The sequence below is a fragment of the Choloepus didactylus genome, chromosome 18, assembly GCF_015220235.1.
Source record: "Choloepus didactylus isolate mChoDid1 chromosome 18, mChoDid1.pri, whole genome shotgun sequence".
NCBI lineage: Eukaryota > Metazoa > Chordata > Mammalia > Pilosa > Megalonychidae > Choloepus > Choloepus didactylus.
The window spans coordinates 30,212-102,300 of NC_051324.1; the positions used below are offsets into that span (position 1 = coordinate 30,212).

Sequence of the window (72,089 nt, forward strand, 5' to 3'; positions counted from 1 at the left end):
GGCAAGAGTCTAGCTGGGCTCCAGAAACCTATGATTCAATAAGAGGAGAAGGCTGGTAAGTTTGAGTGCAGGACCTTGGTACTGTCAACTGCAGATTTCCTAAGTGAGTGATACTTTCTAAAATGGCTCTGAGGACATTGGGGGAAAATCCTATAGCCAGTGTCATATTTTGCACTTACAAATCTCTATTCATATCTTTCCATAATTGCATTAACCTCAGGAAAGGAGTATACATGTACATATTAGAGTTATTTATTCCATAATGGCATTTGTCCTTGTCCTCCACTGTTATGAATTCCCCTCTCTTTACCTCCTTAACTTTCGTCATCATTTTATTTTACTCTTATTTTAATCCAGAAATTCCTTCTTAAATATCAATGTCTTAAAATGTTATTTCACTAGTTGGTTTATTCCTCCATTTCTCCTCTTTTTGCCATTTATAGGCTGAATTAGTCATGGTTTTCCAAAGAACCACAACCAATAGGAGATTATATGTATATATTGCATGACTGTTATATATGCAAGGAAGTCCTTTAGTTATTGCTCTAAATAAGACAACATGAAAAATTCACACTAGAGAATAACCTTATAAATGTAATGAATATGGGAAAGAATTCTACCAGAACTCTGATCTTTACAAACCCCCAAAGAATTCACACTTGAAAGAGACCCTATAAATCTAGTGAACTTGAGAAGCACTTAGCCGGGATGCTAGCTTGCATTCCTACAAAGGAATTCACATGGGGAGGAAGCCTAACATCTGTAATCAGTGTAGAAGGACCTTATGATATCTTTCATCTTTCACTCAACATAAGCAAATTCACCTCAGAGAGAAACCATATGGATGGCAAATGTATGGGAAAGCCTTTGGTCAAAACTCTGCCCTAATGTGACATGCAAGGACTCACAGTATAAATGTTTCAGTGTAGAAGAGTCTTCTGTCCCAGTGCCAACCTTTCAACAAACCAGAATCTTCACACAGGGGAGAAATTCTATATCAATGTAATCCATGTAGATATGCTCTTATTTATCATTTACCCTTAAATAACATGAATGAACTCCACTAGAGAGAAACTCTAGGTCTGGAATCACAACACATTAATAATCAGTAGAATACAACCTTGGTGGATACAAGAAAGTCCTGAATAGGAGTAATCCTAACACAGGAAATAAGACAAAATATCTTTAGCAGAAACTTGAATCTTCTTGAAGAACACCAGCTAATTCAACCTGGAGAAGCCATTCAGTGAAATACAGATGGGAATTCCTTTACTCATAGAGCAGTACTTACAGAATAATAAAGATTCGTACTCTACAACACCCTCATGTCATGGATGAAAGGAAATCTTAGTGGTCACTCGCTTGTTGTCAACATTAAAGTTCTCACACTGAGGAGATGCTGGTCCTAACATCATAGTAGAAAACCTAGCTGGGTTTCCCATCAGGAAACCCAGACTGGGGAAAAAGCAAGCAATTCTTTGTAGCACCCTTTTACCCACAATTCAAATGACCTGTTTTTTTTTAAATGTTGGATTATGAAGTTAACTAGAAATGCTTCATGTAGCATTTTGTGACAAGTAATAATAAATGATATCCAACTCTTAGTAGATTCTTCCTTTGAAATATGTAAGCAGGAAAAGTTGTTGCTGAAAAATCTAATATGTATTTCAGGTTCTAGGGTTTGTTTTCCTTTAAAAGCAAAGATAATTATACAGAATTTGATGACTCAGAAAATCACTTTGGCTTTTTACTGAAAAGTATAGTATGCAAAATGGATCTCAACTATTATGTAGTGTTGAACGTATATATACATGGCAAGAATGAATGAAAACATAGATAAGTAAATACACACATATAGATCTAATATGCATAACTTATGCTTTTAAAACGTCATCTAGTATTGCCATGACACCCTAAAGGAATTAAAAATTAATGTAATTTCTAGAAGAAACTGGGGTGACAGTCCTGCAGGATTATGGGTACATTAGCAAGAAAAGTCCCCAGAATCCAAAATCAGGCAGCATTTAATTCCATATATTAGTATTATTATTACCAAAGGGCTTTCTTTGATAATGACAAAGATGCCAGGAAATGAGGAAATGGAAGAATGTTTCAGCCGTGGAATGGGTTCCATTTTCAGAATGCCTTATATGCTTATACTAATTTATGTAACTTCAAAATGCTGACCCTTGGGGATCACTTTTGATCCCCTCTGCAAAGCAGAGGGCAATCCATCCTCATCACTGTCACGTAGTATTATGTTACCTCTCCTCTAGGGAAGCTGAGTCCACTTTCCCAGAGCTGCTGACAGTTTAATCTCCTATCTCTACTCCTGGGGCTATAATGAAAAGCTGTCACAAGCAAACCCCGACAAGTGTCTTATGCTTTGGAGCACCCTTCGGTGGGGCAGAAACTTCCTTCTGGGTCCTGGAGGGGCAGGGATATAAACTTCCTTGCCTTTATTCACTTAAACATTTTTGCTGGCTCAACCCAAAGGTTGAGGTCTCGGTATCTCCTGGGAGGGACTAAAATGACAGCACCCACCACAACCCCTCCAATGCTCTCTCCTCCCTCTCCCTGCCTTTTTTGACTCTTGTCTCTTCTCCTTCCTCCATCTCCTTTTGGTTTCCCAGCACTCCCAACTCAGTGTTGGATTCAACATTGCTCCCTTGCTCCATCATCCTTGATCCTCAGTCTCCTTCTGCAGATTGCCTTTGAGGTGCCTGGTTTTGCAGTTCCTCTGACCCTCCTGATCTCTTTCCACCTGCCCGCCCAATCCCTTCCCATATTTACCATATATGTGCACACACACACTCACACATATATATTTACAAATGTATGTATTACAGTATGTGTGTATATATATAATATATATATTTGGCACAGCTATAATTCTTTCACACATTTTCTTATGCTTATTAGGATTTAGAAATGTACTCACATAGGCAAATGTTCATCTCATTCATTATTATATATCATCATACTTTTTAACTGCTTTATAATATTCCATTTAATGAATTGCTATAATATATTTGTTTTCCCAGTCAATGGGCTTGCAGAATTTTTCTTATTCTTTTGCTACTACAAGTCATTTAGAATTGAATAACTTGATATGCTTCTTTGTAGATATTCCCTAAATTTTCTTCAAGAGTGTTAAATAAATACATAAACAAAATTTTTGGTTCTAATGGCAATTTTTACATTTGCTGTCTATAATCATCAAATGTGTATTTATGTTGCAATCAGACTTCTCTCAAAAATGTCTTTGCAAATTTGCTCTCCAACTAACACAACGTGAGAGCGTCCGGGACCCTGGCCCCTCGTCCAGGCCTCTAGACCTGAGCGCATAGCCGGGAGTCTCAGTGGAGTTGAGGATGGAGGTGTTGGCTCTCAGAGGGAATTTAGACTTATCACCTCATTGAAGGTTTTCTGGCTTCTAATAGTTTCTCTGATGCTGATTAAGACTCTGACCTTGGGTGGGAACATTCTCTTGCCTAATGTATGATCATTCTTTCAACCTAACCAAATACCCCTTTCTCAGGAGGTGATGGGAGAAGAGACAAGAATAGAAGGTGAGCAGAGAAGAAAACACCATCTCAATCCAGATGGAAGGCACAAGCCCTGCTTTCTCTAACATTCTTTCCCTTGCATCCACTCAGGGAAAAGGAATTCTGACCTCCTCAACCTGAGCCTTGTCTTTTCACATGTCTTCCTCCCTGTGATGGTTAGGTTCATGTGTCAACTCGGCCAAGTGATGGTGTCCATGTGTCTGGTCAAGCAAGCACTGGCCTAACCATTACTGCAAGGACATTTGTGGCTGGTTAATAAACCCGAAGGCTGGTTTATTAAGTCATCAGTCAACTGGCTGCAGCTGTGACTCATTACATCAATGAAGGGCGTGTCTTCCACAATGAGAGAATGCAATTGGCTGGATTTAATCCAATTAATCAGTTGAAGACTTAGAAGTGAGACTGATAGAGGACCTTCACTTCTTCTTTGGCTAACCACTGAAGCATTTCCTGAGGAGTTCATTGAAGTTGGCAGTTTGTTTCCTGAGGAGTTCAACAAATATGTTCATCGAAGTTGCCAGTTTGCTGCTGAGGGGTTCATTGAATATCTTCATTGGAGTTGCCAGTTTGCTGCCTGCCCTATGGAATTTGGACTCACGCATACCCACAGTTGTGTGAGACACTTTTATAAAGTCTTACATTCAAAGTTATCTCTTGTTGATTCTGTTTCCCTAGAGAACCCTAACTAATAAAGAGGGTATGGTCAGTTCATTTACCAAGGAATCAGAAAAACCTATAGCAGCTAAAAGGACAGAAAATTTAAATAATAAGCAGAGAGACAAGCATTGGTAAATGCAGCAACTGGCCCCTTAGTGGCAGGGAATGTTCCCACAGTGAATGGAGTGATGAGTCTACTGGAGGTGGTGTCCTTCATTCATCTGTAAGATTGTGACCTATGATCTGTCAAGACTCACCTGAGAATTAAAAAAGATAATAATACGAATCTTATATTTCAGTGGAATGTGCCAGGACTTGTTCTAAGGACATTACAATATCAATTTTCCTACAAACCTCTGAGGTTGACACTATCAGCAACACCACTTTCTGAAACGTAAACAGAGGGGCAGTTAGGATAAACAAATTGCTCCAAGTCACTCATCTGGGAAGTGAGTGACCTGGGGTTGAAACCTAGACAATGCAGCTGATAATACTGAGTTGTTTACACTATGCCGGAATGAGACTTCCCAGATTTTCCTTTATTGCCAAGTCAGGAAGACCCTCGAGAGAGAAAGCTCTTGGGCAGTCCTGGTATCCTCTGCTACACTTGGAGGGTGAAAATTTCAAAGCCCTCCATTACATCAATGGAAATGACCTCTTTTATTCTCTTATCTCAAAGAGGTAAACACTCATAATATAAAAATGATTCACTCTTTCATTCCAGACTATGTACATATATCCATGTATATATACATTTTAAATTTATCTATGTGTCCACATAACAATATATATATGCATATACTTTGATTTATTTACTTTTATATATATACAATGAAAACATATATACACACATATATATACATATAATATAAATACAATTTCCCACATAGATACTCATCCACAGCTCTACCCACTGCTCCGTAAAATGAGCTCTGAAGTGTAATTATCAAGAACAGTTCTGAGCTTTCAAACTACAGGGAAGACCACAGAGCTGGTCTCTGGGTCAACCTCCCAAGTGGCTCAGCTCTGAGAGCAGCAGTGGCACCTTGAATGGTCATTCTCATTGCACATTCAATGTACCCTGTACAGCACGGTGCATGCAGCTGCTCCAGTTGTGGAAACACAAGTATATTTGAAATAATCTGCCACTTTTAATTTTTGCCCCATTCCATGAAACCCTGACATTCGTGGATATAAAATCTTAGCAGGTATCCCCTCGTCCCTTTCCTCTGACCGGGGGTCCTGCAGACACCAAGGATTTGCCAGCACCTCTCTGGCTTCTTTCTGGGGACTTGCAGCCCCCCCAGGGTTCAGATCACGGGGTCTCTGCATTCCCCACACCTCTCAAATCCCCTCCTCCTTCCATAGTCTCCCCTGAACTTTTCTCATCTAACCTGTTCTGGTGGTCTCCAGGGGATGGTTTCCTGTGGAGTAGGGGCTTAGCTCACCCTTTAAGATGAAATGTATTGCCTTTGCTCCCAAATCCAATAGGTGGTTTGAGTCTTTTATTCACATGCAGGAAATCTGAAACTTAGAAATTCTCCTGCGGTTTGAGCTTGACTCTTAGTCTATTCTGTTAAATGGTGTTCTTCAACTAGCCTAGCCCTGGGCCACAGGTTAACAACTGCAGGGAATTTCAGAACACTCAGCAGTTGGAGAAATCCAGTCCCTCATTTTTCCTAACCCAGGAAACACTGAAGCAGAGTTAGATATTTAACTTTATGGGAAATAAATTAACTTTATTGGGAATGGCCAAGTCAAAGGGAGGTGAAACTGATTATCTTGGTATCCTAAGGTTTGTAGTTAAAAGGCAGGGCTGGAGAGATGAGGACAAGGCTTAACAGAACCCTGGGGGGGCTGCAAGTCCCCAGAAAGAAGCCAACTTACTCCCACTGCAAAACTGCCATTAATCTTTAAGTTAAATGATTCATTCTTACTCTGCCACCTTCTTCCCACTGGAATTGCACACAGCAGTTGCAGTAACATGGTCAAGTGTCTTCATTTTCCTTGTCACTTCTATGAAGATGAATTTATGAAAATATGAATGAACCCCACAAATTGCAACTCTTGTCATGGCCCAAATTTGAGTCCTCATCTGATGCTCATAAAGTCAATCAGTAGACACAGGGATTTTGAAAAGTGAAAAAGTTTATTTAGCATAGGCTAGTCTCACAGAGACAGGCAGATAAATAGTTCCTCAGATTTGTCTCCCTAAGCTGGTAATGTGTGGGATATTTTTTGGATTGAACAAAGTGAAGTGGGGATAGGGATGTCAGGGATATTGGCACATTGGGATTGGCTCATAAACATTGAAGTTTTGGATTGTGAGTTGGTTATTATCATTGGCTGATGGGTTCTGTAATCTTGAGGAATGGGCTTGTGATGTTACTGGAATTTGAAATGGTCAGACCTCTTGCTTCCTTTCAGGTCCAGGATTCCTCTTTCCTGTTGTCCTTGCTCACTTTGATTTCACTGGCCAGGTATTTTATGTCCCAGTGTCATTTTAAGTTCAAGTCTCTTCTTTTCAGTGCATACTTGATTAATTTCAGTTAGTACTGTGGGGAAAGAAGAAAGCAGGAACTTCTCCTGGGGTTAGGTGAGTCCCCCATTAATTTTAAGACAGGAGGTGAAAGTTTAACAAATTAGAAACGGAGGGGCTATTCCACTGGAATAGCCTGTGGCAGTTTCAGGGAGTGTGATTTTTACTATTATAATTAGGCATAGTTTTCTCCTAGGTTAAGTTTCTTTTAACTGTGCTGTTAAGGCTATTAAGGCTGATCTGGCTAGAGCTGTTAAAACAAGAATTTATTTATGGGGTGTGTGGATGCGGATTTCAGAAAAAAAGAGAAATGGAAACTTTTGCAACCTAGTTAGGGAGGGAGCTGCGTCTGCAGGGATGGGCGTGGGGGCCCGTTATGAAAAAAAATTGGTCAAGGCTGGCTACACTCTGAATTAAAAATTGTGGCAAAACGGATAGTAGATGGACTCATGGCAAATTCTTACGCAGAATTGTTCACAGTGTTTTTTTGTTTTTTTCTTTTTTTCTTTTAATGATGTTAAATTTAATGATGTTATTTTGAGGTCTTTCCTAGGTTCCCACAGGAACTTAACAGTAGCACTCTGAGGTTCCACGCCCTCCCCCCCCCCTTTATATATAGATGGTGACACAAGGCAGGGAGACCTTAAGATACTCCACACGCAGTGACAGGTGGAGACCAATACTCAGGCAGTCCAGCTCCTAAGACACTAGATGACACCTCGTAGTGTGTGGACATCACGAACTTCCAGGTGCTGGATCTCATGATGGCAAGTCTTTCAGGAACAGTTCATTTTGTCAGTGTAAAACTAGCTTCACAATTCTAATTACCTGTTAATGTTTCACTCTCTGGGGACAATGTTCACTTGTCATAGCGGCAGGTAACATAAACTCACAAGAGAGAAAGGCAAAAGAGGTTTCTTGACCTACACCCCGGAACCCCTCCACCCCCTAGGCCAGTGAGCACCCGGCAGGGATTCCCCGGGGCAGGGTCCAAGCAGCAGGCTGCGGAGGAGGGCCTCGACCTCCCCTTGTGCCGAAGCGGCCCCGCTGGGCTTCCTTGACCCCTGAAGCCCTGTGCACCCTGGGCTGGGAACACTGGGCTGGGCCTGCCATGCCTCCAGGCGGCAATGCGATCCTGGGCAGGTCACCTTCCTTGGGCCCCGATAACTACACCCGCCAGCTGTGACACCTCCGGACTGGACAGGGCCATGGGCTGGTGCGAGGGAGGCGGGAGGACTCCGGCCAAGCGGGGCGCGGGGTTCCCGGGGAGGTCGCAGACACCCTCTGCGGGGCACTAGGAGCTTTATCCTGGGATTGCCAGGCGGTGGGGTCGGGGTCGAAGCCTGGGTCCCAGGCTGGCGCCAACAGGCGAGTCCGGCTCGGGGGGGAGGCTCCCCTGCTCCTGCTCCTTGGGGTTCTCCTCTCCGAACCTGCAGTGTGGACACTGCTGAGGAGCCCACTCACCCAGGGCCAGTCCACTGGCAGTGAAGAGTCTGGACACCATCCACAAGGCGGGAACGGGGGTGTGGGGGGCGCATTTCCCGCCCCAGCCGAGCCCCGAGTCTCCGGCCGCACTGCGGCCCTCCCGCCGGAAGAGGGCGCCGGAAGCCGCCCTCCCCGAGGCACCCGCCCCGGAAGCGCCTCCCCGTTCACCCGGACCGGCGCCGCCCCACGGGGCACGGGCACTTGGTTCCGGGGGGCCCGCGGGGGAGTCGCCACGGCCCTGGCACCGCTCGGGCCGCGTCTCGGTGAGTAAAAGCTTCCTCCTTGCGCCCGAGGCTGCCGAGGGACCTTTGTGGCGGCTTCTCCGAGGTGTTTTTCCCTAAATGCGAGCGCTGCCCGGGTCCCGCGTGGCTTGTGCACCTTCTCGGGCGGTGTCCTAGCGAGACGCGTGTACCGAGGGCCCCGGGGGTGGAGGCGGTGCCGGCTGCAGCTCGGGCCGTGGACGTTGTGCGGAGTCGGGACCCCGCCCGGGGCAGCCCTGGGGGAGAGTCGGAGAGGGGGCGCGTCTGCAGTGCCGAGGGGGACGCGCGGAGCACCGCCGCCTTCCCGCGGGGCAGCCGGGGCAGCCGGTCCTGGCTGAGCCACGGCGGGGCCCGCGGGGAGGGGAGCGCGGGGCTCCTGCGCACGGGCTTTTCTTGATTACTTTACGTTGGCTGATTTTCCTGCACGCTTACGTAGTTGGAAAACGTTGAAAACTTTACAAGGACGCGTAATACAATTCCCAACATTTATTTTAAATATTATTTACCCCAAATAGCAGAATTTATATCAACTTTACTTTCTTGGCTTTAATAAAAGCAAACTTTAAACTTTTTGAAATATCCTTTTTAATTTGTCTCGTTTTCAAATGAGAAAACTGCCACAATTTCTCGTGACTGAGGGTCTTCAATTACCTTTAAGTTTAGTTTGCCGAAATGTGTTTTGTTTCAGTGTGACTGATACTGTATAAAATACTCAGAGATCAGTCGATATGGTGATACTGCACAGCGTGAAAATGTACTAAATGCCCCTGAATTGTACCCTTTGAATTTGTTAGTTGTTTGTTATATGAATTTTACATGATATTCCACCTCCAAGGTAGAATAAGTTTGTGCTAAGTAAAATTCTTGCATGAACAGAAATGTTTTTGAAGTTCAAAACACAAGCGTGATTTTGAATACCTGCTATTGCATACTGCTTAAAAGTACTTGGGATGAAATTTGTCCAGACTTAAATTATCAGTTTACATAAGAGCCATGTGAGAGGCTGTTTGCTGTAAATCAGATGTATTCATTGAAAGTAAATTTGTCCTGTGGAAGATTCAAAATCTGAGTGCACTCAATTTAATTTTGTGTATTTCCATGGAAATGTAAAATCAGTATGATTACAATCTCATCATTTTGTATATTCCTATTTCCCATAGTAATCAATATGTCAGATAATGAACCATTTTCAAATTCTTTTTTTTCTCTTCTTTCAAATTTGAAAATGTACTCAGATGTCTAGTTAAATTTTACATTAACAAAATACACTGAAGTGGATATGTCTAATTACCATCCAGCTTTATATACTGTGAGGATTTATTGTTGTGATTTATTTACTAATTTCTGTTAGCTCCGTATGTCATCTCACACTAAAAAGTTGCGTAAATATTTGTAATCTACTTTCAATAAGAAACTTTTGATTTCATCATAATATATTTATTTACTTGATACCGTATATATATATTAGATATATCTAGTATTGTATAAACATTCAGTAAATGTTAATTCATGCAGGAAGTGCCCTGCTTCCCCCTCAGCTTGGCACATAAAGATGAATTCCAGCATTTTATAACACCCTGCACTTCTCCACCTTGCATGTCCCTGCTATGTTCAAGTCATTACCTCATGCCACATAGTAACTACTATCTCCCAGGAGACTTCTGGAGGGGAAAGAATGGAGAGAAGATCCCGTGGAACACGCATGGGCAGACTTACAAAAAACAGCCAAGTACAGAAAATCTGAACTAAGGTCTGAGCCACCTCTTGAAGTCGTAGAGAATGAGCAAAAAATTCTTGAGTTAGCAAGCCCCTGGATTGGAGAAGGGAGTTATATAACACATGTGGTTCTCTATGGCTTTCAGCCTGGAGCAAAGGGCAGTCAGTCTTCAAAACATGCAGCAGAAGAAGGAGTTCCTTTGAGAAACTGGAAAACAAAGATCTTGCTGTTTCTGTAAACACCCCAAATCATTCAGGATACCAAAGACATAGTGCTATTAATATATTAACCACCCATTTCGTCATTAATTGCATCAAACTTGTAAAAGGTCCATTGCTTTCACAACTTTGGTTGAACTGCATTTACACAGATTTTGAGACCCAGCGGGTTATCAGTCCCTCCTGTGAAGCCTCTGGACTCTGTGCTTTTCCTATCCTCTCCAGCAGGTGGTACGTGTCAGCTTGCAGCTCCCCGCTGGCATAAAGAGAGGTGGTGCCTCTAATTCTCAGCAGTCCTTGTCCCTGCCAGGGATGTGGCTGACTCAGTCTGTTTCTGTTTTCCAGCCTTGGGGTCTGAGTTCTCTGAAGGAGCACTGCCACTTGAGCTGGGCCCTGTCCCCCTTTCCTTAGGGAAGATAGGCACCTCAAGGAATTATCTTTCCCGCTTGATTCATTGTCTTGTCTCTCAGACCTGTCTTATCTCCACTGTTGCCTTGGTCTAGCTGCCAACTGAAAATATCTGAGGCTTTCTCTAATGAGTGACTTAGAATAGTTTTTAAAAAGATAATGTTAAAAAAAAAAAAAAAAAGACAAGAAAAGAGAAGAAATTCCTTTTCAGGGCCTTTCCACAGCCCCCAAGTTCAGTCAAGAGCTGGAGTTGGTACCCAGCTCCTTGCACCCCCCTTTCTTAGGGTACAACCACTTTCCAGCACTCTGAACTTGGCTCACTCCAAAAGCTACCATCTTTATTCTTTTTTTTTTTAATTTAATTTAATTTTATTTTTTTTCTCTCAGCCCTACCTCCTCTCTGCCAAGGTTAAAGCCCACAGTTGTAGCTTTGCAGAACTACTTTCCCTTCCACCAAGTAGAGACAACTTAAGATATGTCCTTTAGGGAATTATCCCCTTCACCTGACTAGTTACTCTCAGAACTATTCCAGCAGCTCTAATGGGCTATGGAAAAATAAAAAATAAAAAAAAAAAAAGGAGGGGGGAAGGAAGGAAGGAAAAGAAAAATGAAACCCTTTTTTGAGCTGGACCCCAGCTCCCTGGGTTTGCCAATCAAGAGCAGGGGTTGGTACCCATTTCTATGTGCCCCTTTTTCTTAAGGCCCAGCCCTTTTTGCAGTATTCTGAACTCCTTCAACTCCAAAAGTCTCTGTTTTGTTGTCAGCCCCACCTCCTCTCTGTTGGGGTGACACCTCCCAGTTCCTTTCATACTTCATTTATCTGTGCTTGGAGCTTTTATCCAGCAGTCCAAATTTGTTAATTAATTCTTTAATTGGAGCCCGGTTGAGGCACCCCCCTTGTTCCCAGCAGAGACTGCTTCTTTTTCCCTTGGGAATCAGCTCCAAGACAGCGTGCCGTGCCAGTGGGGCAGGGACTAGGGAAACTTACAGGTCTTCCCTGTGATTTCAGCCATTTCACCTGTTCCAGACTGGATTATGATGTATGTGTGTGTCTGGTCACAGACGTTCCCCAAACAGTTTTTCCAGACATTCTTGGCTGTTTTCCAGCTGCCCTAGAGTAATTAAGTTTCACACTGCCATGTTGCCCCCAATTCTGCATCCCATAAGTTTTGATATGTTGTGTTCCAATTTTCATTTCTCTCAAGATATTTGCTGATTTCCTTTGTAATTTCTTCTTTGACCCACCGATTAAGAGTGTGTTAGCTTCCATATTTTTGTTGATTTCCCAGTTCTCCACCTGTTACTTATTTTCACCTTCGTTCCATTATGTTCAGAGAAGATACTTTGTATAATTTCAGTCTTCTAAAATTTATTGACACTTGTTTTGTGACCCAATACCTGGTCTGTCCTGGAGAACAATCCATGTGCACTTGAGAATACTACACTACATGTCCTGCTGTTTGGGGACTCAGTGTTCTGTATATGCCTTTTAGGTCTACTTTTATCATATTATTCAAATTCTCTGTTTCCTTATTGATTTTCTGCCTTTATGTTCTAGCTATTGATAAAAATGGGGTATTGGGGTTTTCATTTGTTGTTGTGGACACACCTCTTTCTCCCTTCAGTTTTGCCAGTGTTTGCCGCATGTATTTTGGGTCACCATGGTTTGGTGCATAAATATGTATGATTGTTTTTTCTACCTGGTGGAGTGGGCTGTTTTTTAATATATAGTGTCCTTCTTCATCTCTTATAATAGCTTTTGACTTAATTTCTATTTTGTTCAATATTAGTATGGCTATACCAGCCCTTTTTTGTTTACTATTTGCATGAAATATATTTTTCCATCTTTTCATATTCAAACTACTTGTGTCTTTGCATCTAAGGTGAGTCTGTTATAAACAACATATAGTTGGATTATGCTTTTTTATCCTTCAGCCAATCTGTGTCTTCGGGGAGTTTTATCCATTAACATTCTGTTTTATTACTGTAGAGGCAATACTTCTGCCATTTTGTCCTTTGATTTTTATATTTCATGTATTTTTTTCTCTTTTTCTTCATTCCAATCTTCTTTTCTGTATAGTTGGTCTTTTATGACATCTGACTGATCTCTTTCTCATTTCTGTTTCTATGTATTTTTAAAACACTTTCTTTGTGGATTAACTGAGGATTGCATTGCATAACCAACTTCTACAACCTACTGATTTGAAAATATATTAACTTATCTTCAGTAGCATATATGTTTTCTGCTTCCATATCCCTCTGATTTCCCTCTTTATGTTGCTTTTGTTCCACATTGCCTCTTTCTATTTTGCGTTCCCGTTATCAGGAAGTCTGCCTTTTTTTTTTCAATTGTATTCTGACTCTTATAGGAGTCAAGGAGTGGTGTTGTATATTGAAAATACAGTGCTATTGGGTTTGCATTTGCCCTTTACTTACCCTTACTGAAGATCTTCATTTATTCACAGTACTCCAAGTCACTCTCTCCTGTCTATTGCTTTCAACCTGCCAAACTCTCTTGTTGGGCAGGTGTCTTGTTGAAGAACTTTATCAGATTCTGTTTATCTGTGACTATTTTAAACTCTCCCTCATTTTTGAAGGACAGTTTTGCCAGATAAAGACTTTCTGGATGGCAGTTTTTCTCTTTTCAGTACCTTAAACATTTCCTGCTGCCTTCTCATCTCCATGGTTTCTGATGAGAAATCAGCACTTATTCATATAGGGGATCCCTTGTATGTGATCAGTGTCTTTTCCTTTGCTGCTTTCAGAATTCTCTCTTTATCTTTGGCATTTGACATTCTTATTAGTATGTGTCTCAAAGTAGGTCTATTAGTGTTTATTCTGTTTGGAGTATGCTGTGCTTCTTGTACATGTATATTTCTGTCTGTCTTACGATGCGGGAAATTTTCTGCCATTTTCTCAAGTATTCCTTTTGCCTCTTTTCCCTTCTCTTCTCCTTTTGGGACACCCATGACACATATGTTTGGATGCTTCATGCTGTCACTCAAATCCCTGAGACTGTTCCATTTTTTTTCTTTAACTGTTTTTGTAACTGTATAGTATTGAATGCCTTGTATTCTAGTCCACTGATTCTTTCTTTTGCCTGTTCAAATTGGCTGTTGTATGCCTCTAGTGTATTTTTAATCTTCATTGTTGTGCCTTTCATTGCCATTATTTCTGTTATGTTTCACTTTAAACTTTCAAATTCTTTATGTTCACACATTTTTAAAATATCGTTTATCTCTTTAGCCATATTTTCCTTCATCTCCTTGAATTGATATAGGAAATTTGTTTGAACTTCTTTGATTAGTTGTTCCAAATTCTGCATCTCCTCTGAAGTTTTAATTTGTTCCATTGCCTGAGCTGTATCTTCCTGTTTCTTAGTAAGGCCAGTAATTTTTTGCTAATGTCTGGGCATCTGATTTTCTTGATGTGTTAACTCTGAGGGACAGTTTCTCCCTCTTCTCTGGGTTTTATTTATTGGCTTGTTAAGGCTGTTCTTTGATGCTTAGTCCAACTTTTTGTGGACATTTACAGTAGCCCATGTTTAACTATTCAGATTCTCAGCTCTTCTTCATCTGATTTGTTCCCTGGTGGATGTGCAGTACAGTTTTTAAGATTACACTTTTTTGTTCAGTTGTTACACCACCAGGAGAAAGCTTCCTTTCCTCTGTTTCTTCTCTGGGAATCTTGATCTGTTCTGTTTATTTTTGTGCAGAATTTTGTCCACAGCTCTTATGATTTAAATTCTTTCCCTCACTCAGTGTCCCCTTTTCCATACATGTTTTAGTTCTGGGACCTGTCCTGTCTTACAGCAGTTCAGTCCCCACCCCCACCTTTTTTTTCCTGTGATGCTTTTCTGCCTCTAATTTCTTCACTGTTAGCATATTCTGTCCTGGGTACCCAGATGGGGTCATTGCAGACAGGTGGGTGCATTCAGAAAAGGTCATTTGGCATTTGGGTGGTCCAGCCAACAGAAATTGGATTTGGTGTATGCCCCTCTTGCCAACTATTCTGCCACAGTCTCTCTCTCTCTCTTTTTTTTTTTTTCCCCCCTGTGGTCACTTTTGTGTGCAGTGTACCTCAGCTGCTTGTGGTCCACCCTGATCTCTGCTGACTTGGGTCCCTGTGCCTGGGGTTCTAACCCACTGCTCTGTTTGGCCCCGTAATCTGTGGCAGGAGGGACCCTGGCCGTGCTGTCACTGTGTGACTCCCATATTGTGTGGGACCAAGTGTGTGGATGGGTACAGACCGGTGGCTCTGGGTTAGAGATTATTTTTCTTTTACTTCAGTTCAGCATTTGTGGAGTCCTTCTCTAATTTCTTTCATCCTCCAGAGTTCAAAGCAAGTGGAATTTGTCCTTTTATTCCTGATTCTGAGAGGAGACTTTTCCAGGTGATCTCTTATGTCATCATGTTGATTACATGACTTTCACATTATGGTTTTGATTTGCATTTCTTTGGTGACTAATAATGCCAAGCATATTATCTTCTTACTGGCCATTTGTTAATCTTCCTTTGAAAAATGTTGTGCTAGTTTGGATATATTAAGTCCCTCAAAAGCCATCTTCTTTAATGCAGTCTTGTGAGGGCAGACATTAATCTTTTGATTAGGTTGTTTCCATGGAGGTGTGGCCCCCCCATTCAGGGTGAGTCTTGATTAGTTCACTGGAGTCCTTTAAAAAGAGCTTGCTGATGCTTTGAGATGCTAGCCCAGACCTTGCTCTGGAGAAGCTAAGAGAGGTCAAAACGCCCCAGGAGCAGCTGAGAGACATTTTGGAGAAAGCCATTTTGAAACACAACCAAGGAGCAAAGTACCAGCAGATGCCAGCTACATGCCTTCCCGGCTGACAGAGGTGTTCTGGACGCCATGTATCCTCTTGTTGATGCCTTAGTTTGGACACTTTTATGGCCTTAGAACTTTAAATTTGCAACTTAATAAACCCCCTTTATAAAAGCCAATCCGTTTCTGGTATTTTGCATAATGGCAGCATTAGCAAACTGTAATAAATGTCCATTCGGATTCTTTGCCCATTTGATAATTGTCCATATATTGTAGATAGAAATCTATCAGATATATAACTTGTATTTGTTTTGTCCCATTCTGTAGGTTGTATCTTCACTTAACTGATGGTGTCTTCAAAGCACAAAAATTTTAAAGTTTTATTGTCTTATTTAGTTTTTTCTTTTGTTGCTCATGCTTTTGGTGTCATAGCAAATAATCCTTTTCCAAACCCCAGATGATAAAGATTTATCCCATCCTTTCTTCTAAGAGTTGTATAGTTTTAGCCTTACCTTTAGGTCTTTGATCCATTTTGAGTTGATATCTCTATATGGTGTGAAGTATGGTTCCAATTTTGTTCTTTTGCATGAGACTATGCTGTTGTCCCAGCACCATTTGTTGAATAGACTGTTATTTCCTCAATGAATTGTTTTGGATTCCTGTCAAACACAGTTTGCATAGATGTGTGAGTTTGTATTTGATATTCAATTTTATTCATTTTTTCTTACTCATTAGGTTCTCATATTTCAGTTGTTTTAAGGTTTTTTTTGTTTTGTTTTAATCTGTCATTTCTTAAACTTTCCAGTTCACTGTCAACATTTTAGGTTTATCTATTATGTCCTTATCAATCTCTGTCTAGTGAATCTAATATCTAGAGCTCCTGAAGACCTTATTCTTGTGCTTCTCCTTACTGTCTTGTTTCCTTATTTTCCTGATCTGTTCTTATTGCAACTCAAAATGGTTCAAAGTCCCAAAAGTAAGACTAAAGCTAGAACTAGAAACTAGAGCCACCAGGAAGCAGGCATTCTGCATTCTTTGCCATGCAGGAGCAAGCTTGTCATTGCTCAGCCCTTCGTGGTCTGTGTGGATGTACCTACTTAGTGCTTTGGTCCAGTGTGAGGCACCTTTTTGTTACACTCACCAGAACCACGTAGCCTAACATCTCTATCAGTAAAAAATCTGATATCTGATACCTATTCACCTGTCATTTGTCTCCCTTTTATTCAGTTTTGCAGTGGGTTTAAATCAGAGATGTTATTAACTGGGTCCTCTCCAATCCCAGTGGCAATAATGGGCTAAGCACTGGACCAGGTTTTACAGACATAAATGGACAGTTGAACAAAAAAAAATATGCTTGCTTCCTTTCCGCTTACATTCTAGCAATACCTAAAAAAGCAAAAACCAGCCATGGTGTAAAACAAAATAGCTTTAATATGAAAAAAATATTAACTCAAACCATAAATCATAAGCCTTCCTGCTCATATTGGATTATCTATCAAAACCCAATCTTTCTTCATGTTCAACATCTCATATATCAAAAGAAATTCACAAGTTGAAGACAGAATGGATCCCACAATTATCCAAGAAACCTATATATGGAAACACCACATCCTTAAAGAGAAACAGGTAAGCTAATATCCATAATTCTTAGCCTTATATTTTGGAAAATACTAATTAATATAAGCACTTACCTTAAATTAAAGAAAAACATTGAAAAATCTCTGCGTCTGTCTCTGCACAGTCCATTTCAGAAGCCACTGACCACATGTGGCTATTGAGCTCTTCAAATTTGGCTGCTGCTACTGAGGAGCTGAATTTCTAGTTTTACTTGATTTGAATGAACTCCAAAGTAAACTTAAGAGCCACGAGTGGCTAGTGCTTACAGTATTGTACAGCACAGACTGAGAATCTTGGAGGAAGCATGGTAAAACTAGTGAAATAGAGTCAAGACAAAAATTGTAAAAGGACAAAAAGAGTCAAAAATAAAATAAGAATGAGACTAAAGTTGCAATAAACTTTCACATGTTGGTTTCTTACAACAAATGTTTGAATATAAACAGAACTTATAAAAGTGTGAATGAGGTTTACTCACAGCTTATTGTTTGGGGAACTCAGCAGATCACCCAAATTTTAAGACACAGTGAGGTCAATCAGTTCTCAAATAGGTTCCAGAAGAAAGCACTTTGCTCTTCTCTCAAAGTCCTGCACTTTACAGCTTCTCAGGGTATACACACCCTCTACTTTGGATTTTCTTTTAAAATGGTTAATAAACCTAGGAAGAGCTATATTCCAGGGGTCAGACCCTGATTACAGAGATAATAAACCTGGTCAGGGCTTCATTCTGTGGGACACACACTGTTCATCTTGATTGGATTTACCAGACATTTACAAAATTATAACCCCTATATGATATAGAATAAAGAGGTAAGGCCATTTTGAAAGGCTGATGGGATGATTCATTCATTCCTTTACTCCTTCATAGGTGATTGTGGCTACATTATCATGGAAAGAACCATTCTAGGTCCTGGAAGGGAGAAAAAGACACTGAGTCCCTACAGACAAAAGTCTGGAATTCCCTGAAATAAATCTGGAAATATCAATAAATGGAAGATGAATAAACATGAACATTTCATTGTACTTAATGAAGTGACAAAAAAAATCCTGTGATGAAGAAAGGAGGGTGGGAGTGGTAGGTTAGAGGCCACATAGTACTCCCTAGATTAAGTTATGAATGTTACTACGTTTCCAAAGGAAAATAGGAAGAAATTTTAGACTTGTTTTTGATAGGCAGTGTGCTGGTTTGAATCTGTTATGTACCCCACAAAAGACTATGTGTGGGGGCAGACCCATTGAGGGTGGGAACTTTTTTTTTATTCAATTTTACTGAGATATATTCACATACCATACAGTCGTCCGAAGTGTACAATCGATTGTTCACAGTACTATCATATAGTTGTGCATTCATCACCCCAATCTATTTTTTGAACATTTTCCTTATACCAGAAAAAGTAAAAATAAGAATAAAAAATTAAAGTTAAAAAGAACACTCAAGTCATACCCCCCACCCTATTTTTCATTTAGTTTTTTGTCATTCTTCTACTCATCCATCCATATACTGGATAAAGGGAGTGTGATCCACAAGGCTTTCACAATCCCACTGTCACCCCTTGTAAGCTACATTGCTATACAATCTTCTTTGAGAGTCAAGGCTACTGGGTTGCAGTTTGATAGTTTCAGGTATTTACTTCTAGCTATTCCAATGCATTAAAACCTAAAAAGGGTTATTTATATAGTGCATAAGAATGCCCACAAGAGTGACCTCTCGACTCAATTTGGGATCTCTCAGACACTGAAACTTTATTTCTTTTCATTTTGCATCCCCTTTTTGGTCAGGAAGATGTTCTCAATCCCACAATGTCGAGTCCAGATTCTTCCCTGGGAGTCATATCCTGTGTTGCCAGGGAGATTTACACCCCTGGGAGTCAGATCCTACATAGGGGGGAAGGCAGTTAGTTCACCTGCCAAGTTGGTTTAACTAGAGAGAGAGGGTCACATCTGAGTAACAAAGAGGAACTCAGGGAGAGACTCTTAGGCACAATTATAAGCAGGTTTAGCCTCTCCTTTGCAGTAATGAGCTTCGTAAGGGCAAGCCCCGTATTACAGGGCTTGGCACATCAAATTGCCAGTCTTCAATGTCTGTGAGAACATCAGCAATAATCCAGGTGAGGAAGGCCAACACCTCTGCATTTTCCCCCAGCTCTCAGGGGGCCCTGCATATATATTTTTATTCTCTGTCCAAATTACTTTGGGATGTGTCACTATTTCAAACTAACCTATGCAAACCTACCAGGTCTCACTTCCTATTAAAAGCTCCATGTAATTATGGTATTTGAACAGATGTATGAGTTAAATTGTTTAGGAAATACAGATCTTGCACCAACTAAACATCTCTTCCCTTGGTCTCACATGGAATTTGAAGTTTTAAAACACAGTCATATTGTCCTTTACCCACTGGCCCAGTTTACCCTAGTACTAACCACATCTGCTTCATTCATATCTCTAGTTGAAGTCTGGAGTCTTTTTCAGCCTTTTTAACAGTGACTATATGTGCTAATACTGACATTCATATCTGCCAGGATACCCAAAGTTCCAGGGATCGATCAGGTTATACACAAAGGTATCAGCATCTGGGAATCTGGAGATAGCCATTAAAATTCAGGAATACATGTGACTGCTGTAAGAACTTAGAATCTAGGGACCATCATGATAAGCATTCCCCAGATAAGCTGTGCTCTAAGGTTCAATTTTAAGTTTACACATTAGTCTGTATTGGTGAGACATAGTGTTTGCCTTTGTTTCTGGCATAGTTCACTCAAAATGTTGTCTACAGGATCCATTCACCTCGTGGGGTGTCTCACAGCTTCACTTCTTGCAGTTGCTCAGTATTCCACTGTATGCACATGCAACAGTTCACCATTCTGTTCCCCAGTCGATGTACCCTTAGGCCACCTGAGGGTGGGAAATTTTGACTAGGTTGTTTCCATGGAGATGATACCCACCCAATTGTAGGTGGGACATTTTGATTAGATTATTTCCAAGGAGATGTGACCCTGCCTATTCAAGGTGGGTCTTAATTAGTTGACTGGAGTCCTTAAGAGAGAGCTCAGGGAGAGAAAACTCAGAGCCAACACAGACCCAGATGCTGGGAGAGGCAGACAGAAAGATGTTTGGAGGTGCTAAGCTAAGAGATGAAGCCCAGATTTTGCCCCAGAGAAGCTTAGTGGGGACCCACAGATGCTTAAAGAGAAAGTCACTGGAATCAGAAGCTGAAAGCAATATAATCCAGGAGCAAAAGATCAGTCCCCAGCCATGTGTCTTCCCAGCTGACAGAGGTGTTCTGGATGCCGTCAGCCTTTCTTCAATGAAGGTATCCTCTTGTTGGTGCCTTAGTTTGGACACTTCTACGGCCTTAGAACTGTAAATTTGTAACCTAATAAATCACCTTTATAAAAGCCAATCCATTTCTAGTATATTGCATTCTGGCAGCTTTAGTAAATGGGAACAGGGAGAAATTAAGTAAAAATTCTAGGGCATAGCATAATGCAGGGCATAATTTTATTGCCATTTCATCCACAATTGAATTTAATATTTGAAAGGAGTTCCAAGGTTTCTTTTTTAACTTGCCATTTTTCATTTATTTTTTTCTCTGAATATGGTGTCAGTTTTTGCATGAAAAACAAATACAGAAAACAAATATTCATTTAAATTTTAAACTATTAAAGTTTATATTCACATGTATACATTAAAATGTTTTATGTTTCAAAGTAAGTTTAATTTCTTTGAATAAAATATACAATTTTTGTGTTTGTGATTATCTGGACTTTTTTACTGAGATGAATTCACAACATAAAATTAAAGTTACACTCAGTGGCATTTAGTATATTCACAATGTTGTGCATCAGCTTTATCTCACGCCAGAACATTTTCATCATCCCCAAAGGAAACCCCATACCCACGTAACCACTCCCATTCCCCACTTGTACCAAACCTTGTCAACCAGTGATCTTTTTCCATCTCTCTATGGATTTACCTATGTAGAGTATTGCATATAAATGGAATCATAAAAAACATGAACTTTTGTGTCTGCCTTCTTTTACTTTGTGTGTCATTGATTTGTCGATTGTTGTAGCATGTGCCGTTATTTCATTCCCATTTGTGGTTGAATAGTAATCCATTGTACAGATGTAGCACATTTTAGTCTTCTCTTCTATTGTTTGGAAGAGCTTCAGAAGTATTGGTGCTAATTCTTCTCTAAGTGTTTCCTAGATTTCAACAGTGAAGCCCTCTGGTCTTGATCTTTTCTTCATTGGGAGGTTTTCAATTTCTGATTCAAACTTATTACAGTTCTTTTGAGAAATTCTGTTTCTTCTTGAGGCAGTCTTTTGTAATTTTTTATCCACATTATTTAATTTGTTGATTTATACTTGTCTATAGTATCTTCTTGCAATCCTTTTCATTTCTCAAAAGTCAGTAGTAATGTCCAAACTTTAATACCTCATTTTAGTTATTGTTGCTTTTTCTCTCTCTCTCTCTCTTTTTTTTTTTTTTTCTATGTCAGTCTACCTAAAGGTTTGGCAATTTTATTGATGTTTTCAAAGAACCAACATTTAAAAAAAAATTTGTCTGTTGATTTTCTCTTCTGTGCTTGTCCATGCTGATCATTATTATTTCCTTCTTTCTCATAAATTTTGTTTTAGTTTGCTCATCTTTTTATAGTTCTGTGAGATAAAAAGTCAGGTTCTAGACTTGGAATTATTATTCTTTACTTAAGTAGGAGTTTAAAGGTATGAATTTGCTTGAACACTGCCTCTCATCCCACAAATTTAGGTATGCTGTGTTATTTCCTTTTTTCTCAAAGCATTTTCTTATTTCCCTTGTGATTCATTTTTTGACCCACTGGTTGTTTAAATGGGTGTGGTTTAATTTCCACATTTCTGAATTTTCTTGTTTTCCTTATGTTGCCAATTTTTTGTTTCCTTCCATTATGGTTGGGAAAGTTACTTTGATTTCAGTGTTTTAATTTTTTTTTATACTTATCTTATGACCAGACATATGGTCTACCCTTGAGAATGTTCCATGTGCACTTAAGAAGCATGTATATTTGCTTCTGTTATGTGGAGTGTTTTATATGTGTCTGCTCAGTCTAGGTGATTTACAGCATTAAGTCCTTTACTTACTTATTGATCGTCTGTCTGGTTGTTCTATCTGTTCTTGGATTTGGGGTACTGAAATGTCCAATTATTATCATATAAATATGTATGTCACCCTTCATTTTTGCTTTATATGTTTTTGTGGCTGTTAGGTGTGCAAATGCCTCCTCATTAGGCTAAACCAATGTCTTTTTTTTAATGCAATTTTATTGAGATATATTCACATAACATACAATCCTTCAAAGTGTACAATCAGATGTTCATAGTTGTGCATTGATAACCACAGTCAATCTTTGAACGTTTTCATTACTCAAAAAAAATAAAATAAAAATTAGAAAAAAAAGAACATCCAAAGCATTCCATTTCTCTCCTCCCCCATTGTTCATTTACTTTTTTCATACTCATTCACTGTTTTTTTAACTTTTATCAAAAAATTAACCGAGAAACAATAAAAAACATTTCAAACAAAACCAAAGCAAAGAAATAAGAAAAACCAAATAACCTAAAATAACTACATTGCTTCCAACATGTTCCTATCCTACCCCAAGAAAATAAACAGACTATAACCCAGCAAAGGAATAAGAAAAACAAATAACCTAAAATAACTACATTTCTGTGAACTTGTTCCTACCATACACCCCAGAAATTAACAAGCCATAGTCTTTCCTGAACATTCCCAGAACATTAAGTTTACCCTCCGTAACTTATCTGTTCTTATTAGATTATCTTCCCCCCTTCACTCTGTGCTGTCTATTGCTAGTTCCCCTACATTCTACAGTATAAACCATTTATTTTACATTTTTCACAGTGTTCACATTAGTGGTAACACAATATTTCTCTTTTTGTGCCTGATTTGTTTCGCTCAGCATTATGTCTTCAAGGTTCATCCATGTTGTCATATGTTTTGTGACATCATTCCTTCTTACTACCACATAGTATTCCATTGTGTGTATATAACACATTTTGTTTATCCACTCTTCTGTTGAAGGACATTTGGGTTGTTTCCATCTCTTGGCAATTGTGAATAATGCTGCTATGAACATTGGCGTGCAGATATCTGTTCGTGTCACTGCTTTCCAACCTTCCGGGTATATACCGAGAAGTGCAATCGCTGGATCGAATGGTAACTCTATATCTAGTTTTCTAAGGAACTGCCAGACTGACTTCCAGAGTGGCTGAACAATTATACAGTCCCACCAACAATGAATAAGAGTTCCAATTTCTCCAAGTCCTCTCCAGCATTTGTAGTTTTCTGTTTGTTTAATGGCAGCCAATCTAATTGGTGTGAGATGATATCTTATTGTATCATTTATTTCTGCTTTAATCCTTGTTATTTGTTTTCTTCTACTTGGTTTAGCTAGTGAAGCTGAACATTTTTTTCATGTGTTTTTTTGGTCAGTTGTATTTCCTCTTCAGAGAACTGTCTTTTCATATTTTTTGCCCATTTTATAATTGGGCTGTTTGTACTATTGTCATTGTGTTGTAGGATTTCCTTATATATGCAAGATATCTGTCTTTTGTCAGATACATGGTTTCCAAATATTTTTCCCATTAAGTTGGCTGCCTCTTCACTTTCTTGACAAATTCCTTTGAGGTACAGAAGATTTTAAGTTTGAGGAATTCCCATTTATCTATTTTTTCTTTTGTTGCTTGTGCTTTGGGTGTAAGGTCTAGGAAGTGACCCCCTAATACAAAGTATTGAAGATGTTTCCCTACATTATCTTCTAGGAGTTCTATGGTACTGTTTCTTATATTGAGGTCTTTAATCCACTTTGAGTTAATTTTTGTGTAAGGTGTGAAGTAGGGGTCCTCTTTCATTCTTTTGGAAATGGATATCCAACTCTCTCAGCCCAATTTGTTGAATAGACTGTTATGTCCCAGTTCAGTGGTTTTGGGGGCCTTACCAAAGATCAGTCGACTGTAGATCTGGGCGCCTAGCTCTGAATTCTTAATTTGATTCCAATGATCAATATGTCTATCTTTGTGCTAGTACCATGCTGTTTTGACTACTGTGGCTTTATAGTAAGTTTCAAAGTCAGAGAGTGTAAGTCCTCCCACTTCGTTTTTCTTTGTTAGAATGTTTTTAGCAATTCGAGGCATCTTTCTTTTCCAAATAAATTTGACAACTAGCTTTTCCAAGTCTGCAAGTAGGTTTTGGGATTTTGGTAGGAATTGTATTGAATTTGTAGATGAGGTTGGGTAGAATTGACATCTTAATAACATTTAGCCTTCCTATCCATGAACAAGGAATATTTTTCCATCTTTTTAGGTCCACTTCTATTACTTTTAGTAAAGTTACATAGTTTTCTATGTGCAGGTCTTTTACATCCTTGGTTAAGTTTATTCTTAGGTACTTGATTTTTTTAGTTGCTATTGAGAATGGTATCTTTTTCTTGAGCGTCTCTTCAGTTAGGAAATTTCTAGTGTATAAGAACATTACTAACTTATGCACATTGACCTTGTATCCTGCTACTTTGCTAAATTTTTTCATTAGTTCAAGTAGCTGTGTCGTCAGTTTCTCCATGTTGTCCAGATATAAGATCATATTATTTGCAAATAATGATAGTTTTATTTCTTCCTTTCCAATTTGGATGCCTTTTATTTCTTTGTCTTGCCAGATTGCTTTGGTTAGAACTTCTAGCACAATGTTGAATAACAGTGGTGACAGCGGGCATCCTTGTCTCATTCCTGATTTTAGAGGGAAGGCTTTCAGTCTCTCACCATTGAGTACTATGCTACCTGTGGGTTTTTCATATATGCCCTTTATCATATTGAGGAAGTTTCCTTCAATTCCTACCTTTTGAAGTGCTTCTATCAAAAAAGGATGCTGGATTTTGGTTGAATGCTTTTTCAGCATCTATTGGGAGGATCGTTTGATTTTTCCCTTTTGATTTATTAATATGTTGTATTACATTGATTGATTTTATGCTGAGCCATCCTTGCATGCCTGGAATGAACCCCACTTGGTCATGGTGTATGATTTTTTAATGTGTCTTTGGGTTCAATTTGCAAATATTTTGTTGAGAATTTTTGCATCTGTGTTCATTAAGGAGATTGGCCTGTAGTTTTCCTTTCTGGTAGAATCTTTACCTGGTTTTGGTATTAGAGTGATGTTAGCTTCATAAAATGAGTTAGGTAGTGTTCGATTTTCTTCAGTGTTTTGAAAGAGTTTAAGTAAGATTGGTGTCAGTTCTTTTTAGAAAGTTTGGTAGAATTCCCCTGCGAAGCCATCTGGTCCTGGGCATTTATTTGTGGGAAGCTTTTTGATGACTGATTGGATCTTTTTGCTTGTGATTTGTTGGTTGAAGTCTTCTATTTCTTCTTGTCGGTCTAGGTTGTTCATGTGTTTCCAGGAAATTGTCCATTTCCTCTACATTATCTAGTTTGTTGGCATACAGTTGTTCATAGTATCCTCATAATTTTTTAAATTTCTTTGGGATCCTCAGTAATGTCTCCTCTCTCATTTATTATTTTGTTTATTTGGGTCTTCTCTCTTTTTGATTTTGTCAGTCTAGTTAGGGGCTTGTCAATCTTGTTAATCTTCTCAAAGAACCAACTTTTGGTGTTATTTAGTTTATTGTTTTTTTGTTCTCTATGTCATTTATCTCTACTTTAATCCTTGTTATTTCTTTTCTTCTACTTGGTTTAGGATTAGTTTGCTTTTCATTTTCTAGCTTCTTCAGTTGTTCCATTACTTCTTTGGTTTTAGCTCTTTCTTCCTTTTAAATGTATGCATTTAGATCTATAAAGTTCCCCCTCAGTACTGCTTTTGCTGCATCCCATAGGTTTTGATATGTTGTGTTCTCATTTTCATTTGTCTATATATTTAGCAATTTCTCTTGCTATTTCTTCTTTAACCCACTGATTGTTTAGGAGTGTGTTGTTTAACCTCCAGATATTTGTGAATTTTCTAAGTCTCTGATGGTTATTGACTTCTAATTGTATTCCATTGTGATCAGAGAATGTGCTTTGAATAATTTCTGTCTTTTTAAATTTATTGAGGCTTGTTTTGTGCCCCAGCATATGATCTATCCTAGAGAACATTCCATAAGCACTAGAGAAGAATGTGTATCCTGGTGATTTGGGATGTAATGTTCTGTATATGTCTGTTAATTCAAATTCATTTATCAGATTGTTTAGATTTTCAATTTCCTTAGGTCCTCTGGTTGATCTATCTATAGGAGAGAGTGATGTATTGATGTCTCCAACAATTAGTGCAGAAACGTATATTGTTTCCTTTAGTCTTGCCAATGCTTGTCTCATGTATTTTGGGGCACCTTGATTGAGTGCATAGACCTGTATGATTGTTAATTCTTCTTGTTGAATTGTACTTTTATTAGTATATAGTGACCTTCTTTGCCTCTTATAACATCTTTGCATTTGTTTATTTTTTAATATTCAACTTTATTAGATATAGTCACATACCATACAATCATCCAAAGTGCACAGTCCATTGTGGGTGTTCTTTTTTTTTTTTTTTGCTCTCATTTTTTGTATTCTTTTCTTCACTTTTTTGGGTACAAGGAAAATGTTTAAAAAAAATAGATTGGGGTGATGAATGAACAACTATAACATCCTTGCATTTAAGTCTATTTTATCTGAGATTAATATTGCTACTCCTTGCTACTCCTGCTTTCTTTTGGCTGTAGCTTGCATGGAATATTTTTTCCATCCTGTTGCTTTATATATATATATATATTTTTTTTATTGAGATTGTTCACATAACATACAACTATCCAGAGATCCAAAGTGTACAATCAGTTGCCCATGGTACCATCATACAGCTGTGCATCCATCAACACAATTAATTTTTTTTCAATTTTTAGAACATTTTCATTACTCCAGAAAAGAAATAAAGACAAAAAAAGGGAACTCAGATCCTCCCATACCCCTAACCACTCCCCCCCTCCATTATTGATCCATAGTTTTGGTATAGTACCTTTGTTACTGTTGATGAAAGAATGTTAAAATACTACTAACTATAGTATATAGTTTGCAATAGGTATATATTTTTTCTTATATGCCTCTCTATTATTAACTTCTAGTTATAGTGTCATACATTTGTTCTAGTATGTGAGAGAGATTTCTAGTATTTGTATAGCTAATCACAGACATTGTCCACCACAAGATTCACTGTTTTATACATTCCCATCTTTTAACCTCCAACTTTCCTTCTGATGACATGCATGACTCTGAGCTTACCCTTTCCACCACCTTCACATACCTTTCAGCACTGTTATTCTCACAACATGCTACCATCAGCCCTGTCCATTTCCAAACATTTAAGTTCACTGTAGTTGAACATTCTGCTCATAATAAGCAACCACTCCCCATTCTTTAGCCTCATTCTATATTCTGGTAACTTGTACTTCATGTCTATGAGTTTGCATATTATAACTAGTTCATATCAGTGAGACACTGCAATATTTCCCTTTATGTGTCTGTCTTATTTCACTCAATATCGTGCCCTCAAGATTTCTTCATCAACCCATTTCTTTTAAGATGGTTTTGTTCACACACCATACATTCCATCCTAAGTAAACAATCTTTGTTTCCCTGTATAGTCATGTATTTATGTATTGAGCACCATCGCCACTCTCTATATAAGGCCATCTCCGTTTCTTCCACAAAGACATAGGAAGAGTCAAAGAAGGCAGACAGGCAAAAGAAAAAGAAAAGAGAAAGAGAGAAAAAGCAAACAAGCAAAACAAAACTTGATAGCTAGAAAGCAACAAAAGGAAAAACAGCATTAACCTAAGGTAGAATAAAGAGTCAGAGAACAGCACTGGGAACTGAAAATGGCTGAGGCTTTCTCCACTGAGCCAAAACAGGGACAGAAAGTCCTCTTCAGGGCTAGTCCATGGTGACCCTCTGGCTCTCCAAGGTCAGTCATCACCCAAAGGCTCTGTCTGCTTGTTGGGGATTTGTAGCTCATAGTGAGCAGTCTACACGCTAATTAAAACCCCAGTTGGAGCTCAGCTGAGCTGTATTTGCTTGCTGGGAGACAGCTTCTCTCTAGCACCATGAGACTATGCAGCTCAGACTGGGGGGGGGAGGGGTCTCCCAGCTTGGATCTCCAGTTTTTACTTACAGATTTTATGCTGTGATCTCAGGCATTCCTCCCAATTCAGGCTGGTGTATTATGAGTGGATGGTCACATTTTTTCCCCTGCAGTTATTCTGGATTATTTACTAGTTGTTCCTGGTTTTTTATTAGTTGTTCCAGGGGAACTAACTAGCTTCTACTCCTCTCTATGCCACCATCGTAAATCAGTTCCCATCCTTTCACTTTTAATTTCTTTGTGTCTCTGCATCTAAGATGAGTCTCTTGTAAGCAACATACTGATGGTTCATATTTTTTTAATCCATTCTGTCAATCTATATCTTTTAATTGGGGAGTTTAATCCATTCACATTCAATGTTATTACTGTGAAGGTATTTCTTGAATCAGCCGTCCTATCCTTTGGTTTTTGTTTGTCAGATATATTTTTCCCTCTATTTATTTCCTTTAATGTACCCTTTCTAAATCTCTTTAGTTCTGAACCCTTCTCCATACCTCTCTCTTCTTTCTTTGTTTCTCTGCTGGTAAGGCTTCCTTTAGTATCTCTTGTAGGGCAGGTCTCTTGTTAGCAAATTCTCTCAGCATTTGTTTATCTGTGAAGATTTTAAGTTCTCCCTCAAATATGAAGGAGAACTTTTGCTGGATAAACAGTTTTTGGTTGGCAAGTTTTCTCTTTCAGAATTTTAAATATATCATACCACTGCATTCTCACCTCCATGGTGGCCACTGAGTAATCACTGCTCAGTCTTATGTTGTTTCCCTTACATGTGGTGAATTACTTCTCTCGCTGCTTTCAGAACTTGCTCCTTCTCTTCACTATTTGACAATCTGATCAGAATATGTCTTGGAGTGGCTTTATTTGAATTTATTCTGTTTGGAGTTCATTAGGCATCTGTGACTAGAAGGGCTGGGAAGTTTTTCCCCAAAATTTCTTTGAATACTCTTCCTAGACCTTTACCCTTCTCTTCTCCTTCTGGAACACCAGTGATTCTTATATTTGTGCACTGTATGTTGTCCATCATATCCCTGAGATCCATTTCAAGTTTTTCTATTTTTTTGCTCCATTCTTTCTTTTGTGCTTTCACTTTCAGGCCAGCACTCTTCCAGTTCACTTATTCTTTCCTTAGCTTCCTCTAATCTAGTACTGTGTATATCCAGAATCTTTTAAATTTGATCAACAGTTTCTTTTATTTCCATAAGGTCATCTTTTTTTAATTTACTATGCAAATTCTTCTTTATGTTCTTCTAGGGTCTTCTTCATCTCCTTTATATCCTGTGCCATGATCTTGTTGTTTGTGATTACTTCTTTGATTAATTGCTCCAAGTACTGTGTCTCCTCTGATTTTTTGATTTAGGTGCTTGGGTTTGCATTATCCGTGTCTTCTGGTTTCTTCATATGCTTTAACATTTTCTGTTCTTTTTGGCCTCTTTGCCAATTGCTTATTTTGATAGGGTTCTTTTAGGATATACAGGCTTACTTGAACAATAATCTATAATTTTTCAGAGCTACAGCGTGATGGAGTGCAGTTTCCCTGACTTACCAGCAGATGGTGCACCCAAGCCACCTATTACCCTCAAGGCAGTTCTCCCCAACTTTGCTTATACAGCGAGGGGGGTTCCAAATCTTGTGGGGGTCCAATCATGCACTATATTTCTGTGTGCAGTTGGTGCAGCCAGCCTTGAAGGTGGGGGGTATGTTCTGTGCAGTTAGGGAGGGAAGGCAGCTTTAAGACTCAAATCTCCCAGCCATTCCTGGAGACTTAAAGCTATTGCATGAGTCCAACCCTTCAGCTCAGATACCCCACAGTCTCTCTCTGCCATGGGCCCACAAGTCCCTGGGATTGGTGTAGGGCCCTTGGGATTTCTGTGCGGGACCCTGCCTCCAAGCTGTGCCCTCCATGGGCCTCCAAGGTGGAAGACTGCACAGTATCACAAGCAGGCAGAATCCCTAAGGGGAATTCTTGGCCATGGCATCATGCACGGATGTTCCCAGCCACTGAAAAGACAGCTGTATGGGGCATGGTAATTTCCCACTCCCACAGACCTCCACCTTCCTAGCTCTGGGACAATTAGCTGCAGGTGTGCAAAAGGCTATCTTCCATACCAGATAGTGAGGTGGGTGCCCGGGGCATGGAAGGCACTCCCCACCGTGCTTGACTGTGCAGCTCTCACTGCTGGATCTGCAGCCACTTCAAGGGTTTTTAAACTAATCTGTCTCCAAATGCTGACCCCAGTTTTCTCCCCATCATGGCATGGCTCCTGGGGACTCATTTCTGAATGCAGACTCTCGGTTTTACCAAGTGTATAGTCACTGTGGACATAGTGGACCTTGTTCGGCTGGTACAACCCTGGACCTGGTATTCTGGAGCACTTTGTCTTTTATCTAGTGTTTTTCATGGAGAAGTATTTTGCTCTGTCTCTCCTAATCTGCCATCTTGGATCCTCCCCGGCTTATAATTTTTATATGTTTTGATGAATTGATTATTTTATCAATATATAATGTTCTTTGTCTCATAACAGTTTTTTACGGTCTACTTTTTCTGACATTAGTATATCCACCTAGCTCTCTTTTGATTATGGTTTGCGTGGAATAACATTCCATCCTTTTGCTTTCAACCTTTTTTTTTTATTATTGTATTGAAAGTGAGTCTCTTGTATACAGAATGTAGTTTGGACATTTAAAAAAATTAATTTTGCCAATCTCTGCTTTTTAATTAAGCAGGTAATTCTTTTTACATGTAAAACAGTTATTGATAAGGGAGGAGTTATTTCTGTCATATCTCTTTGTTTTCTATATATTGTATATTTTTGTTTCTTGTGCCCTCCATTAATCCTTCTTTGAAGTTAAACTGATTTTTTTTGAAGTATACAATTTTCATTTCTTTCTCATTTCCTTTTTTGGATATTTTTAGTTATTTACTTAGTGATTACCCTAGGGATTACAGTTAATTTGTTAATATTATAACAAACTCAATTGAGCTACTATTAACAAAGGAGAATATTATAAAATATCTCTAGTCTTATACAGCACCATCAATCCCTGTTTATGTTGTTGTAATCACAACTTATATCTTTATATATTGTGTTCCCATTAACATAGGTTTATAATTATTGTTTTAGGCAATTGTCTCTAACTCATATTGGAAATAAAGAGTTACAAACCAAAAAGTCATTAATACTAGTAGTCTTAGTTTGCCAGAGCTTCTACAACAAATATCACACCACGATTTGACTTAAAGTGCAAACATTTATTGTCTCACAATTTTGAAGGCTAGAAGTCCAAAATCAAGATGTTAGCAAAGCCATCCTTTCTCTCAGGTTTGGTAGCATTCTGTTGATGTCAGTCCTCTGTCACATGGTGATGTCTCTCTCTTCTCCAGCATCCATGTCTGGCTCTTTGCATCTCATCTCCATGTTCAATTTCCTTTACTTATAACTTACAGCCAAGTTGGATTCAGGCTCAAACTCATTCATTTCTGCCAAAGGGTCTTCAAATATCCTATTCACAAATGGGTCTACATCCTAACTCACTGTAACATATTCAAAAATACCATTTTAAAATAGGTTTGCACCCACACAAATGTTGATTAAGACTTGGACGTGTTTTTTATGGGTTCAGGATTCAATTTGCAACACACCTGGACCCAAAAATAAAAAACAAAATCACTTCTCCCAGTCCTTGCATATTGGCTCTGTTGGAGTACACCTTTGTGCTTAGCCAGGCCATTTACACCACTGCCTTAGTCTTTGCTTCCTAATTTTATGAAGCTTAATTATCAGCCAGATTTGGTAACATGGAGTGTTCTAAGTCCTTTTCTGAGTACAAGTGCTATCCTAGACACGTGCTTTGCTTCCTAGGTTCCCCTTAAACCCTTATTCCCTAAAGCAACTCTCTCTCCAACTTTCCTGGCCAGGGTTTTGGTGTGTCTATTAATTACTTCACCTGACATCTTTTCTCCAGGCAGCGGAACTTGCTTACTTGCATTTCAGTGTTCTCAAGGAACATCCTCCCCTTTGCCACTTTTTTTGCCCTGAGAAGTTTCCAAGCTAGGAAAATGAAAGGCAAGCACCTTGCATTAGTCTTTCAGGGAATTCCCAGGGAGATCAACACAGACAAACACAATTCACCTGGATTTCTCTGGCTCCATGTTCTAGGTATTTGCAAGCTCTTTCTGAAATATTAATTATTGGAACTCTGAAGGATTTAGTCTCAGCATTTCCTTTCTCTTCTCCCTCTCTACCTAGGTATTATCTTCTATCATTTTGACCTCAAATATGATCTTTATAACATTTAAACTTCCCAGTCTCTTCTGTCTGATCCCCAGACCTGAACATGAAATTCTCCACTTGGATATTTTAGTTTTCTCATCAGTTACATAAATGAAGTCATCACTTTTGAAAGCTTGTTCATCTTTAGCAATTCAAACCTTCATAGGTGGCCCTACCTATCACCTAACGGCTTGAGTTAAAAAACCTTAGAGCAATTCTTGGTATAAAATACCTGCATTTCTAAGAGTTTTTCATCTCCTAAAATGACATAGTTCTAGATTAAAAGCACCCTTGCATTTTTTCCTTTAACTGATCTCCTCTCATGTAGCTCTTAAACTCCACAATTTCCAACTGTTCTGTTTGCTAGTATCTTCACACCCTTGGACAGGCCTAGCGCAGAGTTGACCTACAACTAAGACACAAGTTGTTGTGTGACTCGTCTAAAATCTCATAGGACTATGTAAAAAAACCATGAAAATGGAGTTATTGATTACCTAAAATCCATGCTAGTAAAATAATACAGAATGCAACTTTTAAAATTTCAGAAGTTAATTAAACAAAAGGAAAAATATTACTTCAGAATCAAATGCCTGTACCTAAAATGAAAATACATTGCTTGAGTTTGCTTTTGAATTAAAATTTGTTCTATTTGTCAATATATGCCTGAAAACTTTCCTACTTTTAATTTTAAAAAATAGTCAATGCTGGTTGTAGGATTTCTGTTTGGAATGACTGGAAAGTTCTGATAATGAATGTTGGTAAGGGGAACACATTTTGCATGTGATTAAGCTCACTGAATTGTATGCTGGGGATTGGTTGAGATGGGTGAGTTTATATTGTATATGTTTCCACAATAAAAAATGAGAGACTAAAGAGACAGTGACAATTAAATGCAATACATGATCCTGGACTGGATTCTAATAAAAAAAAATAGTGCACATTTTATTCATAGGAAAATCAATAATGAAACTGAATTATTTATTATGGGAATCCCTAATATTTTGAAGCTAGGCTGTATGGTTCTTAGAACATCAGCAAAATCTGATATGAAGAGACATGGGATGGTCTTTCCTTTGTTCAGTAATAAACTGCGCACTTTAAAACAATGAAAGTTTCTTTGAATATGTTTTCAGCACAGACATTTCTGCTTTATATAGACTGCACTGATGCCCACATCCTGAGAGAATCTTGGTAGACAACAAGTCTTCTTAGAAATGAAGAGTAGTAATGTCCTTCTGGTAGATACTCTAGAGTTCTTCTCCAACACAAAATCCACAAAACAGTGAGACCCCTGGGAAGAGATACAAAGGTTGATATAGAGACTTTTAGAAGGAATTAAATGATGCAATCTGTTTTCTTTAACTGCGTTTATATGATTTATCTAATTTGAAGGTAAAGATTGTGTTAAAGAAGGCATGCCTTGATTAGATGTATCTTCACTGTCATATGAATTAATCAGGGTATGTCTCTCAGATTATAGGACTGATGACACTATCAACTGCATAAAAGGAGAGTCCTCCATGAAAATGGTCCTTTTCCTAGAGTGAGAAAGAAGCTCTAAGCACTGGAATGTGAAAGCATCATTGGTAAGTCCCTTTCCTTTCATTTTTGATCTGTTTGGGTTCTGGTGAGTAAGGAAGAGAATTTTAATCACAAGGGAAAGTCCTTATTTATTTTGTAATTGATTTTGTTAACCAGAATGGAATTGTTGGATTTGACTGCAGGCCTTTAGGCCTAGGCCATCTGAGGTCAGGTTAGGTTACTGTGGACATACAGATTCTCTGGATTCATAACTCATTAGTATTTTTTCAAAGAGAAACTTGCCTAAAATCATCAGGGAACAGTAGAAGGGACAGGCAGACAAACAAATGTAAAATGACAAATTTTATGAGTGACCTGAAGGAAAGGAGCTCTGTGTTTAGACCTGGATCAACGTCTTAGTCATGCTCTGACCCATTCAGTCATGGCAAGGCAGGTAATTCGAGTTGCTCCTACTGGAGACAGGTATGGTAAATACTCAGAAGGACATGAGAAATGTTCTCAGTTAAGTATCTCTTGAGATGAGTAAGTGTGGATTATACTGGACAGTAAACATCAGGTGAGTTATAGGTTGTTTGGATAGTGGATTTAATTCTAGGAAGCTTCCTATTTGGTTGGAGAACCTGGGCTGGGGGTGTAATTGTGTGAACAAACTGTATGAAGAAGAGATTTGAAAATAGGGTGGAGACTCTGATTAATGAAATGAGAGGTGCAATCCAGGTAAAGCTTAGTGTAAGTCTTCAGGAATTTGAACTGGAGACACAGATAAAATTCAAACCCTGCTGTCTTTTTCTAGCCATGTAATTTTTAACAGTACCCTAGATTTCTGAACCTCTGTTCATTTCATTTGTTAAATAGATAAATTAGCCTTACTCAGCAGGGTTACTTTGAAGATTAAAATAACCAAATATGTAACTTTCCAAGTACATTTAATGCAACCACTGTTTTTCTGGGCTCGGGTACAAATGGGTAAGTTAATCTGACTTCTCATCATTTGTCCATGAAATGCAAAAAATTCTTAACAGTGTTTTAGGGAAGAATTTACAGTGTAGAAGACCCTTCGTATCTATAAATTATGAAATACAGGAATGTTACAGCTGAGGATGATTAATATAGAACAGCTGAGGTTGATTAATATAGGATAAAATTTCAGCTGCCACTTCACTAACATATCAGATTGAGAAAATAGATATTCTCCCAAATTCTTCATTCTACGTTATCAGAGTATCCTGATCTGTGGGGATTTTGAGACACTGACACATGTACTTCTACTTCTTTCTGATGCAGGAGATTTTCAGGACTAGATTTGTATGATAGGAGCCATTGATCTGTTCAAATGAACAAGTCCTTGAATTGATCAACCCCATAATGAAATATATTCTTCAGTATCTTGAGTGATATCCAAGTCCAGCAAGATGAGATCTAGAACTTGTTGTTGAGAGAGTGATTTTGTAAGACATCCCATGTGGATAAGCTAAGATGATTTAGGGCAAGTGTTCTCCGATGGGCAGGTACATGGTAAAGCAGGAAGGGATTAGGAGTCCATAGGACTGGGATGGATGTTTTCATAAGCCAGGAATATTCTTATCCGAGAAATCCCAGAATGGGTTCTCTGGAGGTGGAGAATCAGTTTTTGGAATCAGCAAAGGAATTGAAAACCTCTGACCACCATGGGCTAAGGAATATATAAAACTCAATGATTTTATGTTCCTAGCTATACAGTGAAGGTGTTCATATCTTCTTTATTGTCCAGAGTAGCCAAGACCTTCTTACTCTTGACCCTGGGAGAAGAGGGCCCTCCTGTTTCTCTTGGAGCATACTTCATGTTCCTATTGATTGGGCTGGGGTTACTTCTAGGTGAAGGGTTTTGATTCATGACAGTTGGGTCTAGAAATTGGGACAAGACCAGAATCTCATATCTTCTATCTCCTTTCTCAGCTTTTTTCACCTAGAGTGAAAACCCAGAGGAAGACAGTTATCAGCTGAGCTGTTGACTATGGAACAACTGGTAAGTAGGGAATTCTTCTTTCTACTGAATTATCCATGTGTCTTCAGCAGGTAGGCAGGTTTCTCCTATTGGTATGGAAATTCTAAGCTCATTTAGGATCTGAGCTGCAGTTAAGTTTATCCAGACCTTTGGGATGGTTGTGGTAGATTAGGGGTTCATCAATAATAATCTCCTTTCCAACATTACACAAATTTGTTCAAGGCTCTACCAAGGCTCTGTATTCACTGGTTAGATGAGAGAGGATTTTTCCTCATCTAGCCCATTTCCTCATTGGAGAGAGAATGCACTCATTGATCATGTAAATGCCTGCAATTGGCTTTGGCATGCAGCGGACATAGGTGATAGGCATGAATAAGAACAGAAGTTTATAGTCAGTAGGGAGGTTGATGTTTCAGCAGGTGAGTTCAATCAATACAGTGTTACAGGTGCTAGGGTCCAGGACTGTGCAATGTTGCAAGGGAGCAAAAGTGAGGGTTAGGTAATAGAAGAAAAAAGGAATAATTTATTTTCCCCAATTTCTAATTTCTTAAAGTATTGATATATATTTGTACATTTTGAAAACTTTTATAAAAGATAAGTAAAATTCTCCTTACCCCTTGCCCCTAATAACCCAATTTCCAATTTTCCAGGTAACCTTTATTCAAAGAATGTAAATGGAAATAATTATAAGTATTGTTTCTTTAACTTTTGGAGTGCATTCAGAAGAGAGTATATAGTATGTAGAGTAAGATATATGGCCCTGTGAAAATTTTTGATGAATTGGAGAGACCAGAATGAATTAAGTGGTTTCTTGTACTCTTGAACCTACAGAGGAGATAAAGACACAAGTGAGACAATGAACATGGGTATTTGGAGGTTCCAAGGAAAGTAGAGATTGGAAGGTCTCCTACCGCTGGAGTGGTCCAGCTAGGACCGTCCTTCAGTACAACAGTCTCAGGGGACTGTGGTGTGTGCTGCTGAACTGTCTGTACTTACATGATATGATGAACACCTGAGTTATGTAGAGTTGTGTGTGGCAGCACATACTGATCCCAAGTTCTGCATGATAACTGTTTAGGTATGCAGAATCCTAGACTTCGCTGCAAGAGTCTCTGCTATTCTAATGGATAATATGCCTACAAATTGTTTAGATATTAAGCACTTTACATGTAAACTTGTTGGATCTTTCAAAACTTGTAACGGGTTGTGAAATGATTTTATAGATGAGACAATACTGAGATCATCTGGGGGAATAATTGAACCATAGTTATGATATAAAAGTAGCAAGTGATGAATATTGCATGCCTTTTGATGAGTCTGCAAGTTTACTTAAAGTTTGTAGAAAAGGGTGTTTTAGTTATGAATGCCCAAGTGCAAATTTTATAGCACCATCTGGAAGTTTTAATGACTGGTTTATTGGGAAATTTCTAGGTTATATCATACCACATGTCTTGTGATATTCTTTTATAATGGAGTTTTAAATATTCAGTAGGTGTGTGTCATCTCTAAAAGACAGATGACCATTCAGCACTGAGAAGGATCTGACCTGAAACTCAAACTCCATTTAAGCTTTCTGTATACTGTCACCTTTTCCTCAGTGCTGTCTTCTCAAACTTCCTACTCTGGGCATTGATAGAGGAGGCCCTCTCTGAACACGAATGTGTATGTTTTTAGGAGTTAGTGAACTTGAAAGATGTAGTTGTAGACTTCACCCAGGAAGAGTGGGCCCTGCTGGACACATCCCAGAGAAAGCTGTTCAGAGACGTGATGCTGGAGAACATCAGGCATCTGGTCTCAGTGGGTGAGTCCCTCAAGTTTACCCATCTGTCAATTCCTCTATTTTTTCAAGAAGTATGTAGAAACACTTTGTGTATATTGTTTTGTATTGTTTTATATCTTATTTTATACTTTATATACCTAATATATTTTATATAATTTTATAACATGTATACCTACTAAAAAGAAATTTGTTTCTTATTACTTACATCTAGTTTTTCACCCCACTAAACTGTAATCTTCTTGAACACAAATTGCATGTTTTTCTTCTACTCAATGTCCAACACTCAAAGCAGTGCTGGGAATTCAATGAGTATTTCCTGAAACATAAATAAGTGGGTTAAATGTTTCCTAAATCATTATTCTGCTTCAGGAATTTGGTGTGGATTCAGACTATAGTAGTAAAAACAACAGGCATATACTTTTCCACATAAACTGTTCTGGGGATGCTGATGTTATTTGGATTCTTTTTTTAAAATCATAAGGAAATATTGTGGAAACCTAGAATTTCTCCTTGTTTGAAAATATGGAGTGTTCTACAGTCTCTTTGAACTTGACATCAACAGCCAGAGGTCTTCACTGTATTTGGGCACATGGTCAAGAGTTAACCCTTTGTTGGTGATGAATTGTCAATATTCTGTGTTCCAGGTTCCTTTCCCTTCGCTAACTTTCAGTGTTTACCTTATTCTTCTTTCATGTTTGTAGTGGTTTGAAGCTCTATGTACCACAGAAAAACATGTTCTTACATCTAATTCATGCCTGTGTGTGTGAACCCATTGTATGTAGGACCTTTTCATTTATTTCAGTTAAGGTGTGTCCCATCTCAATCTGAATGGATCTTAATCCATTATTAGAGTCCTTTATAAGAGAATAAAATTCAGACACACAGAGAAAGCCATAGGTAGTAAGAAGCTGCAATAAAGGAACCCTGGAAGAGAAGAAAGAGACCAGGAAACATTGCGATGTGCCATGCGACAAGCTGGGGACCACGTGTTGCTAGCAGCCAGCCCCAGAATGCCCTAGTCTTTGGTAGAAAGCATTGCCTTGATGCCTGAATTTTGATTTTTTCCCAGCCTCAAAACCAGAAGTTAATAAATTTCCATTGTTTCAGCAGACCCATTTCACAATATTTGCTTAAGCAGCGTAAGAAACTACAACAAATTTTGGAACTAGGAGAGTGTGGTGCTGATGTTGCAAATACCAAATATGTAGAAATGACTTTGGAACTGCGTGGTGAGTAGAGGCTATGGAAGAATTGTGTGGTGCTTATAGAAAAGGCCTGTATTGCTTGGAAGAGTCTGTTGGTAGAATCCAGTGAGGCCATAAAAGGAAATGATGAATGTATTATTGGAAAATGGAGTAAAGGTGATCCTTGTCTTAAAGTGGCAGAGAACTTGGCAAAATTGAGTTCCAGTGTTGGATGGAAGGCATCCTTGAGAGTGATGAACTTGGATATTTAACTGAGGTGATTTTCAAGTTAAGTGTGGAAAGCGGAGCCTCATTTCTCCTTGCAGCTTGTAGTAAAATGTGAGAGAAATGGGATAAGCTGAGAGTTCAACCCCCAGATATAAAGAAACCAGAAATTGAAGGTTTGGAAAATTCTGATCTTCTGGAAAGCAAGTCCCCAGAGAATAGTGCCCCATGTAAGGGTTTAACCAAATGTGGAACTAGTCAGCAATTTCTGTGCAAGTCAGGGTTGGTGGTACAGTTACTCAGGAAGGACCTGTGAAAAGTCCTTCTGTCTGATGGTTTGGACCTCTGTGTACTACCTGCAAAACTGACACATTCTTTGTGAGATCTGTATGACTGGGACTAGGTACAGATCGAAGGAAAAAGCACTTCAAGGGCAGAGCCATGTAGGCTGAGGTCTCAACTGGTCATCTTCTCAGGCAAAGAGAGTGGGCCCACCCAAGTGTGTGGAAAGGGTGACTCTGCCCCAGTGCTTGGAGTGGGTGGGCCTTCCACTCCATTGTTCAGGATGAATGCTGCCACCCCACTTTTCTGAGAGGCTGGGACCTGTACCCCCAGATTGCAGAGAGTCTGGACACCACCCCAGTGCTTTGCGAGCATGGAGCCTTCCCCTCAGGGTTTGGAGAAAGCGTGGTGGCTGCACAAGCACTTGGAAGGGGTGTGGCTGCCAAATCGTAAGACATCATTCTACAGATGACTCTCAGGCTTTGAAATCTAATGGCGTATGCTTTGCAGGATTTGGAGTTGTTTTGGACCCGTGATCCCTGTTTCCCCTTCAGTTTCTCCCTATGGGAACAGAAATGTTAATCCTATGCCTGTCCCTCCATTGTATATTGGAAGCAGATAGCTTATCCTCTGTATTTCACAGGTCTAAAGACAGAGAATTGTGCCACAGGATAGACCACACCCATACCCAGTTTGAATTAGACTTTGTACTAAGCATTGTTTTTTTTAATGGTTTTATTCACATACCACACAGTCTATCCAAAGTGTACAGTCAGTGGCTCTTGGTATAATCACAGAGCTGTGCATTCACCACCACAGTCAATTTGAGAACATTCTCATTGCTCTGGAAAAAAATTTTAAAAACCTGTATCTCTTATACCCCCCATTATTGACTCAGCATTGGTATAGTACCCTTTGTTACAATTGATGAAAGACTTTTACAGTGTTACAGTTAACTATGGCCCATAGTTTGCAGTAGTTGTATTTTTCCCATATACCACCCTATTGTTAACACCATGAAATAGTCCACAGTCATCATCTACAACAAGTTTCATACAGTCCTATGTTTTATTCAGCTTTCCTTCTAGTGATATACACTACCCTGGACTTCCTCTTTCAAACATACTCACACCCATAATTCAGCACTGTTAATTAAAGTATTGTGCTACATCACCTCTATCCATTTCCAAACACTTAAAATCAACCTTATTAAAAATTCTGGGCCCTTTAAGCATCATCTCCCCATTCTCTACCCTCTTTCTATCTCCTGGTAACCTGTATTCTAGATTTTAACTCACAGAATTTGCCCATAATAGATAGTTCGTATCAGTGGAACCATACAATATTTGTCCTTCTGTGTCTGGCTTATTTCACTCAACATACTGTCCTCAAGGTCCATCCATATTGTCACATGCTTCAGGACTTCATTCTTTCTTACAGCTGAGTAATATTCCACCATATGAATATTTCACAGTTTATTTATCCATCCATCAGTTAATGGATGTTTGGGTTTCATCTTTTCATGGTTTGAATAATGCCACTATGAACATCAGTGTGCAAATGTTTGCATCCCAGATTTCAGTTCTTTTGAGTGTATACCTAGTAAGGTGATTGCCAGATCATATGGCAGCTCTACACTTAGCTTTCTGAGGAACCACCAAACTGCCTTCCAAAGCAGCTGCACCATTTTACATCCCCACCAGCAGTGAACAAGTTCCTATTTCTCCACGTCCTCTCCAGCACTTGGAGTTTTCTATTTCTTTGAAAATGGTCATTCTATTAGGTGTCTAATGATATTTCATTGTGGTTTTGATTTGCATTTCCCTAATAGCTAGTGATGTTGAGCATCTTTTCATGTGCTTTTTGGCAATTTGTATTTTCCCTTTGGAAAAGTTTCTTCAAGTCTTTTGCTCATTTTTTAATTGGGTGGCTTGTCTTTTTATTGTTGAGTTGTTTGATTCTTTATGAATTCTGGATATTAAACCCTTATCAGATATGTTGTTTAGAAGTATTTTCTTCCATTTGTAGGCTGTCTTTTCACTTTCTTGAAGCACAAAAGGATTCCATTTTGAGGAGATCCCATTTATCTGATTCTTCTTTTGTTTCTTGTGCTTTGGGTGTCAGTTCTAAGAAACCACCTCCTACCACAAGATCTTGAAGATTCTTCTCTAGGAATTTTATTGTATCAGCTCATCTACTTAGGTCTTTGCTCCATTTGGAATTAATCTTTTTGTATAAGGTGTGAGATAAGTGTCCTCTTTCATTCTTTTGGATATGGAGATCCAGTTCTTCCAGCACCATTTGTTGAAGAGACTGTTCTGTCCCAGTTGAGTAGATTTGGCCACCTTGTCAAAAATCAGTCGACATGTATGTCTTTTTCTGAACTGTCAGTTTGATTCCACTGGTCAAAATATCCATCCTTATGCTGGTGTCATGCTGTTTTGACCACCATAGCTTTGAAATATGCTTCTGAATCAGGAACTGTTAGTCCTCCAACTTAGTTTTTCTTTCTTGAGATGTTCTTGGCTATTCAGGGCCCCTCATCCTTCCACATAAATTTGATGATTGGCTTTTCTGTTTCTGCAAAGTAGGCTCTTGGAATTTTGATTGGAATTGCATTGAATCTGTAACTCAATCTGGGTAGAACTGACATCTTAACTTAGTTTATTCTTCCTGTCCCTTGAATACAGAATGTCTTTCCATTTATTTAGATCCTCCTTGATTTCTTTCCTCAATGTTTTCTAGTTTTCTGAATACAGGTCCTTTACATCCTTGATATGCTGGTTTGTATGTATTATGTCCCCCAGAAAAAGCCATGTTCTTTGATGTAATCTTGTGAGGGAAGATTGATTAATCTTTTTGATTAGGGTGTGACCTCTTGATTAGATTATTTCCATGGAGATGTGGACCCCACCCATTTAGGGTGTATCTTGATTTAATCACTGGGGTCCTGTAAAAGAGCTACAAACAGCAGGACCTCAGAGCAGCTCAGAGAGACATTTTGGAGATGGACACTGAAAGCAGACTTTTGCTGACACTTTGGGGATGCTAGCCCAGTGTTTGCTCTGAAGAAGCTAAGAGAGGACAAAACATGCCAAGAGTAACATTCTGAAGAAAGCAGAGGAGCTGAGGAGCTGGAGCACAACCTGGGATCCACAGGTGTCAGCCATGTACCTTCCCAGCTAACAGGTTTTCTGGACACCATTGGCCTTCCTTTGGTGAAGGTACACTCGTGTTGATGTCTTAATTTGAACATTTTCATGTCCTTCAGTGTAAATTTGCGACCAAATAAACCCCCTTTATAAAAGCCAATCCATTTTCAGTATTTTGCATAATGGCAGGATTAGCTAACTGGAACACTTGGTTAAATTTATTCCTAGATATTTGATTATTTCAATTGCTATTGTAAATGGAATTTTTTTCATGATTTCCTCTGTAGAAAGCTTATTACTAGTGTATACAAATGCTACTGATTTTTGCATGTTGATCTTTTATTCTTCCACTTTGCTGAACTCTTTTATTAGTTCTACTAGCTTTGTTTTAGATTTTCTTTTACTTTCTAAATATAGGATCATGTCATCTGCAAATAGTGAAAGTTTTGCTTTTTCCTTTACAATTTGGATGCCTTTTTTTCCTTGCCTGTTTCATCTAGTTAGAATTTCTAGCAGTGTTGAATAACAGTGTGGTGACAGTGGCATCCTTGTCTTGTTTAAGATCTTAAAAGAAAAGCTTTCAGTCTCTAACCAACCATTGAGTATGATGTTAACTGTGTGTTTTTCCTATATGTCCTGTATCATGTAGTGGAACTTACCTTCTATTCCTCTTTCTTAGTGTTTTTACAAAGAAATCATGCCAGATTTTTTTTATACTATGAAAAAAAGTTTTTTAATTATTAATAAAAAAGATAAAACAAAAAAATAAAATATACAATACAATAGTAGTGTCAGACAGCAACACTACTACCAAGAATCCCATATCCCTTCCTTATAACTCCCCTCATACACATTTAGCTTTGGTGTACTGCCTTTGTTACATTTAATGGAAGCAATTATGATGTTACTGTTGACCATAGACTCCAGTTTGCTTTGATTATATTTTTCCCCAATACCATCCCCTTTCCAACACTCTGCATGGTTGACATTCATTTGTTCTCCCACATGCAAGAATAGTTTTATATTTGTGCATTTAGTCACAATCATTGGCCACTCCAGTTTTTGCTAAGTTAAACAGTCCCAGTATTTATCTTCTATTTTTAGCTCAGGTGTCATTCATGCCCCTAGCCCACCTCTTTCAGCTTTATTCATGGACCTCTTTGTTCAGTGTACTTACAATATTGTGCAACCATCACACAGTATTATCCTATCTATTTCTGGATCTATACAGTCAATCCTGCTGAACATTCTGTAGTCTTTCAGCATCAAATGCCCAATTTCTACCCTCTTTCTATCTCCTAGTAGCCTGTGTTATCAGCTTTTAACTCTCAAAGTTTGCTCATTAATGTTAGATCATATTAGTGTGAACATACAGTATATGTCCCTTTGTGTCTAGCTAACTTCACTCAACACAGTGTCCTCAGAGTTCATCCACATTATTATATGTTCCATGTCTTTGTTCTGTCCTACAGCTGTGTAATATTCCATCGTGTGTATGTATCACAGTTTGTTTATCCACTTGTCTGTTCATGGACATTTGAGCTGTTTCCATCTCTTGGTTATTGTGAATAATGCCCTGATAAACATCGGTTTACAAATGTCCATTTGTGTCTTAACTTTCAGTTCCTCTGAGTATGTACCTAGCAATGGAATAGCTGGGTCATATGGCAAATCTATACTTAGCTTCCTGAGGAACCTCCACACTGTCTTCCAGAGTGGTTGCTCATTCTACATTCCCACCGACAGTGAGTAAGTGTGCCTCTTTCTCCACGTCCTCTCCAGCACTTGTAGTTTTTTGTTTTTTTTGGATAATGGCCATTCTGGTAGGTGTGAGATGGTATCTCATTATGGTTTTGATTTGCATTTCCCTAATAGCCAGTGAAGTTGAGCATTCTTTCATATGTTTTTGAGCCATTTGTATTTTCTCATCAGAAAACTGTTCAAGTCTTTTGCCCATTTTTTAATTCAGTTGTTTGTCATTCTGTTGTTGGGTTGTAGGATCACTTTATATATTTGGGATATTAAACCCTTATCTGATATGTGGTTTCCAAATATTGTCTCCCATTTGTGGGGTGCCTTTTTACCTTTCTGACAAAGTCCTTTGATGTACAAAACTGTTTAATTTTGAGGAGATCCCATTTGTCTATTTGTTCTTTCGTTGCTCACGCTTTGGGTGTAAGGTCTAGGAAACTACCTCCTATCACAAGATCTTTAAGAAATTGCCCTACATTTTCTTCTAAGAGTCTTACAGTCTTAGCACTAATGTTTAAGTCTTTGATCCATTCTGAGTTAATTTTTGTATAAGGTGTGAGTTAGGGGTCCTCTTTCATTCTTTTGGAAATGGATATCCAGTTCTCCAAACAGCATTTATCGAACAGGCTGCTCTGTCCCAGTTGCTTTGGCTTGACTGCCTTATCAAAGATCATTTGTCCATAGATGTGCGAGTGTATTTCTGAACACTCAATTTGATTCCATTGGTTGGTATATCTATCCTTATGCCTGTACCATGCTGTTTTGAGCATTGTAGCTTTGTAATATGCTTCAAAGTCAGGTAGTGTGAGACCTCCCACTTCGTTCCTCTTTCTCAAGATATTTATGGCTATTTGAGGGACCTTGCCCTTCCAAATAAATTTGGTTATTGGTTTTTCTATTTCTGCAAAGTAAGTTGTTGAGATTTTAATTGGTATTGCATTGAATCTATAAGTCAGTTTAGGTAGAATGACATTTTAATTATATTTAGTCTTCTAATCCATGAACATGGTGTGTTCTTCCATTTTTTTAGGTCCTGTTCAATTTAGCAGTTTCTTGTAGTTTTCTTTGTATAGGTCTTTTGTGGCCTTTGTAAAGTTTATTCCTAAATACTTGATTCTTTTGGTTGCTATTGTAAATGGATTTTTTTTCTTGATTTCTTCCCCTTCTTGCACATGACTTGTGTATAAGAACACTACAGATTTTTGCATGTTGATCTTGTAGACTGCCACTTTGCTGTGTTCATTAATTAGTTCTAATAGCTTTGATGTACATTTTTCTGGATTTTCTACATATAGAATCATGTCATCTGCAAACAGTGAAAGTTTTACTTCTACCTCTCCAATTTGGATGCCTTTTATTTCTTTTTCTTGCCTAATTGCTCTAGCTAGAACTTCCAGCACAATGTTGAATAACAATAGTGACAGTGGGCGTCCCTGTCTTATTCTTGATCTTAGAGGGAAAGCTTTCAGTCTCTCCCCATCGAGTACGATGTTAGCTGTGGGTTTTTCATATATTGCCTGTATTATATTGAGAAAATTCCCTTCTATTCCTATCCCTTGAAGTGTTTTCATCAAGAAAGGATGTTGAATTTTGTCAAATGCTTTTTCTGCATTGATCAAGATGATCATGTGGTTCTTCTTCTTTAATTTATTGAGGTGGTTTATTACATTAATTGATTTTCTTGCATACATGGAATAAACTCCACCTGGTCATGGTGTATAATTCTTTTAATGTGTTGCTGGATTTGATTTGTGAGTATTTTGTTGATGATTTTTGCATCTATGTTCATTAAAGAGATTGGTCTATAATTTTCCTGTTTTGTAGTATCTTTGTCTGATTTTGGTATTAGGGTGATGTTGGCTTCATAGAATGAGTTGGGTAGCTTTCCCTCCTCGTCAATTTTTTGTAAGAGTTTGAGCAGGATTGGTACTAATTCCTTCTTGAATGCTTGGTAGAATTCACATGTGAAGCCATCTGGTCCTGGGCTTTTCTTCTTTGGGAGCTTTTTGAGGACTGACTCAGTCTCTTTTCTTGAGATTGGTTTGTTGAGGTCTTCTGTTCCTTCTCAAGTCAATGTTGGTTGTTTATACTTTTCTAGGAAGTTGTCCATTTCATCTAAGTTGTCTAGTTTATTAGAATATAGTTGCTCATAGTATCTTCTCATTATCTCCTTTATTTCTGCAGGGTCAGTAGTTATATTTCCTTTCCCTTTTCTGATTTCATTTATTTGCATCCACTTTTTTTTTTTTTTTTTCAGTTAACCTAGCTAGGGGTCCATTGATTTTGTTGATTTTCTCAAAGAACCCCAACTTCTGGTTTTGTTGATTCTCTCTGTTGTTTTCCTGTTCCCAATTTCATTTATTTCTCCTCTAATCTTTGTTTTTCTTTCTTTCTGTTTGCTTTGGGGTTAGTTTGCTGTTCCTTCTCTAGTTCCTCCAGGTGAACAGTTAGTTCCTCAATTTTTTCTCTCTTTTAATACAGGGGTTTAAGGCAATAAATTTCCCTCTCAGCACCACCTTTGCTGCATCCCATAAGTTTTGATATGTTGTGTTTCCATTGTCATTTGCCATGAGGTATTTACTGATTTCTCTTGTAATTTCTTCCTTTACCCACTGATTTTCTAAGAGGGTGTTGTTTAACCTCCATTCTTTTGCCTGTTATTTATTTCCAACTTCATTCCATTCCAATCTAAGAAAGTGTTTTTTATAATATCAATATTTTTAAATTTGTCAAAACTTGGTTTGTGACCCAACATGTGGTTCATCCTAGAGAATGTTCCATGAGCACTTGAGAAAAATTTGTATCCTGCTGTTGTGGAGTGTTGTGTTCTATAAATGTCTGTCAGGTCTAGTTCATTTATCATACAATTCAACATCTCCATTTCCTTATTGATCCTCTGTCTAGATGTTCTATCCTTTGATGAAAGCAGTGTATTGAAGTCTCCAACTATTATTGTAGAGGTATCTACTTCTCCTTTCAGTGTTCTCAGTGTTTGCCTCATGAATTTGGGGGCACTCTGGCTTGGTGCATAAATATTTATGATTGTTCTGTTTTCTTGATGAATTGACCCCTTTATTAATATATAGTGCCCTTCTTTGTCTCTTTCAATTGTTTTACTTTTGAAGTCTAATTTGTCTGATATTAGTATAGCTACTCCCATGTTTTGCTGGTTGCTGTTTGCATGAAATATCTTTTTCCAGCCTTTCACTTTCAGCCTATTTTTGTCCTTGTGTTACAAGTGAGTTTCTTGTAGACAGCATATAGATGGGTCATGTTTTTTAATCCATTCTGCCCATCTGTGTCTTTTTATTGGGGAGTTTAATCCATTAACATTTGGTGTTATTACTGTAAGGGCAGTACTTTCTTCTACCATTTTGTCTTTTAGATTTTATACATCATGTCTTATTTTTTCCTCTCTCTCCTTTTACCCTTTCTGATAATCTTCATTTCTACACTCTTCTCCAAACCTCTCTCTTCTGTCTTTTCGTATCAGCCTGTAGCACTCCCTTCAGTATTTCTTGTAATGCCAGTCTCTTATTCACAAACTTTCTCAGTGTCTGTCTGAAAATATTTTGATCTCTCCCTCATTTTTGAAGGACAGTTTTGCCAGATATAGGATTCTTTGTTGACAGTTCTTCTCTTTCAGTATCTTAAATATATCATACCACTGTCTTCTCACCTCCATGGTTTCTGCAGAGAAATCTGTACAAAGTCTTATTGAGCTTCCCTTGTGTGTGATGGATTGCTTTTTTCTTGCTGCTTTCAGAATTCTCTCTTTGTCTTTGACATTGCACTATCTGATCAGTAAGTGTTTTGGTGTAGGTCTATTGGGATCTATTCTGTTCGGGGTGCACTGTACTTCCTGGGTCTAGATGGTGGAGTGCGGAGTTCTAGGGTCCTGTGCTTCATGACAAGGAGGAGCCTAATCAGTGAGGATTAGTTTCTTGAAAATAACAACTGAAGATTTCCTTAAGTGAATTATATTTTCTGAAATGAAGATGTTTATATTGGGGAAATTTTCCCCAGGTGTGGTCATTATTTGGTTCACTTATCAATCTGTATTCAAGTGTCTGTGGCTTCGAGGAAGTGGATATTTATGCACTATTGGATTTAAACTTTCAATTAATGACACTTTTCCTGGTCCTCCTTTTCGATGGTTTTCCTTTTCTTTACCATTCACCGTATTATCTTTTTAATAACTTTTCTTGTATTTCAATCTTGAAAATCTTTTCTAATTGTCAATGTTATATAAAATTATCTACTGTGTAGAATATTCCTTATTTTGATATTGTTTCATAGATAAGTGGCATCTTTGACATAAATATAGGGCCATGTGGGAATTTTCAACATTTTCATTTCCCTAATTCTAGTCTAGCAAGTAATTGTTTTTTCAATTGTTTCAGGCAAGGAAAGTGGACTTAGAAAACAGGAAATGCTATTCATGCAACATATCTGCAGGAAACACACATCTACCATTTTGTCATTGGTAAGCCTCATGAATGTGAACCCTAGTCTTCCAAATAGTTACCTGGGAGTGAAATAAATTAGGAATTCTGTACAATCACTTAACTGAAAGTAATTGGTTTTAAGCGTTAATCTAGAAAAATTCTGTGGTAGTTTGAATGTAGGGAAAAATTAACTTGAGCCCCAAAAGTATAACCTGGGTTTTTATAAAAAGATAATTGCATAAACATGGCTCATATACCTAATCTTTGAAATATTATAAAGTCTTCGAAATTGATGTGATAGCTCTGCTGTTGGGATGCTACAAAAGAGAAGATTTCTGTGCATGAAAGAGAATAACATAGTAATTAACTATCTGGGAAATATAATTGGAAGTTGTCAGTAATGATTAGAATTCGTATGTATATGAATGGATTTTTATGGGTTAACTTTTTGTGGTCTCTCATCTACTTGCCAGAAGCAGAAATCTCATACTGAAAAGAATAACATTACATGTAGTGAATTGCCAGAAGATTTAACTCACAGATCCAGAGTGACTCAACATGTATTAACTCTCAAGAGAAAGAAACCCTACTTCAGCAATCTATTTGGACAAACCCTCAGTGATCAGTCACCTTTCAGTCAACAAACACAAATTTGCAAAAGAAGTAAATCATATGACTGTCATCAAATTGGTAAATTGTTTGTTCAAAGTTCTGGTCTTACATATTACAATGGAACTCACATCAGAGAGAAACGATATGAATGCTATCTATGTGGGAAAGCCTTCAGTCAGAGTTCTGCTCTGAGACAACATGAGAGAACCCACACTGGAGAGAAACCTTATGAATGCCATCTGTGTGGGAAAGCCTTCACTCAATGTTCAGCCCTAAGACAGCATGAGAGAACCCACACTGGAGAGAAACCTTACGAATGCCATCTGTGTGGGAAAGCCTTCACTTACTCTTCAGCTCTGAGACAACATGAGAGAACTCACACTGGAGAGAAACCATATGAATGTCATCTATGTGGGAAAGCCTTCACCCATAATTCTAGCCTTAGACGACATGAGAGGACTCACACTGGAGAGAAACCTTATGAATGCCATCTATGTGGGAAAGCCTTCAACCATAATTCTACTCTTAGACAACATGAAAGGATTCACACTGGAGAGAAACACTATGATTGTCATCTATGTGGGAAAGCGTTCACCTATTATTCTAGCCTTAGAGGACATGAGAGAACTCACACTGGAGAGAAACCTTATGAATGTCATCTATGTGGGAAAGCCTTCACTAATTGTTCTGCCTTGAGACAGCATGAGAGAACTCACACTGGAGAGAAACCGTATGAATGTCACCTATGTGGGAAAGCCTTCACCCATCATTCTAGCCTTATAGGACATGAGAGGAATCACACTGGTGAAAAACCTTATGAATGTCATCTATGTGGGAAAGCCTTCACTCAGTGTTCTGCCCTGAGAAAACATGAGAGAATTCACACGGGAGAGAAACCTTATGAATGCCACCTATGTGGGAAAGCCTTCACCCATAATTCTAGCTTTAGACGACATAGTAGGACTCACACTGGAGAGAAGCCCTATGAATGTCATCTATGTGGGAAAGTCTTCACTCAGCGTTTTACACTGAGACAACATGAGAAAACTCATGCTAGAGAGATACTGTAAGAATATTGTCTATGTGGGAAACCTTAGTTTATTTTTGTAACCTAAGAACAACATGAGAGAACTCAAACTGGAGAGAAACCCTGTGAGTACTATATATATGAAAGGCTTTGGTCAATATTCTGACCTTAGATTACATGAGAGAACTTATGCTATCAATGTTTTGAATTTGGAAGAGATTTAAGCCCTTTATTTAACATTTAAACCTACTAGAGTACTCACATATTGAAGAAGACTGTTTGTAATCAACCTGGTAGAGCCTTTAGTCATCCTGACTACTTTATCAATTTAAGCCAATTAATACAGGAGAGAACCTATATAAATGTCAGCTGTGTAGCAAAGCATTGGATAGACAATGTGATGATATACATGAGAGAACTCATAAATATAATGAAATTGAATCTTCAACTAATAGAGCAAGAAGTTTTTAACAGAGGATGAAGCCCCTTGGGGGAGTGCCAGATCATACATGCTGGAGGTTTTATTCATGAAAAATCACACAAAATCATTTATTCATACAGCAACACTTATAGGGCAAGTAAGAATTCACATTATATAAAACTGTTATGGGTGTCATGAAGGCATGTCTAGAGTGATAATTCATTCCTTGGCATTAATATTCTTATGCTGAAGAAACAGCAATCTGATAGTCAATTTAGGAACATCTTCAGCTAGATTTCACATCAGGAAATTCATAGTGGAAAATGAAATACTTTATATGGACCCTTTAGCACACAATTCTGCAAAGAGTCAAGAATTTTGAACAAGACTTACTATTGAAATTATGTAGGATAATGTAGAATTATGAAGTGACATGGGTATACTAAATGATGAATTTTTAAAAAGTATTGTGAAGATTAAATGGGATCAGTACTTGCATATATGTAAGCCACAAATATTTTTGCTGAAAATCTAATATGTTAGCCACATTGTAGTTTTGTTTTCATGTTCTTGTAAATACAAAGATTTGAATCAATCAGAAAATAACTTTGTTAACACAGCTATTAGAACACAAAATTATGTTTCTTAACTATTAGTATTAAATATGTTCATGGCAAGGATGCAAACAAACATGCATAAACACACTTTAGAAGTGGATTTTTATGATTTTTTTAAAATGCCATTTAATATTGCCATCAAAATTCAGGATGGAATTTAAAACAAAACTACTTAAGTGTATTAAAATGCATCAGTCATGGAGAATTGGGGGTTCATTGGGTAGAGAATTCCCCAGAATCCAGAATCTGTCAGTGTGTCTTTCTGTAGGTTAGTATTTTATTGCAGAAAGACTTTTGCCAACAAGAACACATATCATACCCAACAAGGGCATGAATGTACATTGAAGGTGTAGGGATTGTCCAGCTTTCAGAATGTCCAATTTTCAAGAGGAAGGCACCTGCATCACTTCCAATTTAGAATCAGGGGACCTTTCTGGTAGTACTGCAGCCCAGACTACAAACCAGCCCTGGGTAGTGCATTCCACTGGGAATATAGAAGGAGAAGTTGGATATATTGAGATTTGGATTTTGCATTTGTAGCCTAAACAGGGAACTTCTTGGTCCTCCATTTTATCTAAGCTCAGTATTTCCCAACCTGCATTCCAGTGCCTTGTTTTCTTTACACTGCAGTGTTCAGTGTCCAAATACCTTCATATGGGGTCACCACCCGATAAGTTCTTCCTGATGACTTTTATGTAGTTGTTGAGTTGTTCATTCCAGTGTCTTCTCACCCCATCACTGCAATGTGGGAGTGTGCCTTTTTCTGGGTCACTTTTGCTACAAATGAGGAACCCAGATCTGATTGGAGTCCAGTTGGATATCTGAACAGTTTGCAGAGGTGTTTCTCCACAGCTACAACAGTGGTTCCATCTGCCACATTATGCATGAAAATTGCTGTCCCATATCCAGAATGTCTTTGTGATGCTTTTTGTCTTATGTCAAAACTCTTCGTTTTTGAGTTCTGCAGTTTCCTCCAGGAACCAAGCCATACCACCAGTTGGAATGACTTTTGTCATCCATTTTGTTAATTTGCAGAGGCCTGGGATTTTTGCCACCTAGGCACCTGTGTCTAAGAGATCCGTGAAGGTTTGTGTGCCCCTTTCTCCATCTACCACCAAGGGGACACAGGGCTTCTTATCCCTGGTGGGGACTCAGAGTCCTTGGCTCCATCCCTAGCATTCTTTGCAAAGTAAGTAAAATCAGGATACAGGCAGTGGAGGAGCATCCTTCCTATCCAAGTCATCATGCTCACAGTCAGACTTGTCTTCTTTACTGTCCGTGCCCAGGTGGAAGTATGTGTTAGAACCCATGTTGCCCTCTTTCCTGGGCTGCGTCTAGGACTCACTGGACACTCTTCAGACTTCTTAACCCTTGCAGGTCTGTGAACCCTCTTCCCCCTGTTCTTTTATGGCTTTTAATACAGCCTTAATCTCTTACCTAGAGGGACCACCTGCCTCATAACATTGGCAGTTTTTCTTTAAGGATCCCATCCATTTTTGCTTTGTCCATCCCATGTTTTGGTAATGAAATAGATGTTGCCCTATGGGTGGGCTGGCCCTGCCCCCTCCTTTGTCATTCCTTGGTAGTTCTTTGTGTCCCCTTTATGGCCCTTCTGGCACATTGTATTCGTTAGGGTTCTCTAAGGAAACAGAATCAACAAGAGATATTTATAAATATAAGATTTTATAAAAATGTCTCACATAACTGGGCATGCAAGAGTCCATATTCCATAGGGCAGGCAGCAAACTGGCAACTCCAATGAAGATGTTTGATGAACTACTCAGGCAGTGTACTGGCAACTTCAATGAATGTGTTCAATGAACTCCTCAGGGAACGAACAGACAACTTGGATGAAAGCCTCAGGAAATGCTTCACTGGTTACCTGAAGAATTGAAGGTCCTCTGTCTCACTTAAAAGTCTTCAACTGATTGGATAAAATCCAACTGATTGCATTCTCTCATTGTGAAAGACATGCCCTTGTTTGAAGTAATCAGTCACAGCTGCAGCCAATTGATGATTTAATAAATCAGCCTTCTTGTTTATTAACCAGCCACAAATGTCCTTGCAATAATGATGAGGCCAGTGCTTACTTGACCAGACACCTGGGTGCTATTACCTGGCCAAGTTGACACATGAATCTAACCATCACAGTCCACTCCTTGCCAACTTGGCAGTTATACACATCACCTTAAGCCATACTTTATCTCTAAGTAGAGAACAATAACAGATATATATTTTACCTAACAATACTCCACTGTCCTGGGTACAACTGAAGCACACTAAATCTCTCCAGAATAGGATGCAAGCCCTTGGGTGACATTAACTCTTAAAATTGATTTCTTAAATATCATGAGAAAACAAGGAGGAAATATTCATGCTATCATAGTCCTCATTTTTGTAACTGATAATGTGGTCATATTTCATATTTATCACTACCTTCTTCCACTACCCATTCCATGTTCCCTTTACCCTCAGCAAGCACTTCAGCTGACCATTGTTCTTTGCCTGGCGGGGTGACCCAGATCTTCATTCCTGAAGTTTCTTGGCCATTGGTAGTCCTGCCTGGATTGAGTTGTTGCAGCTTTCTATTAACTTTAAACAAAGGATATGGTAGTACTAAATGACACCCTAGGGGATCTCCTGTATTCCAGGAAAACTCTTCTTTACCTCCATTGTGTAGTTGCAGTGTGACTTCCCCTTGATAATCAGGATCAATCACTGCAGCCAGTAAAGTAACACCCTTCCTTGCCTGTTAATTTAGAGGCATAAGAAGCCCAAAGTGGTCAGGTGGCAGCCTTAACTTCCAGTTCAAAGGGATTATTGTTGTGTTTCCTGGCAGAAGCACTCCTCCTTTTGGAACCAAGACTTGTAGACCAGCAGAGCTTAAGCTTGCAGGGACAGGAAGCAAAAATTTTCCTAGTGGATCACTAGGAGTGATAGGTAGTGGTGCCACTCCTGTTTCCACCCCTTGATTCCTGGGCCCGTGAATCCTGGCTATGGGAGAAACAGCACTATAGAGTGGATGCTGATTCAGAGCATACACAGCCTCCTGGAGAACACTGCCCCAGCCGTGCAAGGTATTGCCACCTAGTTGGCGCCGTAATTGAGTCTTCAACAGGCCATTCCACTGTTCTATCAACCCAGCTGCCTCTGGATGATGAGGAACATGGTAAGACCAGAGAATTCCATGAGCATGTGCCCATCCCCTCACTTCATTTGCTGTGAAGTGGGTTCCTTAGCCAGAAGAAATGCTGTGTGGAATACCATGATGGTAGATAAGGCATGCTGTAAGTCCACAGATGGTAGTTTTGGCAGAAGCATTTTGTGCAGGGAAGGCAAACCCATATCCAGATTATGTATCTATTCCAGTAAGAAAAAATGGCTACCCCTTCCATGATGGAAGTGGCCCAATGTAATCAACCTGCCACCAGGTAGCAAGCTGATCACCTCAGAGTGGTGCCATATAGGGGACTGTGGGTCTCTGCAGTTGGCAGATTGGGCACTCAGCAGTTGCTGTGGCCAGAGTGGCCTAGATGAGTGAAAGTCTATGTTGCTGAACCCATGTATAACTTCCATCCATACCACCATGACCACTTTGTTCACAATCCCATTGGGCAATGACAGGAGTGGCTGGGTATCCACTAAATGGGTCATCTTATCCACTTGATTATTAAAATCTTGCTGAAGTCACCCTCTGGTGAGCATTCACAAGGGACACAAATATCTTCATGTTTTTGCCCACTCAGAAAGGTCTATCCACATAACTCTTCCCCCGATGTCTTTTTCACCAATTCTCCAATCATGTTCCTTCCAAGTCCGTGACCATCCAGTCAAACCATTAGCAATGGCCCATGAATCAGTATACAAATGCACTTCTGGCCAGTTCTTCCAAGCAAAGTGAACAAACAGGTGCACTGCTTGAAGTTCTGCCCACTAGGAGGATTTCCCCTCACCACTGTCCTTCAGAGACATCCCAGAAAGGGGCTACAGTGCTCTAGCTGTCCACTTTTTGGTGGTGCCTGCATATTGTGCAGAACCATCTGTAAACCAGGCCCAAGTTTTCTCTTCCTCAGTCAAATGTTTGTAAGGAACTGCCCAAGATACCATAGCTGTGGACTGTGAAATACAAGGTAATGTGGCAGGAGTGGGGCCCATGGGCATTTGGGCTACTTCCTCATGTAACTTACTTGTGCCTTCAGGACCTGCTTGCACTCTGTCTCATATATACCATCTCCATTTTAAGACGGAGTGCTGCTGTGCATGCCCAACTTTATGGCTTGGTGGGTTGGACAAGACCCAGCTCATGATAGGTAACTCAGTTCTCATGGTAACTTGGTGGCCCATGGTTAAGCATTCTGTCTCTACTAAGGCCCAATAGCAAGCCAAAAGTTGTTTCTCAAATGGAGAGTAATCTGAAGAGGATGGTAAGGCTTTACTCCAAATTCCTAAGGGCCTGCATTGTGATTCTCCTATAGGAGCCTTCCAAAGGCTCCAAACAGCATCTCTGTTTGCCACTGACACTTCCAACACCATTGGATCAGCTGGATCATATGGTCCAAGTGGCAGAGCAGTTGCAGAGCAGCATGGACCTGTTGCAGAGCCTCATCTTGTTCTGGTCCCCACTCAAAACTAGAAGCTTTTCTGGTCACTCAGTGAATGGGCACACCCAAATGAGGAATATGTTGCCTCCAAAATTCAAAGACACCAGCTAAACATTGTGCCCCTATTTTGGTCAAAGGAGGGGCAGATGCAACAGTTTATCCTTCACCTTAGAAGAGATATCTGGACATGCCCCACACCACTGGACACCTAGAAATTTTACTAAGGTAGAAGGCCCCTGTATTTTTGCTAGATTTATCTCCCATCCTCTGCCACACAAATATGTTACCAACAAATCTAGAATAGTTGCTACTTCTTCCTCACTAGGTCCAATAAACATGATATCATCAATATAATGGACCAGTGTGATGTCTTGTGGGAGGGAGAAAAGATCAAGATCCCTGCAGACAATGTTATGATATAGGGCTAGAGAGTTGATATACCCCTGAGGTAGCACAGTGAATGTATATTGCTGTCCTTGCCAGCTGAATACAAACTGTTTCTGGTGGTCCTTATTAACAGCTATTGAGAAAAAAAGCATTTGCCAGATCAATAGCTGCATACCAGGTACCAGGGGATGTATTGATTTCCTCAAACAATGATACCACATTTGGAAGAGCAATTGCAATTGCAGTCACCACCTGGTTAAGCTTACAAAAATCCACTGTCATCCTCCAAGACCCATCTGTTTTCTGCACAGGCCAAAAAGGGGAGTTGAATGGGGATGTGGTGGGAATCACCACCCCTGCATCCTTCAGGTCCATAAGAGTGACATTAATCTCTGCAATCCTTCCAGGAACCTGGTCTTGCTTCTGGTTTAATATTTTGCTAAGCAGGGGCAGTTCTAGTGGCTTCCACTTACCCTTTCCCACCATAAGAGCCTTCACTCCATGAGTCAGGGAACCAATGTGAGGATTCTGCCGGTTGCTGAATATGTGTATTCCAGTTATGCATTCCAGAACTGGGGAAATAACCACTGGACTCTCTGGGAGACAGACCTGAGGTAAGACTTCATTGCTCACCTGACCTCCATAAGCCCCAACTCTGAATGGTAGACCAGAGTGACATTTTGGGCCTCCTGGAATTAATGTCACTTCTGAACCTGTGTCTAATATTCCCCGAAATATCTGATCATTTCCTTTTCCCCAATGCACAGTTACCCTGGTAAAAGGTCACAGGTCCCCCTGGGAAAGGCTGGGAGGAAGATTAACAGTATAAATTTTTGGCAGTGTAACAAGGTCCTTCCCCAAGTGTACCTGGCCTACCCCTCATTTAAGGGACTCTGGATCTGTAAACTGTCTCAAATCTGGGAATTGATTAAAGGACCGTGACACTCTGTTTTTGTAATTCAAGGTAGACTTTTGTTCCCTTGATCTAGAATTCTTCTCTTATACAGCTCAAACAAGAATTTAGTAGACTGCCCATCTATTTTACTGCTAGGTACTCCGTGATCTACTAGTCAGTGCTTTTGGTTTCTATGAGTCAGATTATTTTGACTGCTCCCTTTAGCCTGTTTTCCTTTATGGTAGACATGCCCTCCTTGTCTTTGATGATTAACTGCTGCCATGTGGCTTTTGCCAACTGAGGTTCTGATTATCCCCAGCTCAGCAACAGCAGTTTCCACAGTAATATCTGACCTGCAGAGAAGGGCAACTACAGAGCTCCTCAGGGATGATGGAGCTAGTCTCATAAATTTATTCCTCACAGTCCTGGTAAAAGGTGTGTACTCTGAACATCCCAGGGATGTGAAAGAAGTTTTTCCATAATAAATCCACTCTGACATTCCAGTCTCTCTCAACCTTTGAATCCCCTTCTCTACACTGTATCAGGGCAGTTCTGATATTTCAACCTCAGGTAATGTCAGCCACCTTTTGATTCACGTTTCAGCCAGCCACCCAAACATTTAATGCCCTTTCTAACCCCTCAAGCTACAACACTGAATGCAGAATCTCTGCTTAGTGGGCCCATATCAGTAAATTCAGTCTGACCCAACTTTATATTCCTGCCACCATTCTCCCACACCCTTAATATCCATTCCCACACATATTCCCCTGATTTCTTTCTGTATAAGTTGGAAAACTCATACAGATCTTTTGGAGTATAGCACTTCCTTATGGGTTACACTTTGTACCTCACCCTTCAGGGCCTGTTGGGACTTAGTCTAGTTATAGGTCTTGAAGCAAAGACTGGTGGTGGGGGTGGGTCATGAAAAGAATTAGAAGTATCCCTCAAGACATTTACCTCAGGACATTCTGTTGCAGTTTCGTCTGGTGAAACAGCATTAATCTCTCCAGAGGAGTGAGGGCTGCTTCCTCAGGGGAGGTGATTACAGGTTTAGCAGGCACTGAAGGGTTAATCTCTTTAGGTGAAATTTGGATGGCAAGCTCCTCAGGACAGGCTGGAACTTGGGACGCTTTTTCCTCAAAGCAAGCTGGAGGTTGGGTAGCTGTCTCCTCAGGAGAGACTGGAGATGGGCAGGCTGTTTCCTCAGAACAGACCACTACATATCTAACAAAGACTCAGCAGAATCCAGGGTTCCAACATCCTCACTGTCATTATTATCAATCCATATGTCCCCATCTCAAGTTTCAGGATCCCATTCTTTTCCAATCTATGCCTTTACTTTAACAGCAGACACCCTGTGAGGTTGAGCTTTTAGTTTATGTTGTAAATCTGCTACTTGCACAATGCGACTCTGGGTCCAGTTTTTAGAAATGTCAAGTCTGCAGCCACAGGATATAGGATTTTCTTTCAGGAAACACAGTAACCTTTACGTCTGTCATACAGCACTTAAGTTTTAAATTTGAAGCCTTTAGATCATCCCTTTCTCTTAAAACTTTATCCAGCATACCTAAGAGCAACCAGCCAACATCATTAACCTTTTAACTCTGCAAAACTCTGCTAAGGTGTCAAAAACACTGTCACCTAGAGCCTTGCTTCATACAAGAATATGATTAGGAGAATCAAATGGTGATATTTTGTGTATCTCCATTGCCAACTCACGCCATGGACTGTCAGTGCCATCTTGATTTTTGAAAATGGAGTCATTAGTGCCTTTGAATCTAATCAGTGTAAAAACCAATTGTAAAAGCCCATTTGAAGATTCTGTTTCTCAAGAGCCACTCCTGGTACCAAGTTGTATTAGTTAGGGTTCTCTAGGGAAACAGAATCATCAAGAGATATCTATAAAAATAACATTTTATAAAAGCAATCTATGGATGGATGAGTAGAATAATGGGGGCAAAAAAAAAGTATCTCATGAAACTGTGGGTATGCCTGAGTCCAAATTCCACAGGGCAGGCAGCAAACTGGCAACTCCAATGAAGATGTTTGATGAACTCCTCAAAGAGTGAACTGGCAACTTCAATGAACGTGTTCCATGAACTCCTCAGGAATGAACTGGCAACTTTGATGAACTCCTCAGGAAACACTTCACTGGTTAGCTGAAGAAGTGAAGGTCTTCTGTCTTTCTCACTTAAAAGTCTTCAACTGATTGGATTAAATACAGCTGCTTGCATTCTCTCATTTTGAAAGACGTGCCCTTTGTTGATGTAATCAGTCACAGCTGAAGCCAATTGACTGATGATCTAATAAACCAGCCTTCTGGTTTATTAACAAGCCATAAATGTCCTTGCAGTAATGGTTAGGCCAGTGCTTGGTTGACCAGACACCTGGGTACCATCATTGGCCAAGTTGACACATAAACCCAACCATTACACCAACTATGAAGCTGGAGCCAGTTATTTCACCACCAGTAGCATCAATTCCACAGCAAGATGTGGTTTGCTTCGCACCTCTACTGCCACCTTCAGACCTAGCACCAGTGCCATCTCTGGAACTAGCTCCTTCTACATCACCAGCTGTGGTGGCACCAGTTGCAGAGCAGGAGGTAATACTGGTGCCACCTCCAGTGCCACTTGGGGAGCTGAAATCAGTGCCAGCTCTCACTACACAAGAGGCTTCCTGATGCTCACTCAAGACCCCAGAGCATGGGCTGGGGGTGGTAAAGTATCTCCTCTTGGCATACCTTCCCAAGCTGGTGGCAGAACAGTTGGCATGGATGGACATGGTGAGCACCTGGGCTAAGCAGGGTGGAGTCAGGGGGAAAGTTTTTGGCATCTGCTGTCCATGACTTGCCATTCCCTGACCTGGGGAACAGTGATCTGGGTCCAAATCCCAGCTCCATGGTTTTCCAGCCTGGTGACCTTGTCAAGTTCTAATTCCTAAGGCCTCATGTTCCCCAGCTGGAGAGGAGATAGCAGAACATGAACCACACCTGTCACACCAAGAGACTACAGAGAATAAATGAGTTAGAAGCAATGAGAACTGGTCAGGTTCTGTCCCATTGGGAGGTGGTGGGGATCTCTTGGATGAGCAGTCTGGTCCAGGGCTCACCCACACATCTGTCCAGAAGGCCTCCACAGCCTCCATATGGAATAGACACTGATGTGTCCTGGACATGAGGACAGGCCTCCAAACTAAGGCCTTTGATGTAGCACTGACAGGGAATGTGCATCTGAACAAGATTCGAGGGAGGGGTGCAAATTGCTGCCTCACCATGTGGGGTAGGAGTCCCCATCCAGTGCTTGGTGGTGTTGAGGATGGACTGGAGGAAAATGCAGCTCTCTCCTCCCGGCCAGCATTGGATCCTGGGTCTCACAAAGGTTGAGTACCCTCAAGGGTCAGAGAACCCAACCCAGAGAGCCCCATGAGGCTCAAGCCACACCCTCCATCTACAAAGCTGCAGCTAGAACACTAAGCTTTGGCCTGGGGATGGCAGGCCCTGAGTTGGGGTGTGACATGGCCAGGTGACACTCCTGTCCTCCCCAGGAGCTGTTTGCAAAGTGCTGGCCTATGACTGTCTGCAGGACATTTGTTCCCAGCACTCCAAGAAGAGTGAGGAGCACCTGGTGCCCACCATCCATGCCACTATCACCCAGTTGAACCATGTAGCCAAAATATGAAGGAAACCTCCCTGAATATGGACCTGCTGATACAGGTAAACTGGAGGCAGACGGTGCCACCAGGGCGGGCTGTGTGGCTCTTAGTTTCACAGTGAAAGTTTCTTTGAAAAATTCCATTCTGGTCTTTTCTAGACTAAGAGGAAGAAGGATTTGTTTGGCCAGGCACAGCTTGGGGACAGTTGGGGGGCAGGAGGCCCTGGTCATTTGGTGTGGTGGAGGAACCTGGGCCATTTCAGGGGGAGATGCTGAAATGGAAGATTTAGCAGGTCTACATCCCAGCTTAGGATTCTCAACCTGAGGCCTTGTCAGCAGTAACATATGTCCCAGCTGGTTATGAGAATTATATGGAAGACTTATGAAATCATGGCAGCTCATTCTGGACTATATTCAGAAACTTCCATGTAAAAGAGGAAGCAAAATGTTGATGCCCAGTGCTGCTGACAGCCTCTGTCTACATGGCCAACCTGGGCTGACCCATCAGAAGACCCCTTCTTTAGGGACACAGAGTTCTTTACAGAAGGAACTTCCCAAGGGGCTTCTTGAGGAAAGTCCTTTGGTGTGATCTTGGGCAGAGACTGTGGGGCAGAGACTCCAGTGGGCTGGGGTAGGCAGTTGCTGCTCAACCAGGCCTCTCCCTCCATGGCTTGTCTGGCTGGGGTCTTGGCCATACACAGTGAGGGTGGGAGACTTGAACCCTGGGCAGCAGTGCTCGGTGGTGAGGTGACTAGCTCAGACCAGGCTCGAATAGAGAGAGCAGAGCCAGTAACTCCTCCAACTCCCAGCAGGACCAGGGGCAAGTCACTGCCCTCTAGTGCCACTGTTTCCTCATCTGGAAATGGAGTGAGGACCAAACGTGGTGCCTTCCTCATGATGGGGACAGAGGTCCAAGGGAGGACAGGAATGTGGGCAGGCTTTCCCAAGGCTCCAAGGTGGAGAAGGTGCTGGAGAGAATACCCCTATAACAGGCTGTAACACTGAATCCTGTGGCGTGCAGTTCTCGCCTGCACTTTCTAGGTGAGCAAAGAGGCTTAGGGAGGCCAAGCCACTTGCTCAGGTTCACACCATAGTGAGTACAGGAACTGGGATCCACATCCCCGATCAGAGCTCATGACTGGTGGCAGCAGCATTTCTGCCAGCTGATGCAGGCAGGCTTTCCAAGGCCCCAGTCAGGCAGGAAGGACAATGAGGTGAGGGGAGGATGGCCTCACTGACGTCATCCTCAACCCTGGCAGGAGGCATCTTCCAAGGATTCCACCCTGGAGATGAAACCTAAGAGAGAGAAGGGGAAGCTGTGGGAGAGGGTCAATGTGCCTGAGGCCAGGGAGGGGCCGGAGAGTCTGGCCTCCAGGATCACATAGAGGCCCCTTCTTGCACCACTGCCTCCTGGTGCCCCCACACCAGGATGTGGCCTCCTCTGGGCCCTGAAGACCGTGGCCTGACTAGTTAGTATATAAGAGGCTCTGTCTGTAGCCTGTCAAAGGAAGGCCTTGGGAGGGCCTGGTTCAAGGTGGATTTGGGGATGTGAGGGTCCAGTGACCACATAAACTTTGTGATTTGTTGAAGCTTCAGAAGGGACTAGAAAGAATATCGGAGTCCATGCGGCTGGGAAGCATACTCAGTGGGAGGTGGCTGAGAGTCCCAGATGTCCACAGTGGAAGGTCTGGTGGGGGTAGGAGCCTGAGACTGAGGAGTTTTCTGGGTAGGGGACTTGGGTGGACCCCAGAGAGCTTGGGCTCCTCACCCCCCACCTGATGCCCCCGGTTGTCACCCAGGCCACTGTTCCCCATCTGTGGATACTCCTCTCAGAGCTGATCTCCCTGCAAATAGCTCCCCCAGAATCTTGGGAAGTGAGTGGGCTTGGGGGCTAGGGCAGGGGGGTGTCAGGACCCTGAGGTTTGTGGGAGAGAGTACCTGCCTGAGTCCTGAGCTCTTAGCACTGGGCACAGCTCATCCATAGGAACCTCACCACACCGCTGGGAGCTGGCGGTGTCATGTCCACCTTCCAGATGAGGAAGCAGGGGTGGGCGGAAACCACAGCCCACATCCCCTTCCTGCATCCCCTCCTGACTTCAAAATTTCAGATGGTGGTGGCTGAGCTGGGCCTGGCCTCTCCCTCAGGCATGGCCACGAGGGAGAGTGAATGTGGTTCCTCTGTGGTCGGACAGCACAGTCTGTCCATCTGTCATCAGATGTGGGTAGGCTGGAAGGTCCCTGTTCTGGCGCCGATTCTTGAATAGGTCCAAGTCCTGGGTGGGCTGGCCTGCTCCCCGATGGCCCTTCCCAAAAGTGCAGCAGGAGAGGGGGTAAGGGGCTGGTCGGGTCTGGGGGTCCTTTCTGATGGAGCTGGGCTGTATGTCTTCCAGGGGAGATTGAGCAATTGTGAGACACCATTGACGGTGAGGAGCTGGAAGCATCATTGCAGGGGAGGGGTGTGGGCGGAAGGGGGCTGGGAGTCAGAGACCCACCAGGGCCAGACCTGTCACCCCATCTGTCTTCAGCATTTTTATGGGGAGAATTTGACTCAGAGACAAAGTCAACCTGCCACATGGGGGGTGAGTAGGAGGCGGCATCAAGGACATTTTCCTGGAGGAGGGGCTGTGAGAATCCAGTGCTGAGAACTGGGGGTCTAGGATGAGAGTGCAGGGGAGGAAGGGCCCCCTGTGAACAAAGACCTGGACCACAGCAGCCCCTGTCCCACCCAGAACCCACTTGGGCCTCCTCTCCATCTTATCCTTGCCTTTGGCCCCAGGAATACCAGGTTGTATTGAGGATCCAGCGCCTCTAGCAGGATGCTCCTGTATCCATTTCTGACCCTACAATCAATTTGGGGCCTGGTTTGGGGCCACGGAACAGCTCAGTGAGTCTGAGCAGTAAAGCCAGGGCAGAAAGTGGGCAGCAGCAGGGGCCGTCCTCCCTGCAGGCCAGGCCCAGAAGCTCCATGGCTTTGGGTCCCCCTCAGACCTGTAGTCTGGAGACCCCTGGGACCCCCAGACTCCTCCTTCTGATCAGAGTCTGGGAGGGAGCCCTGAGCTATGGCTCCTGGTGGCCTCACAGCAGCCATCTGCCCTGAAGCTACCATCGGTCTTGTGCTCTGGAGCCCCAGGCCTTCTCAGCCACCAACACACTCCAGGACCCAAACCTCCCAAATGTTCTAAAGCTTCAGACCATCAAGTGAGTCCCTGACCCAGGGCAGGCAAGTGCAGCTGCCCAGGCCCTCAGTGTCACTGCGGGCTAAACATGGGCTCAAGACATCAGCAGTTTAGGGTTGGGTGCTCCCTCCACTCCCAGCCAGTCTTGTGGCAGGGTTGGGTCCCCATTGTTCTGGGCCCAGGTGTCCCTCAATGAAAACACAGATGCTGAGTAATCTCCCGGTGGCTGGAGATCAGGGCTCCTGTGGTCAGCTGGAGCACTTGGCAGGGTGCCTGGAGCCCAGAGGACAGTGGGCACACGAGGGTGTGGACTGTGTCCCTGGCATTGGCTCCAGATAAGCTGCCCTTTCATTCAGCCACCAGGAACCCAGCACTGAGCCCAACAGCAGTGGCACCTCCCAGTCCAGTGTCCAGCTCCAGCTCGGCCCTGACCTCAGCAGTGGGGACACAGCTGCCTCACTCACCAGACACATGGCTGACATCTCCAAGCCTGATCTGGAAATCAGCATGGGCCTTGTCACCGAATGCTGTGGTGGCTGGGAGAAGCAACTGCCTGGTGCCCCTTCTTCCTGAAGGGCTTTCCCCTGGCCCCCCTTCGAGTGTCTGCATTCCCTTCTCCATAACCACTAAAGGGGTGGAAGAGCCCTGACTCAAAAGCAGAGCTTCTCGAATTCCCCTGGAGCCTGCCTTTGGCCTCAGGTGTCCTGTAGGCTCCGGGGTTGCTCTTGATCCCACTGTCCCCCTACAGATTGGGGGTTCAACCTGGAGTCGTCTGGTGTCACCTCAGCCTCCAGCAGCACTGGCTGCTCCTCAGCCTGCCCCCTGCTCAGGGCCCCTCTGAGCACCCACAGACCCTCGGGATCGCTGCTGCTCCACAACAAGCAGGTGGGTGACTGCTGGGTCCTCCGTGTCATCCTGGACGTGGACAATGGCAACATTGACAAGAGCACCCTGGTGAGCTGGGTGGGCAGGTATCCCTGGGGACCCCTCACCCGGTCAGACAGTGAATGTGAAATGACTGACATGTTCCCTCCCTGCCCTCCTGGAGTCAGCAGACTACTGGGATGGGAAGGGCAGACATCCAGCCAGATCCAGAGGGAGCAAAGGGGGTGTTTGACGGCGGTCAGGGCTGAGGATGGTGGACGAAGGTTTGAAGCTTGCACCTTGAGGTCGGACAGCCCGGGAAGACCTCACCTGATGCCTCACTTGGGGCAACCCCTGAGCAGAGGGTTGGGAGGAACAGGCTGGAAAGGCCCAAGTTCAGTGCATGCCTGGCCCGTATGAGGAGGTAGTAAGGAGGCCAGAGGCGACAGGGCAGGAGCCAGGGGGCTTTAGTGAGGTTGCGGAGGTGTTAGGGGCTGGGTCATATTGGGCCCTGGGCTGACCAGAGGGAAGCCAGTTAGAGGCTGCAGCTGCCACCCGGGTGGACAGAGAGGGGCTGTTCCAGGGAGGTGGCCCGGAGGGGACCAATCCTGGGTAGATTTTCATATCAAGCCACCCCAGCCCCCACTTGCAAACTCGGTGGCTGGGGGGCCATGTTACACACCTGCCCTGCTCTTCTCTTACCACCTGGAGCTTGGGTGGTTGTAACTAAACTCTCACTTGTATTTTCCTTCGCCTGAGTCCTGCCTGTGCCCAGGCACTTGGAGGGAACAGCTGGGGTCTGTCCCCTGCCCCAGCACAGACCTCGCACATAGTGAGTCCAGGCTTGGACTCAATGTCTGTTCTCTGAGTTACTCGTGATGTTATCCTGGAGGGCCCAGATCCCAAGGAGCAAAGAGATATGCCCAAGGTATGGTGGGAGGAGCTGGCAGAGACTGGCCCAGGCTGGCCACATCTGTCCCCAGCACCCTCTTGTGTGGTGGTGTCTGTCCCTGGGGCCCTTGAGGCCCATGTTGCTGTGCAGGCTGAGGGCCCAGAGGAAAGGAGCTATTCCCCTGGGGGTGGGAGCTTTAAGACACATGTGCAGTTCCTGTAGGAGATGGGGAAGGAATAATTGGAAAATCCCCCTCATTCCATGGAGGTCTCCCAGGGGAGCAGAAGAGGGCAGTGGGGCCTCTGTATACCCAGGCCTGACTGGAGGCTCAGAGCCCTTTGCTCCAGGCTGAGACACCTCCAGAGGGGCCCTGACCACTGCCACTGAGGGAGCCAGCCTCCCAGCACACCTCAGCTGACCTGCCGAGATAAGGCTCTGGCCATGATGCACAAAGCCACGGACAAGTACAACTTGGAGCCAGAGGACTACGAGCTGCTGCAAATGATTTCCGAGCATTGGGGTAAGTTGGGAGGCTCACTGGAGAGGACAGCAGTAAGGGGGCTGCCTCAGCACCTCACTCCCAGTGCCCAGAATGCTGAGCATCTTGCACACACACACCCCGGCCCCGAGGAAGCCCTCAGTGCCTGCAGGACCGTCCCCCTAATGGCTCCACCACCCAGTCGTGTCTTCCCAGGGTGTGGCACAGGCAGTCGGGGACCTAGTGGAAATCTGACGTCAGTGAGGACAAGAGGAAGTCCTCTCTGCTTGGCCAAGTGGGCACAAAGCTAAGCCCAGGTCTCCATCTGCAGGGCACCCTCTGGCAAGGATGGGATAAGTTGTGCATCCAAAATGATCATGATGGCTGTGAACACAAATACTAAATATTAAAATCCATGTGTTTGTGATGTGAAAACAAAGCAAAGTCCCCTAAATCCCCTTTGGAGGCTCTAGGGAGCCACCTCGGTATTCACAGCATAGACTTGGAGCCAGGCAGCCTTGGGCTGGGTCCTTGGCGCAGTTCTCATGCCCTCCGTTCCTGCTCCTCATCCCCGGTCGGAGGGGAAACTGCTCCATGTGGGAGCGTAGGCTGTCCGTGCACCACAAAGGGTGACTATTTCCCTTCTGGTGAACTGATCACACCTTCTCAACCATCAGCCAAGGGCAATGGTTCTGACTCCCTGGATTGGGTTTCTAAATCCTCTTATCTTCCAGCACCATTTTGGTGAGATCGGCAGAGTAGGTGGGACCCCATCTTTCTGATGAGGAAGAATGAGGCTTAGAGGGGATAAGACCTAGAGGAGCCACACAGTCAAGGCAGGGGCAGGAAGTCCAGCCCAGCATTGCATCACAGCAGGGCCTAGGCCGGAGCAGACAGGTGGAAAGTGGGGTCAGAGAGGAAGGCATTGCTGGCTGTGAGGGACCCCAGGGCAAGAGGTCCTCATGGCCCCCTGCTCAGGATCCTGGGCAAGCCTGCCCTTCCATGGGCCTCAGTCACCTTGTCCTGAGGAGTGTGGGATTCAGGGGAGATTTCTGCATACTAGAAGCTTCTTTCAGCTCCTAGAGCCCCACCAGTGAAGGCATCTAGGATTGGGGAGAGGGGTTTCCAGATGGGAAGACCTTCTGACAGCTCTCAGCTGAGGTCGCCAGTGGTGGAGTCAGTCACTTTTTAACAAGATTTGTTGGGTTCAGTGCTTCTTGAGCCTTGCCTTTAGGCAAGTGTCGTTCACAGGGGTCCTTGGTGGTCCTTGACCTGGATTGGGTGACTCATGTCTCTGGCACAGGCGAGCCCTTATGGAGTCCACAAGGTGTGGGTGGTCTGAGGTCCCTCACGAGCACAGATGACCACCTTTCCACCCTCCCCACCAGGGCTGATGATTCTGGCAAGGCTAATGTCTTCAATGCCATAGATTCTTCAGCCAATTATGATTTTGCCCTCACGTGGAGAGCAAGGTCAAAGAATGAAGCCCTCTCAACCCTTCTGTGGAGGAAGGAGTAGGGAATCAAGTTCCCAAAGGGCAGCTGGTAACTGACCCTGATGCCTGCTGGCTTCAGGGTCACACTTCTCAGGTCCTGCTGGTCTGGTGGCTTAGCCATCCCCAACCAGAATAGGCCGAGCCATGCGAGCACTTCCTTCCCGGCCAGTCAGCCGAGGCCTACCCACCTCAACTCCAGTCTCAGCCCTGGAGGACACTGCCCCTTGATAGGCTGACCTGGACTAGCATCGACCACTCACTGACTTAGAGGGCACTGCCTCTCCTCTGGCCCATGGGTCCCCACCCATGATCTTCCCAGGAGTCCTGGCCCCACCTCACCCCACTGCATTTCTCAGGCTGCACCACACACACCACCATCACGACCTACCAGGATTGAAGGAGTGTACACCCAAGTCCATCATCCCCGGGGAAGGGAGAGGCCCTCTTCACTCAGCCAAGGCTTCACCCAGTGAGGGAGGGAGGACCCAGCTGGCTCCCCTGGGTGTCAAATCTCAAGCCCTGCGAGGGCCACACACCACTGCTTCCTGGGGTTGTGAGACTATTGGAGGCAGAGTTAGTGGGGAAGCATTTGGGTGGATGAGGTATTTACTGAATTATTATTGGAGAGGGGCAATGTTTGTTATAAATAGCAAATACTAAACTTGGGTATTATATTAAATCCTGTTTCTACTTCAGCCTGGAGGTTGAGGTTTGGTTCTTTCATGTACTGTGTTGAGTTGAATGAGATGCCAGCTCTCACCTGGTCATTCAAGTGAGAAGTTGTGCAGGATCATCAGTTTATTGTATGCAGGGAAATCAAGAAGGGCCTATGAACCCTCCATAGCTTACTGAAGGAAACACACAGGCCCCTTTTCCCAGAGCAAATGCATTCCAGTGTCAGTCAGCTGTCCAGGAGCTGAGCTGACCACCCAAATTCCCCGTCAGTAGAGGTCAAAGGACCTTCCAGAGGAAACAGCAGACACCTCAGAAATTCGGGTATCTTTCAAAATAATATTTGCAAGGATGTTAATTCCTACCAGTGTCCTTCCTAGGATTCTAACTATATGAATCTCATGAAAACCTGAGTCTGTCCCAGGTTTGGGGTTGGGCAGGATGAATAGTTGGAACAGAGGATAATTTTTAGGGAAGTGAGAGTTATTCTGTGTGGTACTGTATTGCTGAATGCCATCGTGCTTCTGTGAAAGCCACAGAGCCGTGCAGCCAAAGAATGAGCTGTAAAGTTGACTATGGATTTCAATCACTAAAAATTTATCGACATTGGTTTGCTAGTAGCAAGACGTGAATAGAAGGAGAAGCTGTGGTTGGGGGAGGCATATAAGGGAACTCTGAATTTTCTCTGAAATTTTTTTGTAAACTTATAAGTGCTGTATAAAGAAGTTTATTACTTAAAACATCCCATGAGTGGCAGAGACTTCCAGGAAGACGGTGAAATAGGAGCAGACAGGATTCACTCCACCACCACAGGCACCTAGAGAACCTGTGGGAACCGTGCAGAGCAGCAGTTCTGCGGCTCAGGAGACCCGGGAAGGTGTTGCAGGACAGCACCTCCACTGAGGAATCCGAAGATGAAGACACTGACTCCTTCTCCCTGTGCAGGATCAGAAAGCTGCGGCACCTTCTGCTCTCATACACCACCTGATGCCTTATGTCCTGAGAGTGGGGAGCCAGTTATTCCGTCTGCTATTGAAGCTTACCTAACAGAACGTTTATACTACTTTTTGTATAATTTCCAAATGATAGAAAGTGGAAAGGCCTTACTACAATAACTGGGACAGATGATTCCTATCTTTTGAGTCCTATATTAGAAAATTGTACCTGAAGGGGAAGCTAAGCAGGCCCAAGCAAGAAAAAGAAAAGTGAGAGACAGTCATGCAGAGCCTGGTAAAAGCTGTGAATTTTTTTTTAAATCTAAAATGCCTTTTCAACCTTCCTAGATATAGATAACGTAACCATCTTGTCTTCTGTATAAAAAGAAAACAGGACGGAGCTATAGCTGTTACTTCAATCATAAGTTAGTCATAAGCAATGTAACAAGGCTGAATACAGTTTTGATCAATGTATGCTTATCAACATGATGTAATGGCTAAACTAATTATAGAATGAAATAATAAATTTAATAAGCAATTTTACTTTTAATTTTTAGTTTTACTATAAGTAAAACATGAGTTTTTTCTTACAGAAGTCATGGCTCAATTAGTAGAAATATTTTCAATAAAGTACCACAGACATTCAAGGTTAAGTCCAGTCCAAATCTCCAGTAATGCTGTGAATACCATTCTTTGATCTTGATAAAGGTTGAGTTTAGATCCAACAGCTTGTTAAGCATTAAAATAGAATATGACTCCCCTGATTGAGGTTGAAGTCTTAGTCAAAAATTCCTCTGATTGAGGTTGAAGTCTCAGTCAAAGGCTCTATATATACCCTCTGATTTTGGCTGGAAGGAACTCATCTCACATCTGGCTGCAACTGGAGGGGTTGGAGTGCCCAAGCTTGGTAATGTATCCATTTATTTTTGCTTTGTAAGCCTGTTCCTTTTACCTTCAGTGCTCCTTCAGTAAATATAAATGTAGAAATGTAATTCTTCTCTTGAGTGCTCCCTACTTTAAAACTAATGTCTACCCAATACTCTTATTTGATTGGGAGGTTGCTTGAAGCCCAAGCTACTGAATCATGAACAGATAAGGTTTAGACCTTTTCTAAAGACAAGAACTAGCTTGAGGTGTAAAGAGATGAATCCATGACAAGGGACCACTGCAAAAAAATGGAGAAGCTGAAAAGTTGTGGGCCCTTTGTTATGGGGCTGCACTCTTTGCATAGGATGGTGGTTTAGTTATGAAATACTAATGAATGAAATGCCAAAGGGAACCTTCACCAGGAACCCAGTCAACAACAAAATCTTATACAGAAGGGAAACCAACTTTCAAAATTGTCTTATCAATATAATCAAATGCCCAGAAGCCAGCAAATAATTACAAGACACATTAAGAAACAAGAAGATATGGGCAAGCCAAATGAATAAATTTTAAAATCAGAGGAAATACAGAATTTGGAACAATTAATCAAAGATCATCAAACAAATCTCCTAAATAATTTCAGTGAGATGGTTAAAGAGATAAAGGATATTAAGAAGACACTAGGAGAGCATTAAGAAGAATTAGAAAGAATACATAGAAAAATAGAAGATCTTCCAGAAATGAAATATACTGTATTTGAAACTAAAAATAAACTAGAGACACACAACAGGAGATTTGAAAAGACAGAAGAAATGATCAGCAAACTAGAGGACAGAGTAAGTGAACTCAAACACACAAAAGAAAAATGGAGAAAAAATGGGAAAATTTGAGCTGGGTCTCAGGGAAATAATTGACAATACAAAGCATACAAATAAATGCACTATAGAGGTCCGAGAAGTAGAAGGAAAGGTAAAGGGCCAGGAAGAATATTTGAGGGCATAATAGCTGAAAGTTTCCCAACCCTTATAAAAGACATAAATATGCAAATTGAAGAAGCCCAACATACCGCAAATAGAATAAATCTGAATAGACCCACTCCAAGGCACATAATAATCAAACTGTCAAATGCCAAAGAGGAGAAAATTTTGAAAGCAGTAAGAGAAAAGTGATTCACCACATACAAAGGAAGCCAAATAAGCCTCAGTGCTGACTTCTCATCAGACACCATGGAGGTGAGAATTCAGTGGTATGACACATTAACATACTGACAGAAAAAATTGCAGCCAAGAATTCTTTATCCAACAAAGCAGTCCTTCAAAAGTGAGGAAGACCTTAAAATATTCACCAATAAACAAAAACTGAGTTTGTTAACAAGAGACCTGCCCTGCAAGAAATATTATAGGGAGTTCTGCCAACTGAAGAAAAAAAGACAAGACAGATTTAGAGGAAAGTATAGAGATGATGTTTATCAGTAAGG

At 41.2% G+C, this 72,089-nt stretch overlaps 1 protein-coding gene across 3 annotated transcripts; it reads left to right on the forward strand.

Moving 5' to 3' along the window:
- Positions 1-7,614: 7,614 nt before the first annotated feature.
- LOC119513929 (zinc finger protein 596-like) lies at positions 7,615-53,545 on the forward strand. 3 transcript variants are annotated; one of them, XM_037809399.1, is made up of 7 exons: positions 7,615-8,513; positions 15,960-17,258; positions 34,145-34,257; positions 36,149-36,218; positions 37,872-37,998; positions 48,976-49,058; positions 49,497-53,545. In XM_037809399.1, exons 4-7 carry the CDS (start codon positions 36,207-36,209, stop codon positions 50,700-50,702), a joined length of 1,428 nt encoding a protein of 475 aa, XP_037665327.1. In that variant the 5' UTR covers positions 7,615-8,513; positions 15,960-17,258; positions 34,145-34,257; positions 36,149-36,206; the 3' UTR covers positions 50,703-53,545. The 3 variants fall into 3 exon arrangements, with proteins under 3 accessions (XP_037665327.1, XP_037665325.1, XP_037665326.1); XM_037809397.1 differs by having other exon boundaries at positions 7,617-8,513; positions 49,494-53,545; XM_037809398.1 differs by lacking the exon at positions 15,960-17,258 and having other exon boundaries at positions 7,617-8,513; positions 49,494-53,545.
- Positions 53,546-72,089: the final 18,544 nt, after the last annotated feature.

Bases quoted from the DNA above. Each gene is read 5' to 3' on its own strand.
- LOC119513929 (XM_037809397.1), top strand. The intron at 37,999-48,975 runs GTGAGTCCCTCA...CAATTGTTTCAG, and splicing joins CAGGCATCTGGTCTCAGTGG to GCAAGGAAAGTGGACTTAGA. The intron at 49,059-49,493 runs GTAAGCCTCATG...TCTACTTGCCAG, and splicing joins CATCTACCATTTTGTCATTG to AAGCAGAAATCTCATACTGA.